This window comes from Sesamum indicum, linkage group LG10, assembly GCF_026168435.1.
Source record: "Sesamum indicum cultivar Baizhima isolate 11 linkage group LG10, ASM2616843v1, whole genome shotgun sequence".
Lineage (NCBI taxonomy): Eukaryota > Viridiplantae > Streptophyta > Magnoliopsida > Lamiales > Pedaliaceae > Sesamum > Sesamum indicum.
This window is the reverse complement of record NC_142666.1, coordinates 11,945,049-12,017,137: the sequence shown is the minus strand read 5'-3', so window position 1 is coordinate 12,017,137 and position 72,089 is coordinate 11,945,049. Positions and strand designations below refer to the sequence as shown.

At 33.6% G+C, this 72,089-nt stretch overlaps 3 protein-coding genes across 3 annotated transcripts; all 3 read right to left on the bottom strand.

Annotated features, from left to right (window-relative positions):
* Positions 1–12,183: 12,183 nt before the first annotated feature.
* On the bottom strand, positions 12,184–16,534 carry LOC148786662 (uncharacterized). Its single transcript, XM_088886221.1, has 2 exons — positions 16,383–16,534; positions 12,184–12,814 (listed from the first exon to the last, which is right to left on the bottom strand). The coding sequence occupies exons 1-2, from the start codon at positions 16,532–16,534 to the stop codon at positions 12,184–12,186; spliced, it is 783 nt and encodes a 260-aa protein (XP_088742347.1).
* Positions 16,535–21,124: 4,590 nt separating this feature from the next.
* Positions 21,125–25,200, bottom strand: LOC148786661 (uncharacterized). Its single transcript, XM_088886220.1, has 3 exons — positions 24,867–25,200; positions 22,549–24,756; positions 21,125–22,293 (listed from the first exon to the last, which is right to left on the bottom strand). The coding sequence occupies exons 1-3, from the start codon at positions 25,198–25,200 to the stop codon at positions 21,125–21,127; spliced, it is 3,711 nt and encodes a 1,236-aa protein (XP_088742346.1).
* Positions 25,201–52,007: 26,807 nt separating this feature from the next.
* On the bottom strand, positions 52,008–54,075 carry LOC148786660 (uncharacterized). The gene is made up of 4 exons (XM_088886219.1): positions 54,052–54,075; positions 53,678–53,821; positions 53,191–53,418; positions 52,008–52,395 (listed from the first exon to the last, which is right to left on the bottom strand). Exons 1-4 carry the CDS (start codon positions 54,073–54,075, stop codon positions 52,312–52,314), a joined length of 480 nt encoding a protein of 159 aa, XP_088742345.1. The 3' UTR covers positions 52,008–52,311.
* Positions 54,076–72,089: the final 18,014 nt, after the last annotated feature.

Below are 72,089 nucleotides of genomic sequence, written 5' to 3'. Positions count from 1 at the left end.
AAGAAATACTGACTTAAAACTGAAAATTGGTCAATCTCGAAAGTGGAAAGACAATTCTTTTGGCTTTCCCTTTGAATTTGAAATAAAGATGTGACAAAAAAAATCAAAATTTTAATTAAATATTATGTTTATTATGAGAATTCAACAAGCCGAGAGAGATACTCTACACACACATAAATACATATATTAAAGTAGAACTTAATTAGAGGGAATCTATTGCAAGTCAAACCAAATTAAGGGATTAAAACTTTGTACGAAATATATATATATATATAACCTCTTGCAAACTACCCATGAATGGAAAAAAAAAAAAAAACAACTCAGGCAGATTAATAATAAATCATTCACACCCTTTTATTTTATGTTTATGGTCTACTTATCAACTAATAATTAAAATTGAATCCTGCAGGAGCAAGCAGGTTCAAGCAACGAAGGATCTTCCCAAAGGAAGAAACGGGATCTAGTTGCATCTAGCATTGTGGAATCTAGAGCAATTTTGCTCCGACTTTTGAGATGCGAGGAACAGTCGGAATACATTTTGGAGATGTTAGAGGTTGGTTTAATTTTTTATTTAAGAATTCCCACTTTATTTATATCCACTACAAAAAAATCTTGAAAGAAGCAATTCTAATATAACAAAGGACCATACACTTATATTGCATATTTTATTTGAATGTGGATAAGTACAAGTTTTCATCTCCTAACATTTTTGCTACACGAAAAAGAAACTACATAAGACCAAATTTGAGATGTATGAAATTGCAAAAATTAGTACGACCCTCTTATGTATATTCTTCTTTTATTGGATTAAAGGATGCAACAGGGAAGACAACATATTATGTTTTATTACCATACAAGAGTTTGAGTAGAAGAAAAATGGAAGCCAAAGAAATCCAGCTTGGGGAGAGGGTGGTGTTTCTAATACTGGAGGAAGTCTATCCCGAGGTAGAAAGTAAGTATCCGTTGTCAATGATAGAGCGACTGGAGGGGAGATGGACTATTGAGGTCAGAAAACGCACGGGAACCACAAAAACTGAAAAGGTACATTAGTTAATATAAAAAGAACATTAGTTAATGTACTGCACATGTTTCTTAGTTAAGTTGATGCAGATTGATTAAAATAATTGCACGTGTCTCTTCACTAAGTATGCTTTAGTTAAATAGATACATAAGATACGCTAGTTAATACAACTACATGTCTCTTAGTTAAGTAGATAGAGAAGATACGCTAGTTAATATAACAATACATGTCTCTTGACTACGTGTATTTTAGTTTAAGTAGATATACAGCATGTGTTAGTTAATATAATTATGGTTCTCTTAGTTTAGTAGATAAAGAATGTATGTAAGCTAATTTAACCACAGGTGTCTTTTGTCAAGTATAAACACATATATTAAAATCCACATGACACTATTTCATAGACATATATATGGTTATAAACAGTGTGGAAATACTTCTACGTTAGACTTGTTTTGTTTTTTTTTTATCTTATTATAGTTGATAATAAGAGTAGCCAACCATTTGCTTTCATATCTAACAAGTTATATATTTCAACATAATCCATCATTCATGATATGAATGCTTAGAGAGAAATTTTATTATTTTTGAAAAGTAGTTCGTGAAGTTATAAAGTATTTAAATGACATCAAAGTTAGATCGATTTCCTAAATATTGTGTTCTTAAAATATTATCTATTTAATTTAAATGTATGTATTTTTTCTTAACGATCTATCTACTAATAAACAAGAGTTCTAATTATTTATGTTCCAAGAAATACAATTTACTTGCACTAATTAATTCCCTAACCAAAAATTTTTCTCCTAGTTTTATTTTCATGAGAAGGTCAACAAAACCATCCGCTCTATGAACGACGTTGCAACGTTCATCATGTACCGTGTGATTTACTAGGCTCTGGTGAGCACTAACTCTCGTGCATCTTCGAACTTCTAAAATTTCATTTACAAATCATAATATACGTCCTTACTATCACTAAATTCTTTTAGCAGATTTGACAAGGCAGGTGAACACTCTGATGATGAACATAACATGCAGGCTTCATCCATGCAGTTCTATGTTGAAAATTCAATGGTTGTCATGTTGATCTGGGAACAAGATAGTTATGGAGTGCTTGATCAATCTCAATTGGAAGTGGCCTCTGATTGTTTTAGAAATACACAAGACAATCAAACTTGAGATGTATGAAAAATTAGGATGACCCTCTTATGTATATTCTTCCTTTCTTGTATCAAAGATTGGAAGTGGGTAGACAAGATACTATGTTTTATTATCATATGGAAGTTTGAATAGAAGAAAGATGGAAGCCAAAGAAATTCAATTTGGGAAAACCGTGATGTTCTCAGTTATGGAAGAAGTCTATCGCGAGATAGAAAATAAGTATTCATTGTCAATGAAAAAGCGACCAAAGGGGACATGTACTATTGAGATTAGAGAATGCATGGGAACGACCAAAACTGAAAAGGTACATTAGTTGGTATAAATGTGTCTCTTAGTTAAGTAGATATAAAAAAAGTACATTAGTTAATATACCGCACAAATTCTTAGTTAAGTAGATGCAACAATACCTTAATTAATATAATTACACGTGGTGCAATATAAATAAAAGATATGTTTGTTAATACAACTTCGTGTTCCTTAGTTAAGTAAATAAAGAAGATATTGTAGTTAACAAAACTGCACATATCTCTTAACTGCGTGTATCTAAATTAAGTACATATAGAATATACATTAGTTAATATAACTGTGGGAGTCTCTTAGTTATACAAAAAGTACCAATGTTAATTTAAGTACATGTGTCTCTCTGTCAAGTAGACACAACGACATATATATGGTTATAAAAAGTATGGAAATACTTTTATGTTAGATTTGTTTCGTTTTCGATCCTATTGTAGTTGATAATAAGAGTAGCCAACCGTTTGCTTTCATCATGCAACTGGTTATATCTCAACATAAAGTTGTAATCATTATGATCTTCTCTAAGCCATACTGCATTATATAAAATTAAAGAGGATTAATTACTCTTAACCCCCTATGGTAGGTAAGGGGTGTGCAAAATTTCGTGTTCGCAAATGTTGTCTCACACCTCTAATGATATAATACCGCTTATTGTAATACACCCTCTATAATTATAATTTATTTTATAAGAAATTTATATTAACGCAAATACCATTTTAGACAAGGTCTAATAGCTCTGTACTTATATAGCGAGAACTTTAAACTCAAGATGATACTGGATGCTGATTTTGTTGTGTTTGAAAATCACAATACTAACAAATTATCACAAATAGAAATATATATTTGATAAGTAAAAATGGGTATGATCTCTATCTAATCCTCTGATTATTCTCTTCAAAAATGTATTTAACAAACTCAAAGGTAAAATCTTCTTGTAGATCCCCCTTTTACTTGGTTTGAATTTCTATAACGTTAATTTAAGGGCTTGTACCTATAATCTCAAATTATGGCTATAGTCTTGACTTTGAATTTGAGGATTTGAAAGTTGAGATGGCAAGTTGACACAAAAAAAAAAAATTAAATGGCAAAATATAAAAACAATCATAGTTCAGATGACAAAATGTAATTAATCGTAAAAATAATGTACATTTTTGTTTCAAGGGAGAAATGGCAAAGAGATTAGCCTGGCTCTTTCCCTTGTCTGCGGTGCCGACTCCCTTAAAAATTAACTTAGGAAAGAAATATTGACATTCTTAAAAATGGTATATTATATAATTGATATTAAATGGTACTTTTTATTATTAAGTGATTGAGGATGATATGGTAAGTAGTTTTAATTTTTCTAATGCTTCGACCTAGAAATCAGTCCAGGTTTAAGGGGATTATGTATGAAACTTAGATAACTGTACAGATTCAAATGTATTGATTACCAACAGAATGACTTAAATGAACGAAGCCCTAAAAGGAGTCCAGATTCAAAAAGGCAACACAACACAATCCAAGTTGCTTCTCTATACTGCAGTGAAGGACCAACCACTATATAAGCTCCACCAAAAAGAAAGAAAAGGCAGAAAAAGAGAAACTTGTATTTATACTTTATTATAATTAATCGAAATGACACCCTCCACGATTTTTTGCACTATCACTCTCACTCTCACTCTAAAGGGGAGTTACATGCCCATTCAAATAATAAAATCTCAATTTTAGAAATTTGTTTAAGGTTGAGTATTTATGTGAAATTAATTAAATTGAAAAATTAAACATAAAGTAAAAACTGTTAGAGAAGTTGCTCTTTTTCAAGGAGAAATGAACCCTCCACCATCACCAACTTTACCAAGCACTTTTTCCCCAACTCTGAATTGAAACCGCATTTTGGCTTTTACTTTACAACAAAACGCGACTTCAAACTAAAATTTATCCATTATGTGTCTATATTGTAATATCATTACTATAAATTCCAACATTTGACTTCAAGGGCAATTATGGTATTCAACCACCAAATCAAGAATTAACGAGGGAGGGGGGTTGGTACATTTGGTAATTAGAGTGGTGTTTAATACTCATTGCATAATTCAAGTGTGCAAATTAAATTTATCCTCAAAACATTATTTCAATTAATACATTTCATATTTAATTATGAATAGATAATTATTAGTTTACTATTACAATATCAAATTCTAATAGAAAAAGTCAACATTGAATTCAATAACACTTTCACGGACGAATAGGCATATTTAATTCTAAAAACAACTTAATTCACATTTTTTATACTATATGTTGACGTCAAAATATTTTGGGATAAATAATCAGTTAAAGTCCAAATAAATTGACTAATAATTATATTTCCAAATAAAAGTACATACTAAATCTGAATTTTTCATATTTTCAAGACAATAAATTCATGAGCCCATACTGAATCTAGGTCATATGTGTCCTTATATATAGATTCAGAATATACATAAAGTTATTTCTTTTATTTTGTATTGGCTAAGTTGGGCCAGATGCATATTCAAATGCAGCCCATTAGGAAATTAGCTCATGCTAAAACCCATAATATACAAGTCCAAGGAAATGAGTTCAAGCTGTCTAAATCTCTACTGACGCCTATAAAAAGGGATGTTCACCTCTCACAAGTCATGACACACATACACACACACACACACGTAGCAAATCCAAAGCAAGTGCAAGTCCAATTGCTTTCTGCCACGACAAAACTCTACAACCACAAGGCCTTGATACAATATTTCAAGGTAGCATGCGATAGCCTTCTAAAAATCTGAGGGAGATCACATCACATCCCCGATTCAAGACATTCTTAAATAAGAATCAGGGGGTTACTTGAATTCAGAGATTGTAAATCACAAAATAATAAATCTCATTTGGTCCATATTATTTCTTGTCTTGTAATCAATTTAGACTCGAAATATGTGTGAATACTATAAAAATAATATCAACTAATGCAATAAAAGAAAAAATTAGAATGTTAACATTATAAATATGATGTTTAATAGTGTCAAGTAATTATGAAGAGTTTATATAAACTTTAAATGTGCAAATTTGAAGAATAATAGAAAATGATAAATTTTAATTCAAATTATGATAATGAACATAATATTGATCAAAATAAAGTTTATTCATTAAAAAAATCAAAGCAATTATAAGTAAAAAGTGTTTTTTTCCCCTTTCTTTCACAAGTTTGAAAACAAGGGAAATACTTACAAAGATTTAAAAACAACTTTTATTAAATAAAAAAACAAAATAAATACTTTTTTAGGATCGTGTAAACTCTTTCTCTCTCTACACTTTTATTTTTGTTCTTTTATAGATAACTCTTTTTTCTCCCTAATCCATTTTTTTCATCACCTACACACATATTTAAGTGAGCAATACACAGTAGTTCTATATTATAATTTAACTATTTTGTAAATCTAAAAACCGTTAATCTCGTTCAATATATTTGACGGTCTTTGTAGCACCCCCTAACGCTACTAGGGCTATATCTTCCCTAAACATTTTACTTAAAGTAATCCCTGTGTTCATATATATAAATTTGTACATAATCATCTAATCAATTTGCATACATAAGCCCAACGTCATAACGAAATAATCAACCTACAACGTCATATATACAAATCAAACACAATAAGTAATCCATCACAGTTAATCTCCACTCCTACGTTCTCTTTATAGAAACAAAATACGATTTATACTCTAACTGACAAAAAGGAGAAAACTGCATACTGGCCCAACCTGCCTGAGTATAGTACGTAGACCTAGCCTTCAACAGTAAGACACCTCAAAATCTACTCTTGAAAGAAAATGTTAGTAGAGGGATGAGCCTGCCACTCAATAAGTAAATAACCAGCCCTATCTATATATGTATATCAAACATAGCCCAAACAGGACATGTAGGCAATATGCATGGATTACAGTCAATTTAATTCCAACATAATCAACTGTAGTACATCACGTAGCTATCTCACAATAAAACAATCAATCAAATTCCATATTTCCTAGTTTGCTTACCAGAAGGTGATATCGTATTTTTTCCACCAACTCAATCTCACCGTTATATAAATTTAAGTGAACCCCTTGACAGCCGGCTCATCAATCTCGTTTCGCATCATAGCTCTTTCGTTTCGCACATAGCTCTTTTCATATCATTTTTTTTTTCATACCGCAGCATCGCTCTTTTTATATCATATTTCTTTCATATTGCAACATCGCTCTTTTCATATCATATTTCTTTCATATCGCAGCATCGCTCTTTTCATATCATTTCACCTTATAGGTTTTTCAATACATCAAGGGGTATTCACACCACAATTACCTTCAATTTCCACCACTCTCTCATTTTCACATATCACCATTCTTGTAAGCAACTAGTAACGTAAAACAATATATCAACATATTCTCATTTTTAGACATCCACAACACATCAACCAACAAACATAGTATTTCAACGTATTTTCTCATTCCACATCGTCAGTCAAATCAAATCATTCACCACTCATATATTTTCAAAAAAATCAATGTCAGCATGAACCACAAATTCATATAATAGTAATACCACAAATAAAGAGGACATATATAGATAATACCAATTATTTACTTACCTCGACCTTACACGTTTTTATCTATCCAATAGGTAGTGGTTCGGTCTTTTCACTTTACCCCCGTATCCTATAATGAGTTATACCACACACAATTAATATATCGCGAATATTGTAATTTGTTTTAAATATAATATTGAATATCATTTGTATAATATCTAATAATTCTTTAATATTTCATTTCTATCGAAATGCAAATCTTCGTTTTTCCTCTTTATTAACATACCATTTATTAAATATAATTTTCGGAATATTTCTATGAATTTTCTATCAATTTCCCACTACTATACAATTTAATTAAATAACAATACGTAGAATTGTGTATTTGGTTAACAATTCCGATGGAATTGTATAAATTGGCTATAACAACATTCAAATCTAATAAATTTAATAATCTAATTAACCAACGATATCATTTTTATATTCGATGTGATATTTAATTTGACACTATTTTAAATAACCAAACTCGTAAAATATTCCGGTTAAATGGTACATCACTCAATATAAATAATATTTAACAAATAAATTAATTAAATAATATAATTATGTGAATTAATAAAAATTAAAATTACAGTTTTTCATACCTCTGTTTCTTTTTCTCTTTCAACCAAAAAGTTGCAATTTACATTATAATTTGTGTTGTGTGTTATGTGTGTGTGTACAGCAACAAAGAGAAAAAATAAAAAATGAGAAAGAGAGAGTGAGGCGGTGGGGGGTTGGTGGCCCCACCTCCCACTCTCAAGTCTCTCTCTCTCTATTTATATATATATATATGTATATATTATTTACTAACACACATATATATGTAATATTATTATTTTATTATTTTATCTATTTAATTTAATTTTTCTCAAAATATCCATTACATCCTTCCTAATTTCTTAATTAATATAATTTGTTCTCAAATATTATAACGAGCTTCAATTTAACCCGTGCAAGTTTTATTATATTACAATTATGGAACATAATTTATTTACCAATTAACTAAATTTCACCAATTAATCGTACTATTATGTATTATAATCTTTGCGGCGTCACAGTCTAGATCTCATTAGTGATAAATTACGGCTTTGATTTCTTCGGTATTCCGCAGCAGTGGGCTGTGTCTCTCTCAATATGTGTGTATATAACATATATTATTATACTTATTCTAGATAGCAAATTTTTATTTTATATTTATTTATTATTTATGTATAAAATGTTTGTGTACATATAGAGTATATAATAAAAATCATCTAATCTGGCCATCCATTTCAATATATTATATTTAGAAAGTTGATTTAGGCGCAAAAATGATTTATGCAACTTGCATAAAGGATTTCATCAAATGGTGGAACTTAGGTCTCAGCAATAGGATTTCATTTAATTTAGAAATTTGCTATTTTATTACTTGCTAATTGTTAATTTATTTAAAAATTTAAATTTATGGTTTGTATGTTGTGGTTTGGAAACTTTATATATATACTATGACTTGAGAAAAATCATCCTTTATTTAATTTCTCCACATTCTAATACAGTTATTATAAATATCTTATACCTAGTCATGAGTTAATTATATTCGTACATAATATAAATTATATATCCGTACACAGTACAAATATATTTCCGCATTGAAGGTCCCGTACATAACAAAAATGCATATTAATTATCTATGATCGTACGGCCAATTAATGATCTGTATACTTTTAATAATTATTACATTTATTTGTTTCTATATGCGACTAAATTGTAGCTGCATTTGCCTACAAAAAGTAATCGATAACTACTCGAAAAGCGACCTTGGACCGCGATCTCGGGCTGCCTTTCGAATGAATCTGTATCCTGCAACACAGGAGGGTGAGACTGATCGGGTTTATCCCCGACGAGGATACTCCGACGCTCAAGTCAGTTCTGGGTCAAAGAATTTGTATGCAAAGGGAACTTTTTTCAGTATTAAGTGACGTTACCTTCTTATGCCGTAATTCTTCATATATATAGGATCATCTGAACGTATAGGCTAAAAGAGCTTAATGTGCTCAGGTTCTCTTATTTAGATCGAGGCAGATTGGCTATAATTAAGCCAACCTTTTTGCCAGGCTGATATGACTCCTCGATGCATGGCGAAACTTTTGGGTTAGGATATCCTTCCATGCTCAAATAGATTCTTGTTTGCTTTCATTGATTTTACCATGTTGCCCTTAGTAAAGGGTAGTTTCGTCCTTTCGGTATTTCTCTACCGCTATCATTTGCCCCTCGACTTCTGCAAGTGTGATGTCACATCTTTCAGAAGTAAACTGCCATTTTCCTCTAGGCAAAGTCCTTGAACCCGGTGACGACACATGTCGCCCCGTCCTGCTCGCTTCGATAAACGTGTCACTACGTGTGCTTTATCCGATGGTTAGCCTTCGGGCGGCTATGCTTTATACATACAGATGTTTAATTCAAAAGAAAGGGCAGTCTGTTATCTTTTACTCTTCTGCAAGTTGGATCGCAATCTCATTGCTCACGATCTCCATATCCAGGTACTATCTCCTCCTCTTCTACTAATTCTGAGTCTGCATCTGATAGAATTCCTCGTATAGTCTCTCCCCCTGTTGCGTTGGAAGGTCCTTCTAGGGTTAAGACTAGCCGTAGGCGGCGTCATACTGTTCATGAAGAGGAACATGATTCTGAAGAAACTCATACTTATGCAAGATTCCAATCTATGTTGGAACAAAATCCGTGGTCTGGGATAGTGAGTAGTGTAAAACAGCAGATACACTCGCTAAAAGAGAAATATTTCATACCCCATAGTTACGAGCTTGTTATTCCCCGATCTTTTGACAGAATGCATCATCCCCCAAAGGGTTTTTGCTCGTTTTCTCTTCACCATTTTGATGCTGGGTTGCGTCTCCCTTTAGCTCCGCCAATAGCTCATATCCTTACTAGGTTGAACCTTTGTCCAATGCAATTATCTCCGAATTCGATTCGCCATATTATCCTCTTCATCATTGTCATGAAACATCGTCATTTGGAACCTAGCATCGAAAACTTTTGGTCCTTGTATTCCTTCACTACCTCTACGCGATTTGCTGATAGGGGGTTCTTTTACCTTTCCTTGAACCACTAACTTCTAACTTCTAATGTAGATTCCTTGAACCACTAACTTCTAACTTCTAACTTCTAACTTCTAACTTCTAACAAAGAGTGTAGATTCCTTGAACCACTAACTTCTAATGTAGGTCCATGGAAAAAGAAATTCGTATGCGTTCGACCTCCTTCGGGTCGTGTATGGCCATTTAGGCTTGATTGGGTGTTAGAGAAACCAAATCCGATTATCGAAGGAGGGGGATTAGAGGGGGACCTAATTAATAGCCTCACCTCCTATCGGTACGACCTGAAGAAACTTTTGGTAGAAGAAGTTCTCTGGCTCGCACGCCTAACTCCTGCTTCCCTCCAAGTTGGTGAATCTTTAGGTGAACATTTACCCTGATATAGCATTTGTTCTTTTCTGAATAACTAGTTGTCTTGAACTTTTTTCCTCTTGCAGATAGCATGGTTAATCAGGCCCGCATTACTCAGTGCATTCGGGCCGCTCAAGCGAGGGCGGCAGCCAGACAGGTCGCTCTAGTAGCTCCTGCAATAACTCCGTTTGCTGCATCTACTCAGCCTGAATTGGAGCAATCGGTAGCCAATATTCCTAACGAAAGGGCTCCGATCGAGGTCGTAAGTGGGGATACGCGATCGGGGGGTTTGCGTGGTGGTCGCGGATCGCCAGTTCGATCCCATGCTGACGAATCCAGCGCGGGCGTTACAACTGGTCGGCGTAGGAGGAGAAGCAAAAGTCCCGAACGTCCTGATACACGCAGCCGCTCTTTTCCTTTTAGGGGAAATCTTCAATCTGAATCTGCTTGTGCTGAGGAAGCGCGGAACATGGAGCTTTTTAACAACATTTCGGAGTGCTGGAAGAAAGCTCGAGAGGAGTTGCGATCTCCCCATCATTTGTCTGCACAATTGAATGGCGACAAGTTGGTTCCTGATTGGAAAATCTCTTCTACTAGCACAGTTCTAGGTACTCTTTCGGGCCAGGATTCTTGGGAGATGTATGAAGCTATATGCCCCCCTCACGATCAAGCGGCCTTGCTCAAAACCTCTTTTATTCGTCTTGAAGAATACTCCGCCCATTCTCTGATTCAGGTCTAACTTTTCTCTTTTTAATGCTAGCTTTTCTTTTTCTTTTCTCGCTCGTCACGCCCTGTTTCTTCAGGCCCCAAACTTTGCCAAAGCTCTCTCACTAAAGTGCGCGGGATTTCGTAGAAACCAACTTCTTGCCGAGCAGAAGAACAAGGATTTGGGGTTTAGGAATGCGGAGATGAGTGGCCGCGAGCATGATCTCGAGAAGCAACGATCGTCGCTGGAAGCTAGGAATAAAGAACTTGAAGAAAGGATGTCCTCAGAAATTGCCAAGGCGATGGAAGCCGGGAAGGAGATCAGGTTTTCCACTGGTCATGCTGATGGAAAAATTGCTGGTTCTGTGGAAGGTCGCGAGAATTTCCTCAAATCTGACGAGTTTGCTGGTCGTATCAAGGAGGCTCGCATACAAGGAGCTCGTGATTTCATGAAAGCCCCAGCCTTCGAGTCAGCTTTAGAGATTAAAGCAGCAGACTATGTGGTACAAGGCTTTGAAAGATGTAAGTCTCAAGTTGCTACTTTGGGTGGGTTCGCTCCTGATTTCGACATATCCAAATTAGACCCCAGATTGGAAGGAAGTATGCAACCCTTTCCTGAGGAAGACGCTCCGCTTGCTCATGATGATGAGTTTCCCCTGCTTTTGGATGAATTAGAGGATAATTAGATCTTGTTGATCTGTATGTACTTTGGATGGTTCTTTATCTTTTTCGCTTAGGACGATCTTTCTTAACTAGCCCCTCTTGCCCGTTTTGAACATTTCCATATAATTTTTGTGCGTACTATGATCTTTCCCAGGTCAGCACTATCGATCGCTTGTATTTATGTAATTGATCTTTTTCAGATCGTTTTTATTGAGATCTACCGCAGATCGTATTTAATGAGACTTTCCCAGTCATACATGGTCGATCTTTCTCAGATCGTTTCATTAAGCCTTTTCCAGGCGTACATTCAAGCATAAAACTTTCTAAGATTTCCAATGTTCCAGGTGCGCGGAAGTTCTCTTCCATTCGCATCTTCGAGTTTATATGCTCCTGACCTCTTTATTTCGACAACTTTATATGGTCCTTCCCAGGTGGGATCTAGTTTTTCCACGTGCTTCGAGACTTCGACGTTCTTGAGAACAAGGTCGCCTACTTGAAATTCACGCGGATGCACTCTTTTGTTGTAGTTTTTTAGCATTAGCCCTTTGTAGTGGAGCATCTTGGCATGTGCCTTCTCCCTTTTTTCTTCAATTGTAGTGAGATCAAACGATCTAGCCTCGTTGTTGGTGCTCGGATTGTAATTTGCGATCCTCAGTGTTTCCTCGCCTATCTCTGCAGGAATTATAGCTTCAGAACCATATCTTAAACAAAAAGGTGTCTCACCTGTAGAAGAACGCGGAGTTGTTCGGTATGCCCATAATACTCCTGGTAACTCTTCATCCCATGCTCCATTAGACGGAATTCTAGCCTTCAAATGTTGAAGGATGGTCCGGTTCGTTACTTCCGTTTGCCCATTTGCCCATTTGCTTGAGGGTGTCCAACCGAAGTAAAATTCTGCTGTATTTTCAACTCTTTTAACCAAGCAACTATCTGCTTTCCTTGGAATTGAGTCCCGTTATCTGATATCAATACTCTTGGTAGTCCAAATCTGCAGATTATATACTTCCAGATAAAATCAATCATCGCTTTTTCTGTTATCTTGGCTATCGCTTCCGCTTCCACCCATTTAGAGAAGTGGCAAAATTGCATTTTTGGTCCCGTTAGATAAGGCCATTATCACATCTAGTCCCACGCTTTTCATGGTCGACAGTTATGGTCCCCTGGTTTGCAAATTTTAACATTGTTGATCCTATAATCACCTTTCTTTTGTAATTTGTATTTACACCTCATGCTTAGGAATAGGCCCAACATGCTTCCGAAATAAATTAAAACCCCATAAATTCATACCTTGTTTTGACCGCTTTGTTTCCGGGTACTCCAAGTCCTCGATTTTACGGACTTCTTCCAACCACACTACCGTAGCAGATGGTTCGCAGGAAATTGGCTCCTTCAGTAACAAAACAGCACAGCCCTATTTCGTTTCCTACCTTAGGGCGTGAAAGGGATTCCAATACAGGGTCTTAATAGAATTTTGGATAACAAGCTGAACAAAAGCCTATCTTTTATTGAAGAAATATAGGAAATATTACATAGATATTATTCCTCCGTTGGAGGAAACAACTATTTAGCCTCTCATGGTGTAGAGGACTTAACTTGTTGGGGAAACCCCCATAAACTGAAAATTTGAAATATTACAGAAAAATGACTCAGAATTCTAATGCTTTGAAGAGTAAGAGAAGTTTTCTGATGATCCCCTTCTGTTTCCTTGCATCTTTATTTATAGGCGTCCGCGGACTTCAAATTCGGACTCCAAACTTGTTTTTATGATGACATCATTGCGTTCGTCATCGCCTTGTGATTTCCAGCTGTCTGTCATAATGGTTTGTCGGTCACATGATCTCCAGCTGGCTGCTTGGCTGACTGTTGGCTTTTTCTGCCGACAGTCTTATCCTCTCAATTTTTTACATCGTTTAACTTTTACTTCTCTTGGTAAAAATTTTTCTCTTTCCCTTATCTTGGTCCGGTTCGGGTTTATTTTTCGTGACCCAAATCTTTGTCCCGAACAGGGGCTTTTCTTGTTTCTCGCAGCAAGGGCACAAATGGTTATGCCATTGCCCAACATGCAACATATTGCACGTCTTCATCCTTGTGGCTTCGGTTGTCGGCAGCTTATTTTCCCAGATTAACATCCTCTTCTTTTCGAATAGGCTTTCAGCAAACTCCGTGCTTTTTCCTGTCATGGAATTCAACAGGAATGATCCATTCACTTTGTTTGAGAAAATCTTGAATGGATACTTGACTTTGTCCATCTGGTGAGACAGACCCATAGTCCCCAAGCTCTCCTTGTAGAGATACTATCTTCGCTAATGGCTGATACCAAGGGAGCTTCTCCTGAGGCAGCTTTGATTTTGTTGAAAGCTACCATATCTGGCCTTTGCAGCTTCATGAAATGGAATGCTGGATGAGACCCTTTTCCTGCAGTTTCTGGAGCTACTGAAACAAATTTTATCTCCAGAACATCGCCTCTTTTCAAGTGGGGGTTGTTTTGCCATGAATCAAAGACCGCCCCACTAATCCACTCCGGAAGTTTTGAGAGTTCCGGAAAACTCGGTGACATAGTATGAACCGAAGCAAGGGCTCCAAAATCATACCATTCTCTAATATCTTCTGGTTTAGACCCTTCTAACATCCAGACTCTGTTATATTTTCCGGACGTTTCGATAATGGTCTTGCCTAGATTGACTCCTTTGCAGGAAATTAATTTTTTCCACATACGCTGATAATCCTGCCAAGCAGAAGAAGATATTACTTCATTAGTATTAGCCTTAGAGGTGCCTGTCATTGGCCTAAGGCTAATCTCTCCCTCTTTAACCCCTGAGGTGCTGGGTTGACTTGAACCTACAGGAGTTTGCACTTCCTGTGATTCAATTATTGCCGTTTCACCAGAGTCTGGTAATGGCCTTGTGCAATCAGTACTTGAATCCGACGCTACAGGTGTAGAGCCCCTTACTCTAAAGGCATATTTTGGGTCATGCTCCCTCAACTCGTGAGTCATCCCCGAAGGTGACGCCTTCCAAATTGATTCTCGTAGGTCGTTCCATAGCGAAGTGGATGCTAGTAGGGAACTTCTTATTGCGACCTGAACAGTGTCTAGATCGGCTCTTTGGATTTGTCCGGCAACTTGGGCTTTGACTGCTAGTTGTCTGAACTTTCTGTCAAGCTCCTCGAGGTTTTCCCGGAGGTGCCTGAGTCTCAGCATGATGGAATTTGCTTCAGATGCCTCCATCTCTTGTCAGGAAATCTGCAAGAACATTTTCATGAGATTTTATGACGACAATATTATAACAATAATATTGGCATTCAGCTTGCCATCTGATAATACGAGCTTTCTCTATTTTTTATTCTAATTTATTCTTTAAGAAAGCCTTAACAGTAGTATTATCAACTTTTAAAGTAAATTCTTTAGCAAGTAAAAATAAAGGCCATTTTTTGAAAGCCTTCCAAACCGCAAAGAATTCTTTCTCGTTTATGTGCCAAACTTTGGCTTGTTGTTCTGAGAACAATCCTCCGGTATATCTACAGGGTTCCTCCCCTGTAGTTATCTTCTTCATGAGTACTGCCGCCCATCTGTAATCATTGGCATTTGTGTAGACTACCAATTCATCCCCGTCTTGCGGTATAGCAAGCTTTGGAAGGTTACTGCAAACTTGTTTTAGCTCACGAACCCTTTTGGTGTGGATTTCTTCCCATTTCCACTTTGAACTCTCCGTTTCTTTCAAGAGTGGTCGGAAATCCTTTCTGTATCTTGCAAGATCCTTAATGAAGATTCCTGCAAAATTAACAACTCCCAAGAAGCTTTGTAATTGCTTCTTGTCTTTGAGTACATCTGGAAAATTGCGGATTTTTTCCACAATATGGTCCTGCAACTCAATCCCTGTTTCGTCAATAAGGATTCCTAAAAATTCAATCTTATTGACTGCAATAGTGGCTTTCTTTTCAGAAATTACTAAACCTTCTTTATAGCATGCATCGGAAAATATTTCAAGATGTTTAATATGCTCTTTCATATTTTTGGATGCAATTAGTATGTCGTCAATATAGACAAACATGAACTCAAAATAATCTTTGAAAAGATTATCCATTTTTCTTTGAAATATCTGGGGTGCATTAGCAAAATCCATTGGAAGCACATTCCAGATATACTGTCCCTGTGGTGGGGAGAACGCAGTAAATTTCTTTGATTCACTCTCCATCTTAATCTGATAAAACCCAGATTTGCAATCGAATTTAGAAAACACTTTTGCTCCTTTAATGCAATCAATTAAGTGTTCTCTACTAGGAATGTAATAACCATCAAATTCTAATATCTTATTAATACCTTGATAGTTAATAACCAACCTGGGTTTACCTCTCTTGATCTCGCCATGGTTTCTTACCAAAAATCCAGGGCTACTGTAGGTAGAGATTCCAAGTTCAATGAGTCCAAGACTGATATGCTCTTTGATTATCATCTACATATCCTTCTTATCCTCCATGTTCATTTGGATAGGCTTGTATCGAACATACTCGTATTTGCATTCGTCTTTGACCTTAAGAGTAGCTTCGATCTTGTTCCTATCCCACCAAGCCTGAGGATTTTCACTGAAATTCCTCTGAATAAGCCTCTTGACATTCTCAAGAGAAAGCCTGCTTTCTTCGCTGATATCGAGTGCTTTCATTCCTAGTAGCGCTTCTTTAAGGTTTAGGATTTCCTCCTCGGATTCCTTATAGGAGCTATCGCTGTCTATGAGTCCCTGTTGCATGAAAGACAAAAGGACCTTACCAAATTTCCTCTTATCCTGCATTTTTGGATGAGTTAATTTGGCATCAAAATCACCACGTTTGCTGCGAAAATTTATTGGCATTATCCTGTTGAATGCCTTTTCTCTTCGCAACACCTGTATCTCACTACCACAGTTAGTAGTAAAGATTAACAGATTTCTTTGATTATCCTGCATATATCTTGCAAATGTTTGAATGAAATTGTTACCTAGCAAGATATCGACACATGTATCATGAAAGTAAATAGGAGGTGTTTTTACCCTAAACCAGGGTGATCCAAATGCTCCTCCAATCATGATCTTGGCTTCTCGTATTCCCTTATTGAGTATCAGGATTTTTTGTGAAAAATCCCTTCCTGCAATGACGGGTAAAGTTTCCCTTGCTTCATTAGGGAAAACTCCAGGTTTTGCCGTGCAAATAGCTGATCCTGAATCAATATAAGCTGGAAAATACTCCATCTTATATTGATCATATAACATACCAACAGATATGTATATAGAAAAAGGACTTGTCATTCAATCCTTATGGTGACACCATCAAGACTGAATTCCATTCCGTTACCTTTTCTTCCCCATGGTTTATGATCTTCAAAGAAACTTAACCCCAAAATCATACTTCCATTTTCTCTTCCTGCAACACCTGCAACTAAAATTTCATGACCTGCTATTTCTAACATGCCTTCATATCTTCCAACAACAGGTTGCTGCAAATGATATAAGTCATCACAAGGGAAAAAATTCTCTTTCTTAGTGATGTCAAATATAACTTGTATTTCTTTCCATCCTTCAGGGCATCTAAGTTTTACGTTATCTACCCTAATCTCTTGAGGAGTTAAAGCTTTTAATAATTCTTTCTCCTTTCCTTTATAGCCTGTAATCCTATCTTCCGAAAAGGACATTCGACTACTGAAATCAGTTCTAGAGCTAAGTTGTTTATCTAAAACTGGGTCATCTTTTATGATGATATCAACACCACCTATTCTAGGTATCCTAATAGGATTTGGTGTCATGACCTTAGCGAACTCCTTGAAAATTCTAGGAATCTCAATATACTCTTTCGTAAGAAACAAATCTGAATGATGCGTATTGGAAAGGGCATATGCAATTCTATAAGTTATAGAATACGGTCTATTTCCATCTCTCATTAGATCTTTTCTTTTAAAATCTTGATGAAGGGTTAAGACTCTACTAAAATCTTTGTCAGCTAGGTTGTATGCAATCCTAGGATGAATGTCAAACATCAGTTTTCCTGCATACAAGTTACCTATCATTGTTCCAAGACAACCATCCCTTAAGTTATTGATTCTTCTATCCATTATTGATAAATGTATTTCTGAATCAATCCCTTCCTTAAAAGTTGCTTTTATTACTACTTCAATAGTTCCTATGTGGATCCATTTCATAATAACGGCTACTTCTTCTCTAAGCTTACTCAATTCTTCAAGAATTTCTTCTTTAGGAATTAACTGCATTTCCATCACATTACCAGTAAGTTCCATAGGTATAGCAAACTCACCTGAACTTACTTTGTAGATTATGTGATGCTTCCTTTGGTTTAGTCCTATCTGGTTCAGGACTTTCCCAATTCCTCCAATCCTAAATCCATCATATGGGCTGAGGTTGGAATCTTGCCGCATGATTCTTTCCATGGTTTTGTTTGACACCGTCATTCTGGAAAAGAATACTGATAGGCTTTCGGAGGTTTGAAGCCTATCTCCTTGAATGTAGTTATTCTGACTCGGTTGAAGATCCATCCGAATCAGTCTCTATTTCCTCCTCATAGACGCTTTCGTCTGAAGGAAGATCTTCGAATTGGTAGATGGGTACCAAGTCACCATAGTAAACGGCATCTAGGATGTCATCCGTGGCTTCAAATTTTCTTAATTCACCACGTTTTTGCGGACAATCGGGAGATATATGTCCTTTTGCTCCACAAGTCCAGCAATTGCAATCTTTAAAACTTTCGTTGGCTCGAGTATGGGCCCGTCTGAAAGTTCTTCTTGTAGGGGCTCTTCCGGTGGATCTTGCATCTGTTCATCTAGATCCTTTGGATGAAGCCCTTGTTGGTCCTGTTCCTTGTCCAGCTTTGTATGTTCTGGCTTTGGACTTGGACCACCATGATCTCCGTCGGGAAAAGGTTCTTCTGGAACTCCTAGTGTAGGAGTCACTATTCTGCTTCTTCCTTTTCTTTGGCTCACTTGAGTTCTCCTATAATAGTTGGAAAATCATTGTTATCACAACAGAGAGGGGTTCGTTTAATTTTACCTCTCAGTCTTTTCATGTTCTTCTGGATGGATGCTTGATAACACCAATCCTTCAACTTGTCTTTAAGGAAGGACATTCTTCGCGCCACTGAATCCAGCTGTCCTTCAGGTACTTTGTATGATTGGATCAACATTTCCCTCCATGGACTGCATATTTTTGCGAAGAACATTAGAGCTGCTACTTCTGTTGCTACTCTACTTTGGAAGAAATACTTGCGGAACCAATAGATATATTCATCTACAGCGCAAATACTTCTTAATTCGAGGCTGAAAAGAGCTTGTGCATATTCCCTATCTTTTTCTGCCCTACTTCCTTCGAAATATCCATCTCCGATGAAGTGTATCTTGATAAGCCTTCCTAGCCGGTCAGCTATCGCGCCTTTCGAATCTCCGGCAAGGATGCTGGCTTTGGTATCTTCTGGGGTATTATCCCATCCGATTTTTACAGATCCCTCCAAGCTCAACTCTACAAGCTTTATGAAATTTTCTTTGTCGAGCTCCAGGGTAGTTGCTGCTATCTTGATTGCTGCAACCCATTCGTCTATCAATTTTTTGGTATTTCGAAAATCGATAATATCCAGATTTAGTATAGCGCCGTATGGATGTAAGGGCTGGAGCATGGTCCTTGCCCAAAGTGTATTCTCCGGCACTCTTTTTGGATTTCTTCTTGGATTTTCCTTTAATCTGGTTCCCACAAATGTTGGTGTGGCATTAGTGTGGAAATCCACACTCTCCTCATCGGTTGATCTTGTGGAGGATCATTAGAACATGTACTTCCTTCCGGTGGTGGTAGTGCTGGAGTGATCTCATTTGTTTGGATATTAACTAAATCCACGATCCCGAGTTGGGAAAAGGATTCCGCTAGTTCCTGTAGATCTGAAAGATCTGCTCTTGTTATCTCCATTATTTTATAGATCTGATAGATGCAATGATCAGATCTTCTCTTGACCTTGGCTTTGGAATCTCCGTAGCCTTCCCCTTCTGGTGTAGAAGAGGTATTGTTCTGAGGGCGTCCCTGATTCTCTCCTGTCTGGATCTAGAGGTCTCAGGGTTCTCTCGTTGGTTTTTCTTCAGATCTGTGATTTCGGCCTTCAAATCTGTGAGACCCTTGTGTAGATCGGGAAGGATCTTAAGGACCTCGTCCACCTTTTGGCTTAAAGATTCTATTTTCATAGGTATATGTATTAACCTATGTCCATAGTCTTGAACCGTCTTTTGTAGCTCCCTCAGATCTTGGGAGATCTTTGATGTATCTGGCTCGAGTTCTTTCCAATTAGTCATAATTTTTTGAACTGAAATTATGTAGGAATTTACCCGTTCTGTTTCTCCTGGCTGGGATTCTACCATGGACTTCAGTGGAATGTAGGCGTCTCACTGCATTTCCTGGTAGTACTTGTCGAACATCGAAATTTCTTAGCCATTCTTGTTTTTCCTCTGGCGTGAGAAGCTTCGGGTCAATCCTCTTGGGACCATTGTCACATTTGTCAAGAATTTCCATGAGAAATTCTCTTCTTTGTATTTCCAGAGTCTGGAAATATTCCCTGTTTTCACAGTAACTCGAACTTTCGTTCGGTTCCATATTATCTTGAAAAGTCTCCTCCATTAGTGGATAATATCAAAATGTAATATAATCATATATTTCTTCAATAAACCTAGGCTCTGATACCATTCTAGCAAGCTGGGTGTTCTTTTACAATTTCGAGATGAAATGGGACTAAATGTGTTAATTTCAAAAAATTAATGGACTAAAACTGTTGGCCCCAAAAAGCAATGGACCGAAAGTGAGATCTACCTTATCCTATGGGACTAAATCTGTCATTTCCCCTAGAGAAGTATTCAACCGCGACCACTATAAACTTCTTTTGTGCTTTGGCGGGAGGAAAAGGACCCAGGATATCAATTCCCCATTGGTCGAATGGGCATGTGATTTGGATTGGTTGAAGAGGCGCAGCTGGAACGTGTATTCGCGAGGCATGTTTCTGGCAACTTTCACATTTCCAGACGAGTTCTTTTGCATCATTCAGCATGGTCGGCCAAAAATATCCCTGTCTAGTTAGTTTTTGCGCGAGCGATCTTGCCCCGGAATGATTACCGCAGCTTCCTTCGTGTATTTCTGACATCACATAGTTAGCTTGTTTCTCATCCAGGCATTTAAGGAGCGGCCCTTCAATGGATCTTTTGTACAATTGCAATCCAACTAAGGTGAACCTGGGGGCCCTAAACTTCAACTTTCTAGCTTGTATAGCGTCATGGTCTTCTCTTTTGTCTCGTAGCTTCCTTCTATCTGCATGGTTACGAGCTGCGAGTCGGTAAAGACTTCTAACATCCTTGCTCCTGCTTCGTAGGCCAAGTCCAGCCCTAAGATTAAGGCCTCATATTCTGCCTCGTTGTTCGTCGTCGGGAAAGAGAGCCGAGCAGCGACCTCTATCTCCACTCCTGGTCCTTGAATGAAAATTCCCGCGCCTCCATTGTGGGCATTAGATGACCCATCTACGTGTAGCATCCAGGTGTCGAGCTTTTGGGTTGGTTCCCCGGTCAATTCTGTCATAAAGTCGGCCAATATTTGTCCTTTTTTCGCTATCCTTGCTTGATAATCGATGGCGTACTCCCCCAACTCGACTGCCCACTTCACTAATCTCCCGGATATTTCAGGTCGAGTCAAGATGGTCTTCAGGGGCTGGTCTGTTAACACGATCACTTGATGCGATTGGAAGTAAGGTCTGAGCCTCCATGCTGTTATTACTAATGCCAAGACTAATTTCTCGATCATCGCGTATCTCCTTTCTGCTCCTTGCAACATTTTACTGACGTAATACACTGGGTTCTGTATTCTATTTTCTTCTCTTACCAATACCGAACTGACCGCATTCTCAGATACTGCCAGGTATAAATATAATACGTCCCCCACTTTTGGATTGGCCAGTAAGGGTGGGGATTTCAGATAATTCTTTAACTCTTTAAATGCGAGCTCACATTCATCGGTCCATCTAAAATCCTTTGGTTTTCTAAGAACTTTAAAGAATTGCAAACCTCTATCTGCAGATTTAGAAATAAAACGATTAAGGGACGCGATCTTACCAGTTAGCTTCTGGACCTCTTTTACTGATGCCGGGGATTTCAGCTGCAATATGGCCTCGATTTTCTCTAGGTTTGCCTCTATGCCCCGGCTACTGACCATATAGCCCAAGAATTTGCCGCCTGCCACTCCGAATGTGCACTTGCTCGGATTAAGCTTCATCCCAGAAGTTCGCATGATGTTGAAGGCGATCTCCAGGTGAGCCAGGTGATCCTCGGGTTTCTGGCTCTTTATGAGCATATCGTCCACGTACACCTCCATTATTTTCCCGATCTGATTCTCGAACATCTTGTTTACTAGCCTTTGGTATGTTGCACCTGCATTTTTTAGCCCAAAAGGCATAACACTTGAATAAGGCGTGCCCTAAAGACCCGTACCCGCTCCCAAGAATTGATGCGCCTGTAGATTCAACTACTGGATTTAAACTCTTCTCCATGATGGACGCCTACCAAGGTTACCATCAAATTAGCATGGCACCTGAGGATCGGGCAAAGAGATCTTTTGTAACTAACGAAGGTATGTTGCACCTGCATTTTTTAGCCCAAAAGGCATAACATTATAGCAGTAGATACCTTCGTTAGTTACAAAAGATCTCTTTGCCCGATCCTCAGGTGCCATGCTAATTTGATGGTAACCTTGGTAGGCGTCCATCATGGAGAAGAGTTTAAATCCAGTAGTTGAATCTACAGGCGCATCAATTCTTGGGAGCGGGTACGGGTCTTTAGGGCACGCCTTATTCAAGTCGGTGAAATCAGTACACATTCTCCACTTTCCTGGTGCCTTTGGTACGACCACTACGTTAGATAGCCAATCGGTATAATGGACCTCCAAAATATATCGCGCTGCCAACAGCTTCTCAACCTCTCCTTTGATGATAGCATTCTTTTCTACACCTGATGATCGCTTCTTTTGCTGGATAGATCGCGCTGTTGGATCGACATTTAATCGATGGACGATCACTTCCGAGCTTATTCCTCTAAAATCCGCACGGTCCCATGCAAACACATCCGAGTTATTCCGCAGAAAAGTGATAATCATAGTTTCCAATTCCTTTGTCATTCCAGACCCGATTCTAGTTACTCTGGTCGGGTCTCCATCCACTATCCCCACTTCCTTATGCTTATCAATTGACTCGATCCTTATGGTCTTCTGGCTGTCAGGCTCTTCATCTAGGATATCTAATTTCCTCCTCTTCTCCTCGATGTTGCCCTTTTTCAAAGACAAATTATAGCACTTCTTTGCCTCAAAGTGATCGCATGACACCTCTCCTACCCCGTTGGGTGTTGGGAATTTCATTTTGCTGTGGTAGGTAGATACTATGGCCCTGAAAGAGTTAAGTCCTGGTCTACCTAATATAACATTATTGGCAAAAGGGGTATTGACTACTAGAAATTTTACCATCAATGTTTTTCTCCTCGGCTCCTCACCTATGGATACTGGTAGATCGATCGTGCCCCGCGATTGCACTTCGCTACCTCCAAATCCGACCAGCGGTGTTGCGACCGGTGCCAACTTAGCATTATCGAGGCCCATCTTGTCTAAAACTTCCATCAGGATGATATCTGCCGAACTGCCATTGTCCACCAATACCTTGTGGACTGTAAAATTGGTAATATGCATCTTGATAACCATGGGGTCGTTATCCGTCATAAATCTGTCTTTGGCGTCTCGCGAATTGAAACTTATCTCTACATCTGGTGAGATACTCATGATTTGCTTCTCTGTAGTGCGCCCATGTTCTCTGTTAAATCTCTTTCTCAACCTCTTGGATTGTTCCGGTTCCGAGCCACCAGCGATTGTGTGTATTACTCCTTTGATTGGGGCATTTTCTCTTGTTTTTGGATTTCTATCGTCTTCATTCCCCCTGATTTGCCTCCTCTCTCGGCTTCCAGATCTGCTTCGGTTATTCCCATCACGTAACTCTCTTGCGATTTGATCCTTGAAATATCCCTGCCGTACAAGGCGTTCTATCTCGTCTTTGAGTTGGTAACACTCTTCCGTATCATGTCCCTTTTCCCTGTGGAACCGGCAATACTTACTGGAGAATTTCTTGGCTGGAGTGTATCTTGTGGGCTTAGGCCACTTCAAGGCGTTAGTTTTCTCTACCACCATTAAGGCCTTCGCTCTGGTCGTATTCAACGGGGTATAATTGCCGAACCTTTGTTGATAAACGGGTTCCTTATTTCTGTCGTGGTTATGTCTCCGATCCTCCACATGAATAGGATGCCTATGATCTTTACTTCGATCCAATCCCATCTTCCATTCTCCGTCCTTCATGGCGTTCATATCCTCTTCGTCAATATACTTTTGGGCGAGGTTCATTAGCTGCTCAACGTCTATGGGGGGGTCCCGGGCCAAAGCTGAAGCGAAGGGTCCTTTCTTCAGCCCATGAATTAGTATGCTAACCATCATATCGATTCTTAGGTCCTGCACCTCCAAGGTTTCATTATTGAATCGCCCCATGAAGGTTTTCAGAGTTTCGGCCTCGTGTTGTCTGATGGTAAATAGGTGTGTTGCTGATCGTTTCTGCTTCTTTTTGCTAGCGAAATGAAACAAAAATTTTTGTAGTTGTTCATGGGTCTCAATGCAACCAGGTGGAAGGTTGGTGAACCACTCTTGTGCCTTACCTGTTAATGTAGTAACAAACAGTTTAGCAGTAATAGGGCCAGATTGCCCGTAGAGGTTCATTACCAGATCGAATGCAGCGAGGTGCTCCTGGGGGTCTTTGCTTCCATCGTATTTTGGCAAGTCGGGCATCCTGAAGTTGGGATTCACGACTTCTGTTAAGATTTGGTTGCAAAAAGGGGAGTTCCTGTGCCGTGATACTAATTCTCCTCGTCTTTTAAGTTCGTCTATTGCTTTCCTAGGACTGCAATTTGTTTGGACATGCCTTCTACTTCAGCTCTGGAGATGGCTGGTCCTTTGAGGTGGCTTCTGTCTCTACTACTCGATCCGACCTCAGATGATGCCCGTCGTCCTTTATCAACGTTTCGTCTGCTTACGCCTTCAGAGGTCCTGTCATGCTCTCTATCCATGAACAACTTCCTTCTCGTGGCTTCTCTATCAAGGGGTGTCGTAGTTCTCCGTTCATATGCCACAATGGCGTTACGACTGGCCTCCTCCATCATTTGTTGAAGCTCGTCTCGGGTCAATTGAACAATCCGTTCCGCGTTACCTAAATTCACATCCGTCCCCTGAGCGTTTGTCCCTAAATTTCCCTCCATGCTCGTTCGTTCCCACAGACAGCGCCAAACTGATCCGGCTCGAAAAGCGACCTTGGACCGCGATCTCGGGCTGCCTTTCGAATGAATCTGTATCCTGCAACACAGGAGGGTGAAACTGATCGTATATATAGGATCATCTGAACGTATAGGATCACCTTCTTATGCCGTAATTCTTCGTATATATAGGATCATCTGAACGTATAGGCTAAAAGAGCTTAATGTGCTCAGGTTCCCTTATATAGATCGAGGCAGATTGGCTATAATTAAGACAACCTTTTTCCCAGGCTGATATGACTCCTCGATGCGTGGTGAAACTTTTGGGTTAGGATATCCTTCCATGCTCAAACAGATTCTTGTTTGCTTTCATTGATTTTACCATGTTGCCCTTAGTAAAGGGTAGTTTCATCCTTTCGGTATTTCTCTACCGTTATCAATATACTATGACTCGAGAAAAATCATCCTTTATTTAATTTCTCCACATTCTAATACAGATATTATAAATATCTTCTACCTAGTCATGAGTTAATTATATTCGTACATAATATAAATTATATATCTGTACACAGTACAAATATATTTCCGCATTGAAGGTCCCGTACATAACAAAAATGCATAGTAATTATCTATGATCGTACGGCCAATTAATGATCTGTATACTTTTAATAATTATTACATTTATTTGTTTCTATATGCGACTAAATTGTAGCTGCATTTGCCTACAAAAAGTAATCGATAACTACTTTTTACTTTAAGTTGAATTTTATTTGATTACTAATATTCGAATAATGACACATAAAATTTCATACTTTCTATTAAACTAGCAAGAGCATCACAGTTAATTTAGAGTCCACGCCATAATAGCAGAAATAGAAAATACAAAATACAGTCTACATACTTCAAATTTAATTTCAATTATGTGTCATTAATAATTTCAATATTAGACCTTACTAAAAATCGCTTAAATTGCCTACACATTTGGAGGGTATTATGGAAAAGTCATTTTATGTGATATATATGATTTACTATACTTACTATTAATTTATGTGGTAAATTAATTATATATGGCCAGTGAGTAGCTTTGGTCTGTAAAATTATATGGTGGACCCTTTTTTTACATAAAAGTAATTTTTTGCAATTTAGTTAAATTATGTTATTCAAATAATTGCAACATTACAAATGTTTCGAATTTGGACACAATTTCATGTGTCATAAATATATTTATATTTCCTATTAAAGTCGTGCATATTTGTAGTTGTTGATTTTTCTTTTTATTTTTTAGGCTTTAAATCTTTTGTAAATTAGTAATTTCACTCTAGTCATCTATTCAAGGATCTGTAAGAAATTGTATTTAATAAATATTTGCTTACCTTTGGTGTTTGATAATAAACGGTAAAGATAGTGCTATGTCTATATGATGTATTAACGTGGCATCATCCTGACACTTTGTTATGAAAATATCTTATATAAGTGAGTGTAGATATCATTAAATAAAATTGGGAGAATTGTCTGTATTACATTCACACCTTTTAAATTTACACAAAAACACTCACACACACACACACGCATTCTACTCTCTCTCTCTCCCCCCCCCCCCCCACACACACACATCCTCCAAAGAACTATCTCTCTCTCTCTCTCTCCCCCCCCCCTACACACACATCCTCCAAAGAACTCTCTCTCTCTTTCTTCCCCCCCCCCCCCCCACACACATCCTCAAAAGAACTCTTTCTGCAAAGGAGAAAAGATGGAGCACAGGTCAAACGAAGAAACCAATGTAGATCTTCTCAATGATTCAACTGCATTCAACTTTCAATTTTATGTTATAGTTTTGTATAAACTCTAACAAATGTTAATTTCTGAACTTGTAGACAATACTTGAGAAAGATAACTTCGATGGATGTTGGAGAGTTAATGGTGTGCTCTTCCCGGAGCCGTTGAATTTTAATTTTCCGACACCCCCACCCCCACCCCCATCCGCACCACCATCACAAGTGCCTCCAAGAGTCCACCAGGTACGGTAGATCTTTCTTTCTTTCATTTTGTTTCTTTGTTTTTTCTTCAAAAAATAAATTTACATGTGTGTGATCTTCACTCTTCTTCATTTGTTTGGATCTGTTATTCTAAATATAAATTCTATAAGAAGTACTGACTTAAAACTGAAAATTGCTCAATCTTGAAAGTGGAAAGACAATTCTTTTGGCTTTCCCTTTGAATTTGAAATAAAGCTTTTTGACAAAAAAAAAATCAAAATTGGCTTACCTAATTTTTTTATATGAGATTCTATATGTGGAAAAAATTCTTTTTTCTCAATCGTAATACTTTTTGTTTTTCTCAGTCTATCTTGGTATGTGTGTGTGTGGGGTGGGGGGTGTGGGGGAGGGATGTCATACTGTTCAATCTGTGGGAAAGATTCTTTCTTCTCCATCTTAAAACTCTCTCTTTCTCTTGTCTTTTTTTTCTTTAAACTGATAAATTTAATGCATTGTGGATGGGAATTACATGCCAATCCAAACAACAAAGTGTTAAATCTAGGATTGTTAAAAGTTGAGTGCTCAAATGAAATTAGGTTAAAATTGTGATAAGTTGTTACAAATTCAAACAAATTAATAAATTTAATGACATAAATTAGTACAATACTTTTTTTATTTTAAGATCAGATTTAATTAAGTGTTATGTTTATTTACTGCTTGTTTTGAATTACCTCTTGATATAAGAATTCAACAAGCCAACAAAGATGTTGTACAGTAAATACATACAATGAAGTAGAACTTAATTAGAGCAAATCTATTGCCAGTCAAACCAAATTAAGGGATGAACACTTTGTACATGCATATAGTTGTCATGTAGTCAAACCAAATTAAGGGATGAACACTTTGTACATGCATATAGTTGTTATGTCGTCAACTGATACCTGAATATGTTGATTCTATTAATCGTTTAACCATCTATGATTTTGTAAGTTACTAAATATATATATATATATATATATAACCTCTAGCAAACTACCCATAAAGGGGAAAAAAAGGCACATGAATTACAAATCATTCTCACCCTTCTATTTTATGTTTATGGTTTACTTATCAACTAAGAATTAAAATTCAATCTTGTAGGAGCAAGTATCTTCAAGCAGTGCAGGATCTTCACAAAGGAAGAAACGGGATCTAACTGCATCTAGCACTGTGGAATCTAGAGCAATTTCTCTCCGACTTTTGAGATGCGAGGAACAGTCGGAATATATTTTGGAGATGTTAGAGGTAGGTTTAATTTTTTCTTTAAGAATTCACACTTTATTATATCCACTATAAGAAAATTTTGAAAGAAGCCATTCTAATATAACAAAGGACCATACACTTATATTGCATATTTAATTTGAATGTGGATAAGTACAAGTTTTCATCTCCTAACATTTTTGCTACACCAAAAAGAAACTACATAAGACCAAATTTGAGATGTATGAAGTTGCAAAAATTATTATGACTCTCTTATGTATATTCTTCTTTTCTTGTATCACAGAATGCAACAGGGAAGGCATCATATTATGTTTTACTGCCATATGAGAGTTTGAACAGAAAAAAAATGGAAGCCAAAGAAATCCAGCTTGGGCAGAGGGCGGTGTTCCCAATACTGGAGGAAGTCTATCCCGAGATGGAAAGTAAGTATTCGTTGTCAATGACGGAACGACTGGAGGGGAGATGGACTATTGAGGTTAGAAAATGCACGGGAACCACCAAAACTGAAAAGGTATATTAGTTAATATAACGACATGCATCTTTTAGTTAAGTAGATATAAAAAGAACATTAATTAATGTACCGCACATGTTTCTTAGTTAAGTTGATGAAGATTAATTAATATAACTGCACCCGTCTCTTAACTAAGTGTCTGTTAGTTATATAGATACATAAGATACGCTAGTTAATACAACTACGTGCCTCTTAGTTAAGTAGATACAGAAGATACGGTAGTTAATATAACAATACATGTCTCTTAACTACGTGTATTTTAGTTTAAGTAGATATAGAATAGACGTTAGTTAATATAATTATGGTAGTCATAGTTTAGTAGATAAAGAAAGAATGTAAGTTAATTTAAGTATACGTGTCTTTCTGTCAAGTAGACACAGATATATTGAAATCAACATGACACTATTTCATAGACATGTATATAGTTATAAATAATATGGAAGTACTTCTACGTTATAAGAGTAACCAACCGTTTGCTTTCATCATGTAACAAACAATATATTTCGACATAAAATTATAAAATTTATGATCTTCTTTTAGCCACGCTGCACCGTATAATCCATCATTCATGATATGAATGTTTAGAGAGAAATTTTATTTATTTTCAAAAAGTAGTTCGTGAAGTTATAAATTATTTAAGCGACATCAAAGTTATATGTCCTAAATATTGTGTTATTAAAATATTATCCATTTGATTCAAATGTATATATTTTTTCTACAAGAGTTCTAATTATTTGTGTTCCAAGAAATACAATTTACTTGCACTAATTTCCTAACCAGATTTTTTTCTTCTTAGTTTTATTTCCATGAGAAGGTGAACGACGTTGCAACGTTCATCATGTACCGCGTGATTTACTAGGCTCTGGTGAGCACTTACTCTCATGCATCTTCAAAACTTCTAAAATTTCATTTAAAAATCATAATATGCATCCTTACTATCACTAAAATTTGAGCAGATTTGACAAGGCAGGTGAATACTCTGATCATGAACATAACATGCAGCCTTCTTCCATATCGCAATTCTATGTTGAAAACTCAATAGCTATCATGTTCATCTGGGAGCAAGAGAGTTATGGAATGCCTGATTCAATCTCCATTGGAAGTGGTCTCTGACTGTTATAGAATTATGTTGCTCAACTGTCGTTTCTGTAATGGGTGCTTTGTGGTCCTTGATTTTGCTGATTCTCTTTTTCATGAAATGATAATCTCATTTTCCTTTGAAAAAAAAAAGATATATGATATTACTTATCAGTTGAGTAATATTGATCAAGATAAAGTTTATATATATTGATTAAAAAAAATCAAAGCAATCGTAAGTAAAAAGTGTTTTTTTCCCTTTCTTTCACAAGTTTGAAAACAAGGGAAATACTTTAAAAGATTTAACAAAAACTTTTATTAAATCAAACTACGAATAAATACATTTTTAGGATCGTGTAAACTCTTTCTCTTTCTATACTTTTATTTTTGTTCTTGTATAGATAACTCTTTTCTCTCCCTTATCCATTTTTTTTCATCACCGTAATTTTTTCATTTTTTCTATCTTTCTTTTTTTATTTAATATAATTCTCTTGTTTTTTACGCACGTATTTAAGTGTGCAATACACACTAGTTCGATTTTATAATTTAACTATCTTGTAAATTTAAAAATGATTAATAAATAATGGCTTCGATTTCTTCCATATTCCGTGGCCGTGGGCTATCTCTCTCTATATGTGTGTATATATAACATATATTATTATACTAGATAGTATATTTTTATTTTTTAATTTATTTGTTTATTTATGTATAAAATATTTGTGTACATATAGAGTATATAATTAAAAATATCTAATCTGGCAATCCATTTCAAGATATTGTATTTAGAAAGTTGATTTAGGTGCAAAGATAATGTATGCAACTTGCAAAATGCATTACATTAAATGGTGGAAGTTAGGTCTCAGCAAAAGGATTTTATTTAATTTAGAAATTTTCTATTTTATTATTCGCTAATTGTTAACTTAATTAAAAATTTAAATTCGTGGTTCATATATTGGGTTTTGGAAATTCTATATATATATACGACCACTCAAGAGAAATCATCATTTATTTAATTTCTCCTCATTCTTATGCAGATATTAGAAATATCTCATACCTAGTCATGAATTAATTATAAATATTTGTACATAATAAAAACACATATCCGTACACAATTAAAATGCATATTAATTATCTATGATCATACGGCCAATTAATGATCTAGATGCTTTTAATAATTAATACATTTTTTAGTCGCATTTGCTTACAAAAAATAATCGATAAGTACTTTTTATTTTAAGTTGAAATTTATTTGATTACTTATATTTGAATAATTACACATGAAGTTTAAAATTTTGTATTGAACTAGCAAGAGCATCACAGTTAATTTAGTATCCACACCCTAATAGCAGAAATAGAAAATATTGAATACAGTCTACATACTTACATTTTAATTTCAATATTAGGCCTTACTAAAAATCTATTAAATTGCATACATATTTGCAGGATATTATTGAAAAGTCATTTTATGATGAATATGATTTACTATACTTACTATTTATGCGGTAAATTAATTATATATAGTTAGTGAGCAGTTATTAAATAAAATTATATGGTGGACCCTTTTTTAATATAAAAGTAATTTTTTTGTGATTTAGTTATTCAAATTATTGCAACATTACAAATATTTCAAATTTGGACACAATTTCATGTGTCATAAATATATTTATATTTTCTATTAAAGTCGTTCATATCTGTTGTTGTTGATTTTTTTTTTTATTTTTAAGGCTTTAAATCTTTTGTAAAATAGCAATTTCACTTTAGGCATCTATTCAAGGACCAGGCAAAAATTATATTTAAGAAATATTTGCCTACATTTGGTGTTTGATAATAAACAGTGAGGATAGTGCTACGTCAATACGATGTATTAATGTGGCATCGTCATGACGCTTTTGTTATGAAAATATCTTATATAAGTCAGTGTAAATATCATTAAATAAAATTGTGAGAATTGTCTACGTTCCATTCACTCTTTATAAATTTACACACACACACACACACAATTTATTACTCATTAGTTGCTTACTCACTCTCTTGTCATTGTCTCTTGCATTCCCCCGCCCCCCCCACACACACACATCTTCCGAAAAATTCTTTGTGCACAGGAGAAAAGATGGAGTACGGGTCAAACCAAGAAAGCAATGTAGATCTTCTCAATGATTCAACTACATTCAACTTTCAATTTTATATAGTTTTGTATAAACTCTAACCAATATTAATTTCTCACCTTGTAGACAATACTTGAGAGAGATAACTTCTATGGATGTTGGAGAATTAATGGTGTGCTCTTTCCCGGGCCGTTGAATTCCCACCACCGTCACAAGTGCCTCAAAGAGTTCACAAGGTATTGTAGATCATTCTTTCATTTTGTTTCTTTTTTTTTTTCGTCAAAAAACAAATTTACATGTGAGTGATCTTCACTCTTCTTCATTTGTTTAGATCTTTTATTCTAAATATAAATTTTATAAGATGTTCAGACTTAAAACTGAAAATGCTCAATCTTGAAGGTGGAAAGACAATTCTTTTGGCTTTCCCTTTGAATTTCAAATAAAGCTTTTTGAAAAGAAAAATCAAAATCAACAATTGAAACCTAAATATGTTTATTCTATTAATGATTTAACCTTCTATGATTTTGTAAGTCACAACATATATATATATATACACATATATATAGAAAAAAAATACAATGTTGGGCCAGATTCTTAGGGGCGATGGCAATTTTAATTCAGGTCCAATTCAAAATACTGAATCAGGACAATAATCTTCAAAATATGGCAATTAAGGACAAAATACTCTAATTTTGCTCGAATTGTGCACATGATGTGCACATGACAATATAAATTTTAGGATTTCTCCAAAATTCTGTCAATTAGCTTATGCAGAAGTATTTTTTTCAACCGCTGCTTACGTAAAATTTTAAAACACGTTACCTTAGCCATGTAAGCACCACTGAAAAATTACTTTCATGTAAGCCAATTCCCCAAATTTTGGAGAAATTCCCAAATTTATGAGGTTACGTGCACATTATGTGCGCAATTTCGGCAAAATTAGGGTGTTTAGTACATAAATTGCCATTTTTCAAAAATTACTATCCTGATTTACAATTTTGAATTAGACCCAAACTAAAATTGCCACCGTCCCTAAAAAATTGGACCAAAATTATATTTCTCCCTATATATATAACCTCTAGCAAACTAGTCATAAAGTGAAGAAAAAAAAGGCGCATGAATTACAAATTTTTCTCAACATACACTTATAAGAAAACTCAATGGCTGTCATGTTGATCTAGGAACAAGAGAGTTATGAATACCTGATTCAATCTCCATTGGAAGTGGTCTCTGATTGTTTTAGAATTAAGTTAATGCTCAACTGCCCTTTCTATAATGGGTTCTTTCTGATCTTTGATGTTGCTAATTCTCTTTATCATGAAATTGTAATTTCGTTTTCCTTTGAAAAAAAAGATATATGATATAAATTTAGTATTCAATAAATTTAATAAAAAGCTTACAAATTAATCTCAAATATTATATTTTCATAACTAAAAATAAAGAACCAATAAAAAGTTAAAAAGAAATAATTACATTTAGACCCCCTCTAGAAATGTTAAATTATACTTTTCTTCAAAAAAGTTATGAAATTACAAGTGGAGCCCTTCAAAAAATCTTCATTTACACCTACTCCATTCCTTTAGGACTTGAACAAAAAATACTGATTTACCCAAAAAAATTACATAAATTTTAATTTTGCTCTTCGTTTAACATATATATTTTTTGTACTTAGAATGTGACAAGTACAATATATATATGGAGTGAGGTTAACATCATTATATTTTTTTTCTTATAAGTGTAAAATTATAGCATAAAAATGTTAAATGGGGGATGAAATTAAAAACTTATATAATGTTTTTTGGGATAAATTATCTTTTTGGTCCCGTAAAAATGGACCTTTTACTTTTCATCCCATACTTTACATGATTTTCTCTTTCATCCCATTTTTTAAAGAAAAGTTTCCAACTTAGTCCCAAACCTCATTTACCATCAAATTTAAATGGAAGAATGGACAATCTATTTACTTCAGTTGTTACATGTGAAATAGACTTTTTTGGCCTTTTTTAAGGTAAAAATTGGCGCCGAAAAATGCAACACTCTATAAGAGGTGTTTACATTGTGCTGCAGCATGAAAAAATTCTTTCATTTTTTCCTTCATTCTATTATCTGCTAGCTTGCCTGGCCTAAAAAAATTGCCTTAAACGAGCATAATAAATTGATTTTGTAGATAGGTTGCAAAGCTACGTACTTCATGCGACTTTGATCCCTCATCCATTCACTGTCCTTCATGGCGTTCATCTCTTCTTCATCTATATAATTTACACCATCTCCATCATGTGTTATGTTCCTCTTGGGGGGTCGCGAGCCAAAGCCAACGCAAATGGCCTCTTTTCAGCGAATGAATTAATATGCTGACCATCATGTCGATTCTCAGATCTTGCACCTCCAACATTTTGTTATTAAACCTTCCCATGAAGCTTTTAAGATTCTCATCATCTCTCTGCCTAATAGTAAAGAGGTATGTAGTAGACCTCTTTGCTTTCCTCTTGCTCGCAAAGTGAAAAAAAAAATTTGAATCAACTCCTCATAAGAATCAATGGTTCCACTAACCAAATTAGTGAACTATTCTTGCGCCTTACCCTTCAAAGTAGTTGTGAATAGTTTAGCCTTGATTAGGTCTGTCGGACCGTACAGATTCATCACTAGGTCAAATGCCGCCACATGCTCCCTAGGATCCTTGGTCCCATCATACTTGGAAAGGTTAGGAAACCGAAAGCTACTATCCACGACCCCTAAAAGAATCCAATTAGTGAATGGAGAACTTCTATTTTGTGAGACGATCTCCCCGCGCTTTTTAAATTCCTCAATTTGCTTTCCTAACTTCTCTATATGGCAGTTCACATTATCTACCTCTGCGCTAGAGATGCCTGGTTGCCGTGAGATCGTCCTCTTACTCGTTACCACATTTGACAACTGTAGGGTATAACCCTCCAGTGGTATTTCTTTATCAATATAACCTACCCAACTATTACAACTGATATGGAGTATAAACTCCTCAATATTACAGGCCGAATGAAAAATACAGAAATGAATAATAGAAATAACAGGAAATAAAGAAGATAAATCTCTGTTTGAAAATGGCTCAGGATATAAAGCCAGATCCAATATAAAAGGGACACGTTCACAAAATACCGTACCCAGACTACCAAACTCTAAAACCACGGTTGCTCCTCCACACACTTTACCCAACAATCTTAGATCACACAAATCTAGAACAAATGACCGATCACCACAACCCACCACACAGTAGATTCACAACGAGTTATTTTAGAGGTGTAGAGAAGAAGAAAATAGATTTCAGTCACACGGTAGGGGAGGATGAGACTCCCTTTTATAGAGCTCATGAAAACGTCCAGGGAACTAATCTGTTAGGCAGTTTCCTTAAAGCCATTGGATTGGCTTTAGGAAACCGCCGGAGATGGGGAAGAGAAGAGGGTGTAACTGCCATAGGAGGTTACAGAGAAACAGAGGAGAGAACGGCGGAAAAAGAATGAGGGGAGAAGAATTGATTAGGGTTAGTAAGAGTAGGAAATATATAGTGGTCAAACCAGGTCGGGTTTACTGAGCTGGGTCGGGTCCGGGTAGAGGGCCTCCAAGTGGTTTTGGGTTTGGTATGTGGGCCTCCAAGTTATGGGCTTGGAGTTTACGGATTTGGGCCATAATGTTTAACATATCCCACCTTGGACCAAATACCAATAGGGTAGGTCAGGGGTTTATGGATCTGGTTTTCTCATCATTGACAGGAAATACTCCATGGATGTACCTGCAACTGAAACACTAAAGACAAGGAGATTAATATTAGTCAGGATTTAACAAGAGTATTTTTAAACACTTACTGAACTTTTCTATGGGCAAGCACTTAGTGCCCATGTCTGCAGGATTTTCGTCTGAGCTGATTTTTTCTAATTTTATCTCATTCTTTCCCACAATATCGCGAATAAAGTGATACCTAACCTCTATATGCTTTGTTCTATCATGAAAAATGGGGTTTTTACACAATTGAATAGACAATTGACTACCAGAGAGAATCACAGGTTTTTCCTTTAAGAAAGCAATTTCTTTTCAAAGCCCACTAAGCCATAATGCTTCTTTCAAAGTTTCAGTAGTAGCAATCTATTCAACTTCAGTTGTAGATAAAGCAACAATATGTTGAAGTTGGGATTTCCAACTGATGCATGAGCCACAGAGAGTAAACATGTAAGAAGTGGTGGATTTACCACTATCTCTGTCGTTTGCATAATTTGAATCCACATAACCAACAAGGTGTGCATGTGCAGAATATTTAGAGAATGTAATGCCAAAGTTTTCAGATCCACACAAATATCTAAGTAACCATTTCAAAGCTTCCCAGTGAGGAGAACCTGGGTTAGACATGTATCTACTAAGACAGCTAATAGCATAAGCAACATCAGGCCTCGTGCATACCATCAAAAACATAATGGAGCTAATTACATTTGAATAAGGAATCTTATCCATCTTTTGTATTTCACTATCTGTTTTAAGGCATTGATTTTTACATAATTGAAAATGGGCAGCCAAGGGGACAGAAGTGGGTTTTGCATTTTCCATGAAAAACTTTTTGAGGATAGTCAAAAGATATGATTTCTGATTTAAGAGAATAGAAGATGTATTTTTATCCCTAACAATACTCATACCAAAAGTTTTTTTTGCATTGCCAAGATCTTTCATTTCAAAAGCTTTGCATAGATCTTTTTGTAAGACATGAATAAGTTGTAAACTAGGACTAGCAATCAACATGTCATCAACATATAGTACCAAAAAAATAGGAGTATTATCTACATACTTGAAATAAAGGCAATGATCATAATTACTCCTAACGAATTTTAAGGACAGCATGAATACATCAAATTTTTTGTTCCATTAACAAGGGGATTGCTTCAGTCCATATACCGATTTTTTCAACAAGCACACATAATCAGGTTTAGACATATCAGAAAAACCAAAGGGTTGATTCATGTAAATGTTTTCATCCAAATCTCCATGTAAAAACGCAGTTTTAACATCCATTTGTTTTAATTCCCAGTCATAGTGTGCAGTGAGAGCAAGTATAATGCGAACTGTAGTGTATTTTACAACTGGTGACAAAATTTCATTATAGTCTATGCCTTCTTTTTGTGTGAATCCCTTAGCAACTAGTCTAGCCTTGTATTTTATGGGATTTTCCTGTTTTATCTTGAATAACCATTTACAATCAACAATAGAAGCATTTTTTGGTTTAGGAACAAGGATTCAAGTTTTGTTATCTTTTAGTGATTTCATTTCTTCTTTCATAGCACTAAGCCATTTTTCAGATTTTAAGGCTTCTTCGACACTATATGGTTCTCCTAGTTCGGTATTTAGGCTTGTGTGAAAATCCCTAAGTTTTGAGGGTATCCTAGTTTGTCTTCTATCCCTATCTCTAGCAAGTTGGTAGTTGTCTAGGGGGTTGATTAAAGGATTTGTATTTCCTATGTTTCCGAGATTTTCTGCATTTTGTTCTTGATTATTCTCTAATCCCTCCCCTTCATGGTTATCCTCTATGTCTACTTTGTTAAAGGTGGTTTTCTTTTCTATGGGTTGAGTCTTTTCTAAGCATGGCATCTCATTTTCGTTAAAGGTAACGTCTCTACTGATTAGAACTTTAAAACCTGGTTGACTCCTAACCCACAATCTGTAACCTTTTACCTCTTCGGGATAACCAATAAAAACACATTTAAGGGATCTAGGTTCAAGTTTATCAGAATTTTGGTAAACAAAAGCAGAACCTTCAAACACACGTAAGGGAGATAAATCAGGCAATTTTCCATTCCACATAAATTCAGGAGTTTTACCAGATAATGGCACAAAAGGAGACATATTTATCAGATGTGCAGCAGTTAAAACAGCTTCTCCCCAAAACGGTTTAGGCAAACCAGAACTAATCAATAGGCATCTTACTTTTTCAAGTAGAGTACGATTCATACGTTCAACGACTCCATTTTGTTGAGGAGTATAAGGATTAATCTTATGCTTTTTTATACAAAACTTACACACATTTCAGAGAAATGTTGATTACAGAACTCTAGACCATTATCAGTTCTAAGTGATTTCAACTTCTTAATAGTTTGGTTTTCAACAAGGATTTTTCATTTTTCAAACTTATCAAAAACTTCTGATTTATGCTTCATCAAGAAAACAAACACTTTACAGGAATAGTTATCAATGATTGACAGAAAATATCGATTACCACCATGAGTAGGCACATTTGATGGACCCCATACATCGGCATGAACATAATCTAGAATGCATGTGGACATAGATGGATTTGGGGATGGGGATGCAGGGAAATGAACTCTATGATGCTTACCCATGACACATTCATCACAAAAATTCAATTTGTCAATCTTATCACTCAAAATTCCATCTTTCTTTAAGAATTCAAGCCCTTTCATGCTAATGTGTCCAAGCCATTTATACCATAAAGTGGTTTTATTGTTTTCAAAAACAGATACAGCAATATTGTCATATGTAGCAGTGCAGATGTAAAGGTTTCGTATTCGTTCAGCTTTAAAGACAATCAAAGAGCCTTTCATAATTTTCATGAAACCTTTACCCCACCTTCCTTCTAACCCTTCTTCTTCTAATGTAGCACACGATATAAGGTTATGACTTAAGTCAGGAACATATCTGACATTTTTCAAAATCATTTTATAACCTTCTTCAAAACATAATGAGATGTCACCAAGACCCTTAATTTCGCATTTTTTCTCATTAGCCATGGACACAAAGCCAATATGTTTATATCTCAAATTTGTAAAAATGTCTTTGAAAGGACTCATATGAAATGTGCAACCAGAATCAATCAATCATTCATGCATGTCAAAAGAATTCACAGAGTTTGCTTCATATACAACAAAAACTTCACCATTTGATTCAATGTCTCTCTTTCTCATTTTTTATTTTTTCTCTTTGTTGCTGTACACACACATAACACACAACACAAATCATAGTGTAAATTGCAACTTTTTGGTGGAAAGAGAAAAAGAAACAGAGGTACGAAAAACTGTAATTTTAATTTTTATTAATTCATATAATTATATTATTTAATTAATTTATTTGTTAAATATTATTTATATTGAGCGATGTACCATTTAACCGGAATATTTTACGAGTTTGGCTATTTAAAATAGTGTCAAATTAAATATCAAATCGAATATAAAAATGATATCGTTGGTTAATTAGATTATTAAATTTATTAGATTTGAATGTTGTTATAGCCAATTTATACAATTCTATCGGAATTGTTAACCAAATACACAATTCTACGTATTGTTATTTAATTAAATTGTATAATAGTGGGAAATTGATAGAAAATTCATAGAAATATTCCGAAAATTATATTTAATAAATGGTATATTAATAAAGAGGAAAAACGAAGATTTGTATTTCGATAGAAATGAAATATTAAAGAATTATTAGAAATTATACAAATGATATTCAATATTATATTTAAAAAAAATTACGATATTCTCGATATATTAATTGTGTGTGGTATAACTCATTATAGAATACGGGGGTAAAGTGAAAAGACCAAACCACTACCTGTTGGATAGATAAAAGCGTATAAGGTCAAGGTAAGTAAATAATTGGTATTATCTATATATGTTCTCTTTATTTGTGGTATTACTATTATAATAATTTGTGGTTCATGCTGACATTGATTTTTTTGAAAATATATGAGTAGTGAATGATTTGATTTGACTGACGATATTGTGTATGTGGAATGAGAAAATACGTTGAAATACTATGTTTGTTGTTTGATGTGTTGTGGATGTCTGAAAATGAGAATATGTTGATATATTGTTTTACGTTACTAGTTGCTTACAAGAATGGTGATATGTGAAAATGAGAGAGTGGTGGAAATTGAAGGTAATTGTGGTGTGAATACCCCTTGATGTATTGAAAAGTCTATAAGGTGAAATGATATGAAAAGAGCGATACTGCGATATGAAAGAAATATGATATGAAAAGAGCGATGTTGCGATATGAAAGAAATATGATATAAAAAGAGCGATGCTGCGGTATGAAAAAAAAAATGATATGAAAAGAGCTATGTGCGAGTGGGAAAAACACGATATCACCTTCTGGTAAGCAAACTAGGAAATATGGAATTTGATTGATTGTTTTATTGTGAGATAGCTACGTGATGTACTACAGTTGATTATGTTGGAATTAAATTGACTGTAATCCATGCATATTGCCTACTTGTCCTGTTTGGGCTATGTTTGATATACATATATAGATAGGCCTGGTTATTTACTTACTGAGTGGCAGGCTCATCCCTCTGCTAACATTTTCTTTCATGAGTAGATTTTGAGGTGTCTGACTGTTGAAGGCTAGGTCTACGTGCTATACTCAGGCAGGTTGGGCCAGTATGCAGTTTTCTCCTCTTTGTCAGTTAGAGTATAAATCGTATTTTGTTTCTATAAAGAGAACGTAGGAGTGGAGATTAACTGTGATGGATTACTTGTTGTGTTTGATTTGTATATATGACGTTGTGGGTTGATTATTTCGTTATGACGTTGGGCTTACGTATGCAAATTGATTAGATGATTATGTACAAATTTATATATATGAACACAGAGATTACTTTAAGTAAAATGTTTAGGGAAGATATAGCCCTAGTAGCGTTAGGGGGTGCTACATAGACTGTCAAAAAAATAGTTAACGATTTTTAGATTTACAAAATAGTTAAATTATAATATAGAACTAGTGTGTATTGCACACTTAAATATGTGTGTAGGTGATGAAAAAAATGGATTAGGGAGGAAAAAGAGTTATCTATAAAAGAACAAAAATAAAAGTGTAGAGAGAGAAAGAGTTTACACGATCCTAAAAAAGTATTTATTTTGTTTTTTTATTTAATAAAAGTTGTTTTTAAATCTTTGTAAGTATTTCCCTTGTTTTCAAAATTGTGAAAGAAAGGGAAAAAAAACACTTTTTACCTATAATTGCTTTGATTTTTTTAATGAATAAACTTTATTTTGATCAATATTATGTTCATTATCATATTAAACTTCATATTCATAATGTTAACATTCTAGTTTTTTCTTTTATTGCATTAGTTGATATTATTTTTATAGTATTCACACACATTTCGGGTCTAAATTGATTACAAGACAAGAAATAATATGGACCGAATGAGATTTATTATTTTGTGATTTACAATCTCTGAATTCAAGTAACCCCCTGATTCTTCTTTAAGAATGTCTTGAATCGGGGATGTGATGTGATCTCCCTCAGATTTTTAGAAGGCTATCGCATGCTACCTTGAAATATTGTATCAAAGTCTTGTGGTTGTAGAGTTTTGTCGTGGCAGAAAGCATTTGGACTTGCACTTGCTTTGAATTTGCTACGTGTGTGTGTGTGTATGTGTGTCATGACTTGTGAGAGGTGAACATCCCTTTTTATAGGCGTCAGTAGAGATTTAGACAGCTTGAACACATTTCCTTGGACTTGTATATTATGGGTTTTAGCATGAGCTAATTTCCTAGTGGGCTGCATTTGAATATGCATCTGGCCCAACTTAGCCAATACAAAATAAAAGAAATAACTTTATGTATATTCTGAATTTATATATAAGGACACATATGACCCAGATTCAGTATGGGCTCATGAATTTATTGTCTTGAAAATATAAAAAATTCAGATTTAGTATGTACTTTTATTTGAAAATATAATTATTAGTCAATTTATTTGGACTTTAACTGATTATTTATCCCAAAATATTTTGACGTCAACATATCGTATAAAAAATGCGAATTAAGTTGTTGTTAGAATTAAATATGCATATTCGTCCGTGAAAGTGTTATTTAATTCAATGTTGACTTTTTCTATTAGAATTTGATGTTGTAATAGTAAACTAATAATTATCTATTCATAATTAAATATGAAATGTATTAATTGAAATAATGTTTTGAGGATAAATTTAATTTGCACACTTGAATTATGCAATGAGTATTAAACACCACTCTAATTACCAAATGTACCAACCCCCCTCCCTCGTTAATTCTTGATTTGGTGGTTGAATACCATAATTGCCCTTGAAGTCAAATGTTGGAATTTATAGTAATGATATTACAATATACACACATAATGGATAAATTTTAGTTTGAAGTCGCGTTTTGTTGTAAAGTAAAAGCCAAAATGCGGTTTCAATTCAGAGTTGGGAAAAAAGTGCTTGGTAAAGTTGGTGATGGTGGAGGGTTCATTTCTCCTTGAAAAAGAGCAACTTCTCTAACAGTTTTTACTTTATGTTTAATTTTTCAATTTAATTAATTTCACATAAATATTCAACCTTAAACAAATTTCTAAAATTGAGATTTTATTATTTGAATGGGCATGTAACTCCCCTTTAGAGTGAGAAGAGTGATAGTGCAAAAATCCGTGGAGGGTGTCATTTCGATTAATGATAATAAAGTATAAATACAAGTTTCTCTTTTACTTCCTTTTCTTTCTTTTTGGTGGAGCTTATATAGTGGTTGGTCCTTCACTGCAGTATAGGTAAGCAGCTTGGATTGTGTTGTGTTGCCTTTTTGAATCTGGACTCCTTTTAGGACTTCGTTCATTTAAGTCATTCTGTTGGTAATCAATACATTTGAATCTGTACAGTTATCTAAGTTTCATACATAATCCCCTTAAACCTGGACTAATTTCTAGGTCGAAGCATTAGAAAAATTAAAACTACTTACCATATCATCCTCAATCACTTAATAATGAAAAGTACCATTTAATATCAGTTATATAATATACCATTTTTAAGAATGTCAATATTTCTTTCCTAAGTTAATTTTTAAGGGAGTCGGCACCGCAGACAAGGGAAAGAGCCAGGCTAATCTCTTTGCCATTTCTCCCTTGAAACAAAAATGTACATTATTTTTACGATTAATTACATTTTGTCAAATGAAAATGGTGAAGTTTTTGTCCATTGAATCAAATGGTGAAGTTTTTGTTGTATATGAAGCAAACTCTGTGAATTCTTTTGACATGCATGAATGATTGATTGATTCTGGTTGCACATTTCATATGAGTCCTTTCAAAGACATTTTTACATATTTGAGATATGAGCATATTGGCTTTGTGTCCATGGCTAATGAGAAAAAATGCGAAATTAAGGGTCTTGGTGACATCTCATTATGTTTTGAAGAAGGTTATAAAATGATTTTGAAAAATGTCAGATATGTTCCTGACTTAAGTCATAACCTTATATCGTGTGCTGCATTAGAAGAAGAAGGGTTAGAAGGAAGGTGGGGTAAAGGTTTCCTGAAAATTATGAAAGGCTCTTTGATTGTTTTTAAAGCTGAACGAAAACGAAACCTTTACATCTGCACTGCTACATATGACAATATTGCTGTATCTGTTTTTGAAAACAATAAAACCACTTTATGGCATAAAAGGCTTGGACATATTAGCATGAAAGGGCTTGAAATCTTAAGAAAGATGGATTTTAAGTGATAAGATTGACAAATTGGATTTTTGTGATGAATGTGTCATGGGTAAGCATCATAGAGTTCATTTCGCTTCATCCCCATCCCCAAATCCATCTATGTCCACATGCATTCTAGATTATGTTCATGCCGATGTATGGGGTCCATCAAATGTGCCTACTCATGGTGGTAATCGATATTTTCTGTCAATCATTGATAACTATTCCTGTAAAGTGTTTGTTTTCTTGATGAAGCATAAATCAGAAGTTTTTGATAAGTTTGAAAAATGGAAAATCCTTGTTGAAAACCACACTACTAAGAAGTTGAAATCACATAGAACTGATAATGGTCTAGAGTTCTGTAATCAACATTTTTCTGAAATGTGTGATAAGTTTGGTATAAAAAAGCATAAGATTAATCCTTATACTCCTCAACAAAATGGAGTCGCTGAACGTATGAATCGTACTCTACTTGAAAAAGTAAGATGTCTATTGATTAGTTCTGGTTTGCCTAAATCGTTTTGGGAGAAGCTGTTTTAACTGCTGCACATCTGATAAATATGTCTCCTTCTGTTCCATTATCTGGTAAAACTCCTGAATTTATGTGGAATGGAAAATTGCCTGATTTATCTCCCTTACGTGTGTTTGGATGTTCTGCTTTTGTTTACCAAAATTCTGATAAACTTGATCCTAGATCCCTTAAATGTGTTTTTATTGGTTATCCCGAAGGGGTAAAAGGTTACAGATTGTGGGTTAGGAGTCAACCAGGTTTTAAAGTTCTAGTCAGTAGAGACGTTACCTTTAACGAAAATGAGATGCCATGCTTAGAAAAGACTCAACCCATAGAAAAGGAAACCACCTTTAACAAAGTAGACATAGAGGATAACCAAGGAGGGGAGGGATTAGAGAATAATCAAGAACAAAATGCAGAAAATCTCGAAAACATAGGAAATACAAATCCTTTAATCAACCCCCTAGACAACTACCAACTTGCTAGAGATAGGGATAGAAGACAAATTAGGATACCCTCAAAACTTAGGGATTTTCACACAAGCCTAAATACCGAACTAGGAGAACCATCTAGTGTCGAAGAAGCCTTAAAATCTGAAAAATGGCTTAGTGCTATGAAAGAAGAAATGAAATCACTAAAAGATAACAAAACTTGGATCCTTGTTCCTAAACCAAAAAATGCTTCTGTTGTTGATTGTAAATGGTTATTCAAGATAAAACAGGAAAATCCCATAAAATACAAGACTAGACTAGTTGCTAAGGGATTCACACAAAAAGAAGGCATAGACTATAATGAAATTTTCTCACCAGTTGTAAAATACACTACAGTTTGCATTATACTTGCTCTCACTGCACACTATGACTGGGAATTAAAACAAATGGATGTTAAAACTGCGTTTTTACATGGTGATTTGGATGAAAATATTTACATGAATCAACCCTTTGGTTTTTCTGATATGTCTAAACCTGATTATGTGTGCTTGTTGAAAAGTTCCCTATATGGACTGAAGCAATCCCCTCGTCAATGGAACAAAAGATTTGATGTATTCATGCTGTCCTCAAAATTCACTAGGAGTAATCACGATCATTGCCTTTATTTCAAGTATGTAGATAATACTCCTATTTTTTTGGTACTATATGTTGTTGACATGTTGATTGCTAGTCCTAGTTTACAACTTATTCATGTCTTACAAAAAGATTTATGCAAAGCTGTTGAAATGAAAGATCTTGGCAATGCAAAACAAATTCTTGGTATGAGTATTGTTAGGGATAGAAATACATCTTCTATTCTCTTAAATCAGAAATCATATCTTTTGACTATCCTCAAAAAGTTTTCCATGGAAAATGCAAAACCCACTTCTGTTCCCTTGGCTGCCCATTTTCAATTATGCAAAAATCAATGCCCTAAAACAGATAGTGAAATACAGAAGATGGATAAGATTCCTTATTCAAATGTAATTAGCTCCATTATGTTTTTAATGGTAAGTACGAGGCTTGATGTTGCTTATGCTATTAGTTGTCTTAGTAGATACATGTCTAACCCAGGTCCTCCTCACTGGGAAGCTTTGAAATGGTTACTTAGATAATTGTGTGGATCTGAAAAAATTGGCATTACATTCTCTAAATATTCTGCACATGCACACCTTGTTGGTTATGTGGATTCAAATTATGCAAACGACAGAGATAGTGGTAAATCCACCACTTCTTACTTGTTTACTCTCTGTGGCTCATGCATGAGTTGGAAATCCCAACTTTAACATATTGTTGCTTTATCTGCAATTGAAGCTGAATACATTGCTACTACTGAAGCTTTCAAAGAAGCATTATGGCTTAGTGGGCTTTTAAAAGAAATTGGTTTCTTGAAGGAAAACCCTGTGATTCTCTCTGATAGTCAATCGTCTATTCAATTGTGTAAAAATCCCATTTTTCATGATAGAACAAAGCATATAGATGTTAGGTATCACTTTATTCGCGATATTATGGGAAAGAATGAGATAAAATTAGAAAAAATCAGCTCAGACGAAAATCCTGCAGACATGGGCACTAAGTGCTTGGCCAGAGAAAAGTTCAGTAAGTGTTTAAAAATACTCCTGTTAAATCCTGACTAATATTAATCTCCTTGTTTTTAGTGTTTCAGCTGCAGGTACATCCATGGAGTATTTCCTGGCAATGATGAGAAAACCAGATCCATAAACCCCTGACCTATCCTATTGGTATTTGGTCCAAGGTGGATTATGTTAAACATTATGGCCCAAATCCGTAAACTCCAAGCCTATAACTTGGAGGCCCACATACCAAACCCAAAACCACTTGGAGGCCCTCTACCCGGACCCGACCCACCTCAGTAAACCCGACCCGGTTTGACCACTATATATTTCCTACTCTTACTAACCCTAATCAGTTCTTCTCCCCTCATTCTTTTTCCGCCATTCTCTCCTCTGTTTCTCTGTAACCTCCTATGGCAGTTACAGCCTCTTCTCTTCCCCATCTTCGGCAGTTTCCTAAAGCCAATCCAATGGCTTTAAGGAAACTGCCTAACAGATTAGTTCCCTGGACGTTTTCATGAGCTCTATAAAAGGGAGTCTCATCCTCCCCTACCGTGTGACTGAAATCTATTTTCTTCTTCTCTACACCTCTAAAATAACTCGTTGTGAATCTACTGTGTGGTGGGTTGTGGTGATCGGTCATTTGTTCTAGATCTGTGTGATCTAAGTTTGTTGGGTAAAGTGTGTGGAGGAGCAACCGTTGTTTTAGAGTTTGGTAGTCTGGGTACGGTATTTTGTGACCGTGTCCCTTTTATATTAGATCTGGCTTTATATCCTGAGCCATTTTCAAACAGAGATTTATCTTCTTTATTTCCTGTTATTTCTATTATTCATTTCTGTATTTTTCATTCGGCCTGTAATATTGAGGAGGTTATACTCCATATCAGTTGTAATAGTTGGGTAGGGTATATTGATAAAGAAATACCACTGGAGGGTTATACCCTACAGTTATCAAATGTGGTAACAAGTAAGAGGACGATCTCACGGCAACCAGGCATCTCTAGCGCAGAGGTAGATAATGTCAGCTGACAGATAGAGAAGTTAGGAAAGCAAATTGAGGAATTTAAGAAGCGAGGGGAGATCGTCTCACAAAATAGAAGTTCTCCATTCACTAATTGGATTCTTTTAGAGGTCGTGGATAGTAGCTTTCGGTTTCCTAACCTTTCCAAGTATGATGGGACCAAGGATCCTAGGGAGCATGTGGCGGCATTTGACCTAGTGATGAATATGTACTGTCCGACAGACCTAATCAAGGCTAAACTATTCGTAACTACTTTGAAGCGCAAGAATAGTTCACTAATTTGGTTAGTGGAACCATTGATTCTTATGAGAAGTTGATTCAAATTTTTTTTTTCACTTTGCGAGCAAGAGGAAAGGAAAGAGGTCTGCTACATGCCTCTTTACTATTAGGCAGAGAGATGATGAGAATCTTAAAAGCTTCATGGGAAGGTTTAATAACAAAATGTTGGAAGTGCAAGATCTGAGAATCGACATGATGGTCAGCATATTAATTCATTCGCTGAAAAGAGGCCATTTGCGTTGGCTTTGGCTCGCGACCCCCCAAGAGGAACATAACACATGATGGAGATGGCGTACAATTACATAGATGAAGAAGAGATGAACGCCATGAAGGACAGTGAATGGATGAGGGATCAAAGTCGCATGAAGTACGTAGCTTTGCAACCTATCTACAAAATCAATTTATTATGCTCGTTTAAGGCAATTTTTTTAGGCCAGGCAAGCTAGCAGATAATAGAATGAAGGAAAAAATGAAAGAATTTTTTCATGCTACAGCACAATGTAAACACCTCTTATAGAGTGTTGCATTTTTTGGCGCCAATTTTTACCTTAAAAAAGGCCAAAAAAGTCTATTTCACATGTAACAACTGAAGTAAATAGATTGTCCATTCTTCCATTTAAATTTGATGGTAAATGAGGTTTGGGACTAAGTTGGAAACTTTTCTTTAAAAAATGGGATGAAAGAGAAAATCATGTAAAGTATGGGATGAAAAGTAAAAGGTCCATTTTTTACGGGACCAAAAAGATAATTTATCCCAAAAAATATTATATAAGTATTTAATTTCATCCCCCATTTGACATTTTTATGTTATTATTTTACACTTATAAGAAAAAAAATATAATGATGTTAACCTCATTCCATATATATATTGTACTTGTCACATTCTAAGTATAAAAAATATATATGTTAAACGAAGGGCAAAATTAAAATTTATGTAATTTTTTTGGGTAAATCAGTATTTTTTGTTCAAGTCCTAAAGGAATGGAGTAGGTGTAAATGAAGATTTTTTGAAGGGCTCCACTTGTAATTTCAGAACTTTTTTGAAGAAAAGTATAATTCAACATTTCTAGAGGGGGTCTAAATATAATTATTTCTTTTTAACTTTTAATTGGTTCTTTATTTTTAGTTATGATAAAATAATATTTGAGATTAATTTGTGAGCTTTTTATTAAATTTATTGAATACTAAATTTATATCCTATATCTTTTTTTTCAAAGGAAAATAAAATTACAATTTCATGAAAAAGAGAATTAGCAACATCAAAGATCAGAAAGAACCCATTATAGAAAGGGCAGTTGAGCATCAACATAATTCTAAAACAATCAGAGACCACTTCCAATGGAGATTGAATCAGGCATTCATAACTCTCTTGTTCCTAGATCAACATGACAGCCATTGAGTTTTCTTACAAGTGTATGCTGAGAACAATTTGTAATTCATGCCCCTTTTTTTTTTTTCACTTTATGACTAGTTTGCTAGAGGTTATATATAGGGACAAATATAATTTTGGTCCAATTTTTTAGGTTTGGTGGCAATTTTAGTTTGGGTCTAATTCAAAATTGTAAATCAGGATAGTAATTTTTGAAAAATGGCAATTTATGGACTAAACACCCTAATTTTGTCGAAATTGTGCACATAATGTGCACGTAACCTCATAAATTTGGGAATTTTTCCAAAATTTGGGGAATTGGCTTACATGAAAGTAATTTTTCAGTGGTGCTTACATGGCTAAAGTAACGTGTTTTAAAATTTTACGTAAGCAGCGGTTGAAAAAAATACTTCTGCATAAGCTAATTAGCCGAATTTTGGAGGAATTCTAAAATTTATATTGTCATGTGCACATCATGTGCACAATTCGAGCAAAATTAGAGTATTTTGTCCTTAATTGCCATATTTTGAAGATTATTGTCCTGATTCAGTATTTTGAATTGGATCTGAATTAAAATTGCCATCGCCCCTAAGAATCTGGCCCAACATTGTATTTTTTCCTATATATATGTGTATATATATATATATGTTGTGACTTATAAAATCATAGAAGGTTAAATGATTAATAGAATAAACATATTCAGGTTTCAATTGATGATTTTGATTTTTCTTTTCAAAAAGCTTTATTTGAAATTCAAAGGGAAAGCCAAAAGAATTGTCTTTCCACCTTCAAGCTTGAGCAATTTTTCAGTTTTAAGTCTGTACATCTTATAAAATTTATATTTAGAATAAAAGATCTAAACAAATGAAGAAGAGTGAAGATCACTCACATGTAAATTTGTTTTTTGACGAAAAAAAAAAGAAACAAAATGAAAGAAAGATCTACAATACCCTGTGAACTCTTTGAGGCACTTGTGACGGTGGTGGGAATTCAACGGCACGGGAAAGAGCACACAATTAACTCTCCAACATCCATAGAAGTTATCTCTCTCAAGTATTGTCTACAAGGTGAGAAATTAATATTGGTTAGAGTTAATATTGTCTACATTGCTTTCTTGGTTTGACCCGTACTCCATCTTTTCTCTTTTGCACAAAGAATTTTTCGGAAGATGTGTGTGTGGGGGGGGGGGGGGGGAGAATGCAAGAGACAATGACAAGAGAGTGAGTAAGCAACTGATTAGTAATAAATTGTGTGTGTGTGTGTGTAAATTTATAAAGAGTGAATGGAACGTAGACAATTCTCACAATTTTATTTAATGATATTTACACTGACTTATATAAGATATTTTCATAACAAAGCGTCATGACGATGCCACATTAATACATCGTATTGACGTAGCACTATCCTCACTGTTTATTATCAAACACCAAATGTAGGCAAATATTTCTTAAATATAATTTTTTCCTGGTCCATGAATAGATGCCTAAAGTGAATTGCTATTTTACAAAAGATTTAAAGCCTTAAAAAAAAAAAAATTCAACAACAACAGATATGCACGACTTTAATAGAAAATATAAATATATTTATGACACATGAAATTGTGTCCAAATTTGAAATATTTGTAATGTTGAAATAATTTGAATAACTAAATCACAAAAAAATTACTTTTATATAAAAAAAGGGTCCACCATATAATTTTATTGAATAACTACTCACTAACTATATATAATTAATTTACCACATAAATAGTAAGTACAGTAAATCATATACATCATAAAATGACTTTTCAATAATATCCTGCAAATACGTATGCAATTTAATAGATTTTTAGTAAGGCCTAATATTGAAATTAAAATTTAAGTATGTAGATTGTATTCAATATTTTCTATTTCTGCTATTAGGGTGTGGATACTAAATTAACTGTGATGCTCTTGCTAGTTCAATACAAAGTTTCAAACTTCATGTGTAATTATTCGAATATAAGTAATCAAATAAAATTCAACTTAAAATAAAAAGTACTTATCGATTATTTTTTGTAAGCAAATGCAGCTACAATTTAGTCGCATATAGAAACAAATAAATGTATTAATTATTAAAAGCATCTAGATCATTAATTGGCCATACGATCATAGATAATTAATATGCATTTTTATTGTGTACGGATATGTGTTTTTATTATGTACAAATGTTTATAATTAATTCATGACTAGGTATGAGATATTTCTAATATCTGCATAAGAATGAGGAGAAATTAAATAAATGATGATTTCTCTTGAGTGGTCGTATATATATATAGAATTTCCAAAACCCAATATACGAACCACAAATTTAAATTTTTAATTAAGTTAACAATTAGCGAATAATAAAATAGAAAATTTCTAAATTAAATAAAATCCTTTTGCTGAGACCTAACTTCTACCATTTAATGTAATGCATTTTGCAAGTTACATACATTATCTTTGCACCTAAATCAACTTTCTAAATACAATATCTTGAATGGATTGCCAGATTAGATGTTTTTAATTATATACTCTATATGTACACAAACATTTTATACATAAATAAAGAAATAAATTAAAAAATAAAAATATACTATCTAGTATAATAATATATGTTATATATACACACATATAGAGAGAGACAGCCCACGGCCACGTAATATGGAAGAAATCGAAGCCATTATTTATTAATCGTTTTTAAATTTACAAGATAGTTAAATTAAAAAATCGAACTAGTGTGTATTGCACACTTAAATACGTGCGTAAAAAACAAGAGAATTGTATGAAATAAAAAAAGAAAGATACACAAAAATGAAGAAATTAGGGTGATGAAAAAAAATGAATAAGGGAGAGAAAAGAGTTATCTAAACAAGAACAAAAATTAAAGTATAGAAAGAGAAAGAGTTTACACGATCCTAAAAATGTATTTATTCGTATTTTGATTTAATAAAAGTTTTTTTTAAATCTTTTTAATTATTTCCCTTGTTTTCAAACTTGTGAAAGAAAGGGAAAAAAAACACTTTTTACGTACGATTGCGTTGATTTTTTTTAATCAATATATATAAACTTTATCTTGATCAATATTACTCAACTGATAATACTCAACTGATAAGTAATATCATATACCTTTTTTTTTTCAAAGGAAAATGAGATTATCATTTCATGAAAAAGAGAATCAGCAACATCAAGGACCCCAAAGCACCCATTACATAAATGGCAGTTGAGCATCAACATAATTCTATAACAGTCAGAGACCACTTCCAATGGAGATTGAATCAGGTATTCCATAACTCTCTTGTTCCCAGATCAACATGATAGCCATTGAGTTTTCAACATAGAATTGCGATATGGAAGAAGGCTGCATGTTATGTTCATGATCAGAGTATTCACCTGCCTTGTCAAATCTGCTCAAATTTTAGTGATAGTAAGGATGCATATTATGATTTTTAAATGAAATTTTAGAAGTTTTGAAGATGCATGAGAGTAAGTGCTCACCAGAGCCTAGTAAATCACGCGGTACATGATGAACGTTGCAACGTCGTTCATAGAACGGATGGTTTTCTTGACCTTCTCATGGAAATAAAACTAAGAAGAAAAAAATTTGGTTAGGATATTAGTGCAAGTAAATTGTATTTCTTATAACACAAATAATTAGAACTCTTTTAGAAAAAATATATACATTTGAATCAAATAGATAATATTTTAATAACACAATATTTAGGACATATAACTTTGATGTCGCTTAAATAATTTATAACTTCACGAACTACTTTTTGAAAATAAATAAAATTTCTCTCTAAACATTCATATCATGAATGATGGATTATACGGTGCAGCATGGCTAAAAGAAGATCATAAATTTTATAATTTTATGTCGAAATATATTGTTTGTTACATGATGAAAGCAAACGGTTGGTTACTCTTATAACGTAGAAGTACTTCCATACTGTTTATAACTATATACATGTCTATGAAATAGTGTCATGTTGATTTCAATATATCTGTGTCCACTTGACAAAAAGACACGTATACTTAAATTAACTTACATTCTTTCTTTATCTACTAAACTATGACTACCATAATTATATTAACTAACGTCTATTCTATATCTACTTAAACTAAAATACACGTAGTTAAGAGACATGTATTGTTATATTAACTACGTATCTTCTGTATGTACTTAACTAAGAAGCACGTAGTTGTATTAACTAGCGTATCTTATGTATCTATATAACTAACAGACACTTAGTTAAGAGACGGGTGCAGTTATATTAATTAATCTTCTTCAACTTAACTAAGAAACATGTGCGGTACATTAATTAATGTCCTTTTTATATCTACTGAACTAAAAGATGCATGTCGTTATATTAACTAATGTACCTTTTCAGTTTTGGTGGTTCCCGTGCGTTTTCTAACCTCAACAGTCCATCTCCCCTCCAGTCGTTCCGTCATTGACAACGAATACTTACTTTCCATCTCGGGATAGACTTCCTCCAGTATTGGGAACACCGCCCTCTGCCCAAGCTGGATTTCTTTGGCTTCCATTTTTTTTCTGTTCAAACTCTCATATGGCAGTAAAACATAATATGATGCCTTCCCGGTTGCATTCTGTGATACAAGAACAGAAGAATATATATAAGAGAGTCACACTAATTTTTGCAACTTCATACATCTCAAATTTGGTCTTATGTAGTTTCTTTTTGGTGCAGCAACAATGTTAGGAGATGAAAACTTGTACTTATCCACATTCAAATTAAATATGCAATATAAGTGTATGGTCCTTTGTTATATTAGAATGGCTTCTTTCAAGATTTTCTTATAGTGGATATAATAATGTGTGAATTCTTAAAGAAAAAATTAAACCTACCTCTAACATCTCCAAAATATATTCCGACTGTTCCTCGCATCTCAAAAGTCGGAGAGAAATTGCTCTAGATTCCACAATGCTAGATGCAGTTAGATCCCGTTTCTTCCTTTGTGAAGATCCTGCACTGCTTGAAGATACTTGCTCCTGCAAGATTGAATTTTAATTCTTAGTTGATAAGTAAACCATAATCATAAAATAGAAGGGTGAGAATGATTTGTAATTCATGTACCTGTTTGTTTCCTTTATGGGTAGTTTGCTAGAGTGTATAAATGTATATATGTATATATATATATATTTCGTAACTTACAAAATCATAGATGGTTAAACGATTATTAGAATCCACATATTTAGGTATCAGTTGACGACATAACAACTATATGCATGTACAAAGTGTTCATCCCTTAATTTGGTTTGACTACATGACAACTATATGCATGTACAAAGTGTTCATCCCTTAATTTGGTTTGACTGGCAATAGATTTCCTCTAATTAAGTTCTACTTCAGTGTATGTATTTACTGTACAACATCTTTGTTGGCTTGTTGAATTCTTATATCAAGAGGTAATTCAAAACAAGCAGTAAATAAACATAACACTTAATTAAATCTGATCTTAAAATAAAAAAAAGTATTGTAGTAATTTATGTCATTAAATTTGTTAATTTGTTTGAATTTGTAACAACTTATCACAATTTTAACCTAATTTCATTTGAACACTCAACTTTTAACAATCCTAGATTTAACACTTTGTTGTTTGGATTGGCATGTAATTCCCATCCACAATGCATTAAATTTATCAGTTTAAAGAAAAAAAAAGACAAGAGAAAGAGAGAGTTTTAAGATGAAAAAGAAAGAATCTTTCCCACAGATTGAACAGTATGACATCCCTCCCCCCCACCCCCCACCCCACACACACACACACCAAGATAGAGTGAGAAAAAACAAAAATTATTACGATTGAGAAAAAAGAATTTTTTCCACATATAAAATCTCATATAAAAAAATTAGGTAAGCCAATTTTGATTTTTTTTTTTGTCAAAAAGCTTTATTTCAAATTCAAAGGGAAAGCTAAAAGAATTGTCTTTCCACTTTCAAGATTGAGCAATTTTCAGTTTTAAGTCAGTACTTCTTATAGAATTTATATTTAGAATAACAGATCTAAACAAATGAAGAAGAGTGAAGATCACACACATATAAATTTATTTTTTGATGAAAAAACAAAGAAACAAAATGAAAGAAAGAAAGATCTACCGTACCTGGTGGACTCTTGGAGGCACTTGTGATGGTGGTGCAGACGGGGGTGGGGGTGGGGGTGGGGGTGTCGGAAAATTGAAATTCAACGGCTCCGGGAAGAGCACACCATTAACTCTCCAACATCCATAGAAGTTATCTTTCTCAAGTATTGTCTACAAGTTCAGAAATTAACATTGGTTAGAGTTTATACAAAACTATAACATAAAATTGAAAGTTGAATGCAGTTGAATCATTGAGAAATCTACATTGGTTTCTTCGTTTGACCTGTGCTCCATCTTTTCTCCTTTGCAGAAAGAGTTCTTTGGAGGATGTGTGGGGGGGGGGGGAAGAGAGAGAGAGAGAGAGAGAGACTTCTTTGGAGGATGTGTGTGTAGGGGGAGGGGGGAGAGAGAGAGAGAGATAGTTCTTTGGAGGATGTGTGTGTGTGTGTGTGTGTGGGGAGAGAGAGAGAGAGCGAGAGAGAGAGAGAGAGAGACAGTAGAATGCGTGTGTGTGTGTGAGTGTTTTTGTGTAAATTTAAAAGGTGTGAATGTAATACAGACAATTCTCACAATTTTATTTAATGATATCTACACTCACTTATATAAGATATTTTCATAACAAAGTGTCAGGATGATGCCACGTTAATACATCGTATAGACATAGCACTATCTTTACTGTTTATTATCAAACACCAAAGGTAGGCAAATATTTCTTAATATAATTTCTTACAGATCCTTGAATAGATGACTAGAGTGAGATTACTAATTTACAAAGGATTTAAAGCCTAAAAAATAAAAAGAAAAATCAACAACAACAAATATGCACGACTTTAATAGGAAATATAAATATATTTATGACACATGAAATTGTGTCCAAATTTGAAACATTTGTAATGTTGCAATTATTTGAATAACATAATTTAACTAAATTGCAAAAAATTACTTTTATGTAAAAAAAAGGGTCCACCATATAATTTTACAGACCAAAGCTACTCACTAGCCATATATAATTAATTTACCACATAAATTAATAGTAAGTATAGTAAATCATATATATCACAATAAATGACTTTTCCATAATACCCTGCAAATGTGTAGGCAATTTAAGAGATTATTAGTAAGGTCTAATATTGAAATTATTAATGACACATAATTGAAATTAAATTTGAAGTATGTAGACTGTATTTTGTATTTTCTATTTTTGCTATTATGGCATGGATTCTAAATTAACTGTGATGCTCTTGCTAGTTTAATAGAAAGTATGAAATTTTATGTGTCATTATTCGAATATTAGTAATCAAATAAAATTCAACTTAAAGTAAAAAGTAGTTATCGATTACTTTTTGTAGGCAAATGCAGCTACAATTTAGTCGCATATAGAAACAAATAAATGTAATAATTATTAAAAGTATACAGATCATTAATTGGCCGTACGATCATAGATAATTAATATGCATTTTTGTTATGTACGGGACCTTCAGCGCGGAAATATATTTGTACTGTGTACGGATATATAATTTATATTATGTACGAATATAATTAACTCATGACTAGGTATAAGATATTTATAATATCTGTATTAGAATGTGGAGAAATTAAATAAAGGATGATTTTTCTCGAGTCATAGTATATATATAAAGTTTCCAAACCACAACATACAAACCATAAATTTAAATTTTTAAATAAATTAACAATTAGCAAATAATAAAATAGCAAATTTCTAAATTAAATAAAATCCTATTGCTGAGACCTAAGTTCCACCATTTGATGAAATACTTTATGCAAGTTGCATAAATCATTTTTGCGCCTAAATCAACTTTCTAAATATAATATATTGAAATGGGTGGCCAGATTAGATGTTTTTTATTATATACTCTATATGTACACAAACATTTTATACATAAATAATAAATAAATGTAAAATCAAAATTTGCTATCTAGAATAAGTATAATAATATATGTTATATACACACATATTGAGAGAGAGACAACCCACTGCTGCGGAATATCGAAGAAATCAAAGCCGTAATTTATCATTAATGAGATCTAGACTGTGACGCCGCAAAGATTATAATACATAATAGTACGATTAATTGGTAAATTTTATGAAATTTAGTTAATTGGTAAATAAATTATGTTCCATAATTGTAATATAATAAAACTTGCACGGGTTAAATTGGAGCTCGTTATAATATTTGAGAACAAATTATATTAATTAAGAAATTAGAAAGAACGTAATAGGTATTTTGAGAAAAATTAAATTAAATAAAAAAAATAATAAAATAATAATATTACATATATATATGTGTGTTAGTAAATAATATATACATATATATATAAATAGAGAGAGAGAGACTTGAGAGTGGGAGGTGGGGCTACCAACCCCCACCGCCTCACTCTCTCTTTCTCATTTTTTATTTTTTCTCTTTGTTGTTGTACACACACACATAACACACAATACAAATCATAGTGTAAATTGCAACTTTTTGGTGGAAAGAGAAAAAGAAACAGAGGTACGAAAAACTGTAATTTTAATTTTTATTAATTCATATAATTATATTATTTAATTAATTTATTTGTTAAATATTATTTATATTGAGCGATGTACCATTTAATCGGAATATTTTACGAGTTTGGCTATTTAAAATAGTGTCAAATTAAATATCAAATCGAATAAAAAAATAATATCGTTGGTTAATTAGATTATTAAATTTATTATATTTGAATGTTGTTATAGCCAATTTATACAATTCCATCGGAATTGTTAACCAAATACACAATTCTACGTATTGTTATTTAATTAAATTGTATAATAGTGGAAAATTGATAAAAAATTCATAGAAATATTCCAAAAATTATATTTAATAAATGGTATGTTAATAAAAAGGAAAAACGAAGATTTGTATTTCGATATAAATGAAATATTAAAGAATTATTAGAAATTATACAAATGATATTCAATATTATATTTAAAAAAAATTACGATATTCTCGATATATTAATTGTGTGTGGTATAACTCATTATAGAATACGGGGGTAAAGTGAAAAGACCAAACCACTACCTATTGGATAGATAAAAGCGTATAAGGTCAAGGTAAGTAAATAATTGGTATTATCTATATATGTTCTCTTTATTTGTGGTATTACTATTATAATAATTTGTGGTTCATGCTGACATTGATTTTTTTGAAAACATATGAGTGGTGAATGATTTGATTTGACTGACGATATTGTGTATGTGGAATGAGAAAATACGTTGAAATACTATGTTTGTTGTTTGATGTGTTGTGGATGTCTGAAAATGAGAATATATTGATATATTGTTTTACGTTACTAGTTGCTTACAAGAATGGTGATATGTGAAAATGAGAGAGTGGTGGAAATTGAAGGTAATTGTGGTGTGAATACCCCTTAATATATTGAAAAGCCTATAAGGTGAAATGATATGAAAAGAGTGATGCTGCGATATGAAAGAAATATGATATGAAAACAGCGATATTGCGATATGTAAGAAATATGATATAAAAAGAGTGATGCTGCGGTATGAAAAAAAAATGATATGAAAAGAGCTATGTGCGAGTGGGAAAAACATGATATCACCTTCTCGTAAGCAAACTAGGAAATATGGAATTTGATTGATTGTTTTATTGTGAGATAGCTACGTGATGTACTACAGTTGATTATGTTGGAATTAAATTGACTGTAATCCATGCATATTGCCTACTTGTCCTGTTTGGGCTATGTTTGATATACAAATATAGATACGGCTGGTTATTTACTTACTGAGTGGCAGGCTCATCCCTCTGCTAACATTTTCTTTCATGAGTAGATTTTGAGGTGTCTTACTGTTGAAGGCCAGGTCTACGTGCTATACTCAGGCAGGTTGGGCCAGTATGCAGTTTTCTCCTCTTTGTCAGTTAGAGTATAAATCGTATTTTGTTTCTGTAAAGAGAACGTAGGAGTGGAGATTAACTGTGATGGATTACTTGTTGTGTTTGATTTTTATATATGACGTTGTGGGTTGATTATTTCGTTATGACGTTGGGCTTACGTATGCAAATTGATTAGATGATTATGTACAAATTTATATATATGAACACAGGGATTACTTTAAGTAAAATGTTTAGGGAAGATATAGTCCTAGTATCGTTAGGGGGTGATACATAGACTGTCAAATATATTGAACGAGATTAACGATTTTTAGATTTACAAAATAGTTAAATTATAATATAGAACTAGTGTGTATTGCACACTTAAATATGTGTGTAGGTGATGAAAAAAATGGATTAGGGAGGAAAAAGAGTTATCTATAAAAGAACAAAAATAAAAGTGTAGAGAGAGAAAGAGTTTACTATGTTTGTTGTTTGATTTGTTGTGGATGTCTGAAAATGAGAATATGTTGATATATTGCTTTACGTTACTAGTTGCTTACAAGAATGGTGATATGTGAAAATGAGAGAGTGGTGGAAATTGAAGGTAATTGTGGTGTGAATACCCCTTGATGTATTGAAAAGCCTATAAGGCGAAATGATATGAAAAGAGCAATGTTGCGATATGAAAGAAATATGATATGAAAAGAGCGATGTTCCGATATAAAAGAAATATGATATAAAAATAGCGATGTTGCGGTATGAAAAAAAAATGATATGAAAAGAGCTATGTGCAAAATGAAAGAGTGAAGTGAAATTGCTAATTTACAAAAGATATAAAGCCTAAAAAATAAAAAGAAAAATCAACAACAACAAATATGCACAACTTTAATAGGAAATATAAATATATTTATGACACATGAAATTGTGTCCAAATTCGAAACATTTGTAATGTTGTAATAATTTGAATAACATAATTTAACTAAATCGCAAAAAAATTACTTTTATATAAAAAAAAGGGTCTACCATATAATTTTACAGACCAAAGCTACTCACTAACCATAAATTGATATTACTGACACATAATTTAGTAAGGCCTAAATTGATATTAATGACACATAATTGAAATTAAATTTTAAATATGTTGACTGTATTTTGTATTTTCTATTTCTGCTATTGTAGTGTGGATACTAAATTAAATGTGATACTCTAGATAGTTCAATAGAAAGTTTTTTAAATTTTATGTGTAATTATTCGAATATTAGTTATCCAATAAAATTCAACTTAAAGTAAAAAGTAGTTATTGATTATTTTTTGTAAGAAGATATACCTACAATTTAGTGGCACATAGAAACAAATAAATGTGTTAATTATTAAAAGCATATAGATCATTAATTGGCCGTATGATCATAGATAATTAATATGCATTTTTGTTATGTACGAGATTCAGTACGGAAATATACTTTTACTGTGTACGAATCTGTGATTTTTATTATGTACGAATGTATATAATTAATTCATGATTAGGTATAAGATATTTATAATATCTGCATAAGAATGTGGAGAAATTAAATAAAGGATGATTTTTCTTGAGTCTTCGTATATATATAAAATTTCCAAAAAACAACATACGAATCACAAATTTAAATTTTTAATTAAGTTAACAATTAGCCAATAATAAAAATAGCAAATTTCTAAGTTACATAAAATCCTTTTGCTGAGACCTAAATTCCACCATTTAATGTAATCCTTTTTGCAAGTTGCATAAATCATTTTTGCCCATAAATCAATTCTGAATATGATATCTTGAAATGTATTCCACGTTTTGGTGCAATTCTGAATATAAATATTATGCGCCTGGAGGAATCTTTATTTTCATTTAGATTTGGAGCGTTTCATTTTGCACCTCAAGGTACCTTTGATCTTTATTTAGCTTTGGGCGTTTTTTCATGTGCCTGAAGGAATCTTGATTTATTTAGCTTTTGGGCAATTTATTATGCACCTCAAAGAAGCTTTAATCAACATTTAGCTTCGGAGCGTTCTATTATACGCCTCAAAGAAGCTTGATTTAGATTCGGGACGTTTCGTTATGCACTTCAAGGAAGCTTGAATGTCATTTGAGTTTATTACTCCCTATTTGAGTGCATGTTTTTGTGATGAGCGTATATTTATTTATTTATAACTACAGAGCTATTAGACCTCGACTAAAATGATATTTGTTTGACATAAATTTCTTATAGAATAAATTATAATTGTAGAAGGTATATTACAATCAGTGGTATTATATCTTTAGAGGTATGAGACAACATTCGCGAACACGAAATTTTGCATTACATCCTTTACCCACCATAGGGGTCTAAGAGTAATTAATCGTCTTTAACTTCTAATTACTTTTTTTTTGTTTTTAATTCTATGAAAATAGTTTTTGGAGTTAATTTATAATCTTTTAATAAATTTATATGAATTCTAAATTTATATTATATGTTTTTTTTCAAAGGTAAATGAAATTATCATTTAATGAAAATGAGAATCAACATACCTAAATTCCCGAATATCCAGAGTAGGATCAGTTGATCAATACTCACAAAGACAACAACATCACAGACCACAAAAAATCCATTACAGAAAGGGCAACTGAGCATCGACATAATTCTGTAACAACCAAAGACCACACTTCCAATGGAGATTGAATCAGGCCTTCCATAACTCTTTGGTTCCAAGATCAACATGACAGGCATTAAGTTTTCAACATTGAATTACACGGAAGAAGGTTGCATGTCATGTTCATTAGCAGACCTGCCTTCTCAAATTAATAAGCAAATCAAAATTTTAGTTGTAGTAACATGTATACTACGATATGTGAATGAAATTTTAAGAAAGTTTGAAGATGCATGGGAATAAGTACTCACCAGAGTTTAGCAAATCACTTGGTATATGATGAACCTTGCAATGTCGTTCATTGATCGGTAGTTTTATTGACCTTCATGAAAATAAAATTAAGAAGAACAAGTTTTGGTTAGGAAATTAGTGCAAGTAAATCTGTTTCTTGTAACACAAATAATTAGAACTCTTGTTTATTGGTAGATAGATCCTTAAGAACAAATATATACATCTAAATCAAATAGATAATAGTTTAAGAAACATAATATTTATGATATCCAACTTTGATATTGTATAAATATTTTATAACTTCGCGAATACTTTCTGAAAATAAATAAAATTTCTCTCTAAATATTTATATCATGAATGATGGATTATATAATGCAGTATGGCTTAGAGACGATCATAATGATTATAACTTTATGTTGAGATATAACCAGTTGCATGATGAAAGCAAACGGTTGGCTACTCTTATTATCAACTACAATAGGATCGAAAACGAAACAAATCTAACATAAAAGTATTTCCATACTTTTTATAACCATATATATGTCGTTGTGTCTACTTGACAGAGAGACACATGTACTTAAATTAACATTGGTACTTTTTGTATAACTAAGAGACTCCCACAGTTATATTAACTAATGTATATTCTATATGTACTTAATTTAGATACATGCAGTTAAGAGATATGTGCAGTTTTGTTAACTACAATATCTTCTTTATTTACTTAACTAAGGAACGCGAAGTTGTATTAACAAACATATCTTTTATTTATATTGCACCACGTGTAATTATATTAATTAAGGTATTGTTGCATCTACTTAACTAAGAATTTGTGCGGTATATTAACTAATGTACTTTTTTTATATGTACTTAACTAAGAGACACATTTATACCAACTAATGTACCTTTTCAGTTTTGGTCGTTCCCATGCATTCTCTAATCTCAATAGTACATGTCCCCTTTGGTCGCTTTTTCATTGACAATGGATACTTATTTTCTATCTCGCGATAGACTTCTTCCATAACTGGGAACATCACGGTTTTCCCAAATTGAATTTCTTTGGCTTCCATCTTTCTTCTATTCAAACTTCCATATGATAATAAAACATAGTATCTTGTCTACCCACTTCCAATCTTTGATACAAGAAAAGAAGAATATACATAAGAGGGTCATCCTAATTTTTCATACATCTCAAGTTTGATTGTCTTGTGTATTTCTAAAACAATCAGAGGCCACTTCCAATTGAGATTGAATCAAGCACTCCATAACTATCTTGTTCCCAGATCAACATGACAACTATTGAATTTTCAACATAGAATTGCATGGAGGAAGCCTGCATGTTATGTTCATCATCAGAGTGTTCACCTGCCTTGTCAAATCTGCTAACAGAATTTAGTGATAGTAAGGACGTATATTATGATTTGTAAATGAAATTTTAGAAGTTCGAAGATGTACGAGAATTAGTGCTCACCAGAGCCTAGTAAATCACACAGTACATGATGAACGTTGCAATGTCGTTCATAGAGCGAATGGTTTTGTTGACCTTCTCATGAAAATAAAACTAGGAGAAAAATTTTTGGTTAGGGAATTAATTAGTGCAAGTAAATTGTATTTCTTGGAACATAAATAATTAGAACTCTTGTTTATTAGTAGATAGATCGTTAAGAAAAAATACATACATTTAAATTAAATAGATAATATTTTAAGAACACAATATTTAGGAAATCGATCTAACTTTGATGTCGTTTAAATACTTTATAACTTCACGAACTACTTTTTGAAAATAATAAAATTTCTCTCTAAGCATTCATATCATGAATGATGGATTATGTTGAAATATATAACTTGTTAGATATGAAAGCAAATGGTTGGCTACTCTTATTATCAACTATAATAAGATAAAAAAAAAACAAAAGAAGTCTAACGTAGAAGTATTTCCACACTGTTTATAACCATATATATGTCTATAAAATAGTGTCATGTGGATTTTAATATATGTGTTTGTACTTGACAAAAGACACCTGTGGTTAAATTAGCTTACATACTTTCTTTATCTACTAAACTAAGAGAACCGTAAATATATTAACTAACACATGCTGTATATCTACTTAAACTAAAATACACGTAGTCAAATAACTAGCGTATCTTCTCTATCTACTTAACTAAGAGACATGTAGTTGTATTAACTAGCGTATCTTATGTATCTACTTAATTAAGAGACACGTAGTAGTATTAACTAGCGTATCTTATGTATCTATTTAACTAATGCACACTTAGTGAAGAGACACGTGCAATTATTTTAATCAATCTGCATCAACTTAACTAAAAAACATGTGCGGTACATTAATGTTCTTTTTATATCTACTTAACTAAGAGATGCATGTAGTTTATATTAACTAATGTACCTTTTCAGTTTTTGTGGTTCCCGTGCGTTTTCTGACCTCAATAGTCCATCTCTCCTCCAGTCGCTCTGTCATTGACAACGGATACTTACTTTCTATCTCGGGATAGACTTCCTCCAGTATTGGAAACACCACCCTCTCCCCAAGCTGGATTTCTTTGGCTTCCATTTTTCTTCTACTCAAACTCTCGTATGGTAATAAAACATAATATGTTGCCTTCCCTGTTGCATCCTTTAATCCAATAAAAGAAGAATATACATAAGAGAGTCATACTAATTTTTGCAACTTCATACATCTCAAATTTGGTCTTATGTAGTTTCTTTTTGGTGTAGCAAAAATGTTAGGAGATGAAAACCTGTACTTATCCACATTCAAATAAAATATGCAATATAAGTGTATGGTCCTTTGTGATATTAGAATTGCTTCTTTCAAGATTTTTTTGTAGTGGATATAAATAAAGTGGAAATTCTTAAATAAAAAATTAAACCAACCTCTAACATCTCCAAAATGTATTCCGACTGTTCCTCGCATCTCAAAAGTCGGAGCGAAATTGCTCTAGATTCCACAATGCTAGATGCAACTAGATCCCGTTTCTTCCTTTGGGAAGATCCTTCGTTGCTTGAACCTGCTTGCTCCTGCAAGATTCAATTTTAATTATTAGTTGATAAGTAGACCATAAACATAAAATAAAAGGGTGTGAATGATTTATAATTAATGTGCCTGAGTTGTTTTTTTTTTTTCCATTCATGGGTAGTTTGCAAGAGATTATATATATATATATATATATTTCGTACAAAGTGTTAATCCCTTAATTTGGTTTGACTTGCAATAGATTCCCTCTAATTAAGTTCTACTTTAATATATGTATTTATGTGTGTGTAGCGTATCTCTCTCGGCTTGTTGAATTCTCATAATAAACATAATATTTAATTAAAATTTTGATTATTTTTGTCACATCTTTATTTCAAATTCAAAGGGAAAGCCAAAAGAATTGTCTTTCCACTTTTGAGATTGAGCAATTTTCAGTTTTAAGTCACTATTTCTTATAAAATTTATATTTAGAATAAAAGATCTAAACAAATGAAGAAGAGTGAAGATCACACACATGTATATTTATTTTTTGAAAAAAAAAAAAATGAAAGAAAGAAAGATCTATGGTACCTGGTGGACTCTTGGAGGCACTTGTGATGGTGGTGGGGGGGGGGTGTCGGAAAATTAAAATTCAATGGCTCGGGAAAGAGCACACCATTAACTCTCCAACATCCATAGAAGTTATCTCTCTCAAGTATTGTCTACAAGGTGAGAAATGAACATTGGTTAGAGTTTATACAAAACTATAACATAAAATTGAAAGTTGATGTAGTTGAAACATTGAGAAGATCTACATTGATTTCTTCGTTTGACCCGTGCTCCATCTTTTCTCCTGTGACAAAGAGTTTTCCGAAGGATGTGTGTGTGGGGGGGGGGGGCGAGAGAGAGAGAGAATGCAACTTATATAAGATATTTTCATAACAAAGCGTCAAGATGATGCCACGTTAATACATCATATTCACGTAGCACTATCCTCATTGTTTATTATCAAATACCGAATGTAGGCAAAATATTTCTTAAGTATAATTTTTTCATGGTCCTTGAGTAGATGGCGAGAGTGAAATTGCTAATTTACAAAAGATTTAAAGCCTAAAAAATTAAAAAAAAAAAATGAACAACAACATATATGCACGACTTTAATAGGAAATATAAATATATTTATAACACATGAAATTGCGTCCAAATTTGAAACATTTGTAATGCTGCAATAATTTAAATTACTTTTATATAAAAAAAAGGGTCCACCATACAATATTACACACCAAAGCTACTCACTAGCCATATATAATTAATTTACCACAAAAATTAATAGTAAGTATAGTAAATCATATACATCATAAAATTACTTTTCCATAATACCTTGCAAATGTGTAGGCAATTTAAGAGATTTTTATTGAGATTAATTGAAATTAAATTGTAAGTATGTAGACTGTATTCTATATTTTCTATTTCTGCTATTATGGTGTGGATACTAAATTAAGTGTGATGCTCTAGCTAGTTCAATACAAAGTTTTAAACTTCATGTGTAATTATTCGAATATTAGTAATCGAATAAAATTCCGTTTTAAATAAAAAGTAGTTATAGATTATTTTTTTGTAAGCAAGCTCAGCTACAATTTAGTCGCATATAGAAACAAATAAATGTATTAATTAATAAAAGCATATGGATCATTAATTGGCTGTACGATCATAAATAATTAATATGCATTTTGTATGTACGAGATTCAGTTCGGAAATATACTTATTGTGTACGGATGTGTGATTTTTATTATGTACGAAATTCAGTACGAAAATATATTTATTGTGTAGGAATGTGTGATTTTTATTATGTACGAGTTTTAGTACGGCAATATATTTATTATGTACGGATATGAGATATTTGTATATAAAATATGAGTAAGTGATAATTTTTTTTTGAGTCGTCATATATATATAAAATTTCCAAAAAACAACATACAAACAACAAATTTAAATTTTTAATTAAGTTAACAATTAACCAATAATAAGAATAGCAAATTTCTAAACTAAATAAAATCCTTTTGTTGTGACCTAAGTTCCTTTTTGCGCCTAAATCAACTTTCTAAATATAACGTCTTGAAATCAAATAAGAAAATTACATTAAATAAAAAAAGAGAGATATAAAGAATGGAAAAATTAGGGTGATGAAAAAAAAAATGGATCAGAGAGAGAAAAGTGTTATCTATATAAGAACAAAAATAAAAGTGTAGAGAGAGAAAGAGTTTACAACATCCTAAAAAAGTATTTATTCATGTTTTTGTTTAATAAAAGTTATTTTTAAATCTTTGTAAGTATTTCCTTTGCTTTTAAACTTGTGAAAGAAAGGGAAAAAAAAACAGTTTTTACTTATAATTGCTCTGATTTTTTTAATGAGTATATATAAACTTTATTTGATCAATATTATGTTCATTATAATAATTTGAATTAAAATTTATCATTTTCTATTATTCTTCAAATTTGCGCGTTTAAAGTTTACATAAACTCTTCATAATTATTTGACATTATTAAACTTTATATTTTTCATAAACTTCATATGTCTGCCATGACTTGTGAGAGGTGAACATAATTTCCTTGAACTTGAGCATCATGGATTTTGTCATAAGTTAATTTCCTGATGGGGTGTATTTAAATATGCATCTAGCCCAATTTCGCCAATACAAAATAAAAGAAATAACTTAATATATATTCTTAATTGATCCATAAGGACACATATGACCCAGACTCATGATGGGCTCATGATTTTATGTCTTTAAAATATGAAAAATCCAAATTTTTTGCGGACTTTTATTTTGAAATACAATTATTAGTCAATTTCATTGAACTTTAACTGATTATTTATCCCAAAATATTTCGACCTCAATATATAGTATAAAAAATGTGAATTAAGTTGTTGTTAGAATTAAATATGCCTATTCGTCCATGAAAGTGTTATTTAATTCAATGTTGACTTTTTCTATTAGAATTTGATATTGTAATAGTTAAATAATAATTATCTATTCATAGTTAAATATGAAATGTATTAATTGAAATAATGTTTTGAGGATAAATTTAAGTTGCACACTTGAATTATGCAATGAATATTAAACACCACTCTAATTACAAAATGTACCTGGCAAGGGTAATTACCAAAAGACCAAATTACCCCTCTTTTTTGAAGAAATTTACAATAAAGAGTAGGATCCACGCACGAAGATGCGGGCTGGGTCGCCTGACCCGGTCCGATTGGCTCGCCCACTCTAAGAACCATTAGATCACCTGACACTTGGACCACTGGATGACGCCACGTGGCAAATCCTAAACGGTACCGTACACTATAAATACTAGCATTTATGAACATTTATAGGCAAGTGCATTTATCACATTTCTTTTCATTGATCTCACTCGCTCCCCACTGATCGCTTTCGACCCCATTTCCTAACTTAAGCATTAGAGGGCCTTTTGTGGGGGCTACCCAGCAAGCCTAACGTGTGTTCTGTTCTTAGGATCCACTCGTAGGAAGCTCAAAGTGGGATTCAGCGACCCGATCTGAGGTACTAGGTTCTGCAACCCGATCCCAAAGTGTGCGACCTGCATCATTTTGGCACCGTCTGCGGGAATCTAAGAACAGGGGAGTTAGAAAATGGAAGGATCATTGAGGAGAGATCAACACTTAGAAGAAACTCCGATAAGAGAAGAACAAATGTTGCAATTGTCACGAGCGGATTTACAGTAAATGATGGAGGAAGCAAGCAGGAAGGCCATAGTTGAGTATGAGAGGAGAATTTTGACTCCTGCTCGTGAAGGTGTAAGAAAACAATTATTTAGGGATGTCGAAGGGGAGCAAGGGCGTAAGGTCTCGAGGGCACCTGAAAAAGGTCCCGAGAGAACGATGTTGTTAAACATTATGGGCCAAATCCGTAAACTCCAAGCCCATAACTTGGAGGCCCACATACCAAACCTAAAACCACTTGGAGGCCCTCTACCCGGACCCGACCCACCTCAGTAAACCCGACCCAGTTTGACCACTATTATTTCAAACAGAGATTTATCTTCTTTATTTCCTATTATTTCTATTATTTATTTCTGTATTTTTCATTCGGCCTGTAATATTTAGGAGTTTGTACTCCATATCAGTTGTAATAGTTGGGTAGGTTATATTGATAAAGAAATACCACTGGAGGGTTTTACCCTACAGTGGTATCAAAGCCTGCATTCTGATCCGTGCTGATCCTTGGTGGCGGTAATTTCTGATAAACCCCTCCTCTGGCTCTTTCTTTTATTTTTCGTTGATATTACTGTCAGATCTTATTACTTTTGATTATCTTTGTTTGCCGTGGTAAAGCCCCCTAATATCCCTCTTGGTCGGACCCTTGAGGTCGTCGGGTATCTAGACGGGACTTAGGCTGGTGAGCCTCGGTTTCTGTTACATCTGCTTTATTACTTGTTGATTCTTTTTATTTCTGATACCACCTCTTACTTATATGTTTGATAACTAGTTATAGTTTTGTGATATTCTTTCTGTTCTTTAGTATATATCTGTCCACAGTCTGTGTATATTTCTCCATTGATCATACAACTTTTTAAGTACATTGACTTGTTGTCTGTTATTCTGAAATTTGCCTTGATTCTGTAACTCTAATTTCTAAGTGCTCTGCTTTGAATCTATTTTTTTGGGATTTGTTGTTTGTTTATAAAAACCTGAACTCTTTTTTAAATCTTTTAAAAATGGCTGGTTACAGTCTCCAACCCTTCCATCAAATCTTTTAAATCTTTTATGAGCTAAAAATATTAAAAATGCCACAAGATTCGCGCATTTAAGATATCGGGTTGGATCGAATCACTCGACCCACTCTGCTAACCTACCATTTGGACCCAGGCGACGTGGAAGTCATTCGTCCCACCATCTCTGACAACGAAGATCTTAGGATGAAGCCACGTGGCCCATTTAGTGAATTACATTTGGGACTATGCATACCCTCCTTTCAGAGCATTTATGACATGACACATTTATTACTTTATGCCATATTTATTGTTTGAAATTGCCTACTTTCCATCTTGAATTCGAATAACATGAACATTGAAGGATTTTAGTCGAAGACATCCTCGGCTAGCCTAATGTTCGTGTTGCTTCTCAATGACCTTTTTGATATTTGCAAGGAGTAAAGCGAGCTCGAGATCCATCTTAAAGAGATCGTATATTTTGATTAGGATCAGAACTCCACTAGCGAATCTTTAAGTTGATTAATTTATTATTCAATGACAATAATTACATTTTTCACTATAAAATTGTTATCAATTTATTAATAGTGACAACTTATACAAAATTTGTGTTACTCAAATTATATTATGGTAAAATGAAAATTATTTTTACTTAAAATATATTTTGGACATATCAATGGGTATGGGTTTACTGTGCCCATATTGAAAAAAAAAGGGGTAAAATGCAAAAAATCTTTTTGTATTTTCGTGAAAAAGTATAAAAATTCCTATGATATGAAAATAGGCTAAACATTCCCACGTGTTTTATAAAATATTACATACTCTTCTTTATTCATTAAATGACCTTAACACCACTAATTTTTGTGTGATTGGCCATTATATCTTTACTTTTTGTAATTGTTAAATTTATATTGGACGAATAACGATTGTTGTATAATCATATTAGTGTATATTTTGTTTATATTTTTTATTATAGATTGATACTTTGATCAAAATTTTAGAATGTTTAATCTCTGTTTTCAACTGCAGTTTGTTAAGCTGAAATTTTAAATTTATTTGAATTCCAATTATCCAAAAGTCAATAGACTGTAATTGAACGTTCAGACGGATAAAAAATTTAACTAGTGTTTCACTCATTTTTATGAGTTCGTAAGTGTTCCTTCTTATTTTGAACTTCTCTCGATTTTATAATGCATTAATACATTCTCTGGATCTCAATGGTTCCTAATCTTCACATTTTAAAAGCTTAATTAAAATTTTATTTTATTGACCACACTATTAAAAAAAAGGATATTATTAACAAAAAAAAATGAAATAAAAATATCAAAATTATCTCATATTATTACGAGGTAGATAGGAGTAGGGACTATTGCAAGTTATGATGTACATTGGGTCAAGTCAGTCCAAATGAAGCATAGGCCATATTAGAAAATCTTGGCCTAAGATCGATAAAATACTGTTCATGCTCGATCCTGTGCTGGTCATGAACCTTGAAATGAGTCGGTATTCATTTTTTTGGAACTAAGACCAGCCTACGGACCAGGACAAATCAAGGCCTAGACTATGCCTATGTGTTTTTAAAAGAATAACTTGGGCTAAGCCCAAACAATTGAAAAAAAAAAAAGCTGCTAGCAATATGTAGTATATGATTTTTATTTTTATTAATGTTCCACATATAAATATTTATATTCAAATTAATAAAATTGAAGTAACCTTTTGAACTTCTAATTACGTAAATTATTATTGTCTTCTGAAATTAATTATTTTATTTTTTAGTGAATCGATTACAATTATGTCATAAATTTTAATCATCAGCTATCATAGACTCGGACCTGTAACCTTTTGATTATGGGGCCTTAATTTTGTTAACTAAAATAGTCATCGCCAAAAATAAAAAATCCCATTCAGACAACTTGAAGTTTGTTCTGTGTTTTTGTTATCCCGTTCTCATTAAGATTTTAAGGAAAAAAATTGATATTTTCATTGCGGATGAAGTATAGAGGTCGTGGTAGAAAAACGGTGGGTAATTAAGGACATACAAAAAGATATTAAATAAGGAATAAAATTAGAAATTTATATAATTTTTTTGCTAACGTCAACACTTTTTCGTCCAAATTTTATTGAAAGAGGGTCAGGTGTAAACAATAAATTCTTCCTAATGGGGGTTCAATATTTATTAATTACCAAACCTAAAACTTGCTCTACTCTTAAATCCCAAAAGCTATTCAACCTAAGTAGCCTAAGTAAACATATTTATAATTAACTATTATGTATGGCACATTGTATGTATATGTATAATTTTTGTAAAATATTTAAAATAATTTTTTAAAATTATATTATTTACTTTTTATAGAGTTAAAAATCACCTAAATATATAAGATAAAAATGAATAAGAATAAAAGAATATCAAAAGGGCGTTATGAAAAATCATGATGAGCCAGGAAGTTAAAAGAATTATTCAATTTTAAAAAAATAAAAAATTAACATATCAATAAATTGAATACATCAATAAAATGCTTTTCAATTATAAATGTAATCAATCTCTACCTACCCAGATAGTAAATCACACACCAAATTTTGAGTATTTCATCAAACATTTGAATATGCACTCTCTATTCATATATATTTAAAAAAATATTTAACTTTTGATTAAGCATATATATATTTGTCAATTTCTTTTAAAAGTCATATATTAGTTGTTGGTTATATTATATT

Bases quoted from the DNA above. Each gene is read 5' to 3' on its own strand.
- LOC148786662 (XM_088886221.1), bottom strand. From the start codon at position 16,534: ATGAAAGCACTCGATATCAGCGAAGAAAGCAGGCTTTCTCTTGAGAAT. The intron at 12,815-16,382 runs GTATGTTCGATA...CTCAATTCCAAG, and splicing joins AAAGACGAATGCAAATACGA to GAAAGCAGATAGTTGCTTGG.
- LOC148786661 (XM_088886220.1), bottom strand. From the start codon at position 25,200: ATGGAGGGAAATTTAGGGACAAACGCTCAGGGGACGGATGTGAATTTA. The intron at 24,757-24,866 runs GCATGTCCAAAC...AAATCTTAACAG, and splicing joins CTCCAGAGCTGAAGTAGAAG to AAGTCGTGAATCCCAACTTC. The intron at 22,294-22,548 runs GTATCTACTGCT...TAAAAAATGCAG, and splicing joins ATCTTTTGTAACTAACGAAG to GTGCAACATACCAAAGGCTA.
- LOC148786660 (XM_088886219.1), bottom strand. From the start codon at position 54,075: ATGAACACTTTGTACATGCATATA. The intron at 53,419-53,677 runs GTAGGTTTAATT...CTTGTATCACAG, and splicing joins ATATTTTGGAGATGTTAGAG to AATGCAACCGGGAAGGCATC. The intron at 52,396-53,190 runs GTACATTAGTTA...TTTTCTTCTTAG, and splicing joins GAACCACCAAAACTGAAAAG to TTTTATTTCCATGAGAAGGT.